This window comes from Aptenodytes forsteri, unplaced genomic scaffold (assembly GCF_000699145.1).
Source record: "Aptenodytes forsteri isolate BGI_AS27 unplaced genomic scaffold, ASM69914v1 Scaffold182, whole genome shotgun sequence".
Lineage (NCBI taxonomy): Eukaryota > Metazoa > Chordata > Aves > Sphenisciformes > Spheniscidae > Aptenodytes > Aptenodytes forsteri.
In genome coordinates this window covers 1,623,082-1,691,603 of record NW_008795932.1, presented here as the reverse complement: position 1 = coordinate 1,691,603, position 68,522 = coordinate 1,623,082, and the positions used below count along the sequence as shown (strand labels likewise).

At 38.9% G+C, this 68,522-nt stretch overlaps 1 protein-coding gene across 1 annotated transcript; it reads right to left on the bottom strand.

Moving 5' to 3' along the window:
• Positions 1-15,958: 15,958 nt before the first annotated feature.
• On the bottom strand, positions 15,959-48,939 carry AGO2 (argonaute 2, RISC catalytic component). Its single transcript, XM_009285080.2, has 18 exons — positions 48,746-48,939; positions 44,661-44,781; positions 38,514-38,695; positions 37,042-37,178; positions 36,772-36,906; positions 34,060-34,147; positions 32,838-32,985; positions 32,517-32,636; positions 32,045-32,167; positions 29,634-29,767; positions 26,558-26,742; positions 24,458-24,617; positions 22,038-22,128; positions 20,657-20,851; positions 19,350-19,484; positions 17,818-17,919; positions 16,757-16,956; positions 15,959-16,535 (listed from the first exon to the last, which is right to left on the bottom strand). The coding sequence occupies exons 1-18, from the start codon at positions 48,820-48,822 to the stop codon at positions 16,439-16,441; spliced, it is 2,430 nt and encodes an 809-aa protein (XP_009283355.1). The 5' UTR covers positions 48,823-48,939; the 3' UTR covers positions 15,959-16,438.
• Between the last annotated feature and the right edge of the window lie 19,583 nt (positions 48,940-68,522).

The window sequence follows — 68,522 nt, the reverse complement described above, 5'->3', positions numbered from 1 at the left end:
GTTGAGTCTCCTTTGCCTGTAACGGTAACTGGTAAGTGATCTCCCTGCCTTTACCTCAACCCGTGAGCTTTATCTCTTATTTTCTCTCCCCGTCCTGTGTAGGTGGGGGAGTAAGAGAGTGGCTGGGGGGGGCAGCTGGCCCCAAGGTCAACCCTCCGCAACCAGAAATGCCAAAACAGCACATTAACACTTGGTTACACACTAAAGGAAATACATTTCAAGTGAGATCAGATGTGCAAATAGATTAACCAGTACAGTGGGACACCCATGTAAGATTTCAAGTGACACATCCCAGTCCACAGACAGCCCACCTTTATCCCATGCAGTAAATCAAAAGCCACATTCACAAGCCATTACAAAGCTCCAGCTACAAACTGGATCATTTAACATGCACTTCCTCAGGCTGGTCCAAAAGCAACTGAGGAGCATTCGAACAAAACGAAGCACATGTGCAGACCGTGTCTTACTCTGTAACTGGACGCTTTGTGTAGCATCCACCAAACTCTAGAGCTGAAACAACTGGGAAAGCAAGAAAAAGTGATTGTCTTGGACTTTTCCCTTTACAGCTCAGGGTTTTCTTCCCCACCAGCACCCAGCTCTCCACCGTGGTTGAAGCTCTCAAGCAGATGATGCACAGCTTGGGCCTCTGTGATCCCTCTGCTTTGCCACGACTGCCCCTGCTGACTTTGAAGGACTTTTGTTCCTCCTGCCAACCTTTCAGGCAAGGAGCTTACCGCTCACGGACCATGCATCAAAACCGTGAGTACTTCAACCACCACGGCCTAGGCTGACACAGCCTCTTCCTACACCCAAAGGAGGAACAGGGAAGTCCATGACGCCAAGAGCAACCTTCCTTCAGGTACTGGAAAGCTGCGATCAAGTCCCTGTCTATACATCTCTAGTATGGGAAACTTCATTATGAACGGCTGCATCTCGACAAAATTACAGGCATCCTGAACAGGGGGTTGTAGTGGAAAGCAGCCAGCTTTGCTTACGAGACACATCGCTTCGCCTTTTTTTTTTTAGTTTTCAAAGTTCGCAGTTGCTGAATGTTCCTGCACTGCAGGGAAGCCAGCTGCAAGGCAGGAAGCTGGTGGTACCACTAGGGGTATCTTGGCCTGTTTAAGGTGTTCAGGGATTTCAGACAGTGGAACACAGGCCAGGGGACACTTTCCAGGATGAATCTATTATTATATACATATTTCTATTCCCCCCCAGCCAAGGCTGCTCAAAGGAGATGAAGCTTCCTAAGCTTGCAAAAATGACAAAAGAACTGTGGTTACCAAGTATAAATTACCATGTTTCATCCCTCTTAGAAGTTTCCTGCAGGATGATGAACATATTCTGTCCATTAGTGAGGCCACAAGAACTTGAACACCCTTCTGGATTCATTCAGCCAGAATCCTTGATGGGGACTTCAGAGCTGCCAAAATTTGCCATGGCCATCTCCAAGGCCTTTCCATCTGCCAAAGCCTGTTGCCATCAAAACCAGTAAGTAGCATTTGTTTTCCCCCCAAGAGCTTGACAGGGAGCAAAACCACGTCCAATTCAAAGTAGTATTTCAAAAACAAGGGAAAAAATAAAGCTCTGCCTGAAATGGAAGAGACGGCTGCGGCATTATTTCATATTATTGAGTATAACTAATCTGTGTTTGCAGGGTTGGGCTCCCAACAGGAGCTCCTCAGCATACTTGCAATTCTTTCTGCTATCCCCCTTCACTTGATGCTTTATAGTAAAACACCAAGTGCTTGCTTCGCTTCCATTTAAAAATTGATCGCTGTAGGTATTCACTCAGAAAGCAACAACAGGTAGGATTTCAGGCAAGTGGTTTCCAAAATGCTGACCTTCCATAAATAACTTCAGGATTGTAACTCGTAAGATGCTCAGTCAAAAGCAGTGCATATTGCCTCTAGAAATCTGGGCAGAGCAGGCAAGTGCCCACAGAAACATCTGAAATGCACCTAAGCGGTGTAAAGCAAGAGAGGGCGATGGGACTAGGACAACTTTTTGGCTCTCGGGCAACAGAAATCTCCTGTCTCGTCACAAAAAGCCTCTGGACCAGCACATTTGAATGTGGACGACGATCTGACAGAGCAAAATTCGGTATAGCACAAGGATCTCTGCTCCAGTACCATCTCCAATCTGCCACTGGGACTTTTAACAACTGTTTCTGAGCTACAGACTAAGCGATCAATAATTTTAGATTCGATTCTGACCTTTGGCAGCGAGAAAAACCCAGCACCAATGCTGCAATGTAACTGCTATTTGCATAGTACACAAGGACTTTTTACCCGTGTCCTGGGATTTCTCTATCTAGTGGCATTCAGCAGCTCCCCACTCTCGAGATGTCCTCCCACCACTCTTCTCTACTCACTGTGGAAAACTGCTTAGGTCATGAACACGTCGCGCTGTGCGCTCACGGAAAAAACAGTCTCACAGTGCACAAGTAGCTGCAGAAAATGGCCGAATTAAATAAAAAGACATCAAACAGAAACTTGTAAAGATGAGGAATTTTATTTTATTGACATAACTATGAGGCAAAACAAAATTGACACCATACAAAATAACTTTATAAAATACCATTCACATCATTATTTTGTCAGGAATTACAGCATTTTGAGCTTGTTACAAGTCTTATGTTTTGAGGTGAAAAACACTATGCTAAATCTTTAGTATTAGTTGTATATATACAGTAAGAAACCAAAACAGAAACTGTTAGGCTTTTCACGAGTTTATTGCAAAAGTAGTGCAAACTATTTTACCTTGCAAGCTGTAAAACAAACTTGGAAAAGGACCCACCTAAGCTTAAAAACATGACAATAAATGCTCAATTTCACAGCCTTTGAAGCTTCCTTCAACAGTTCTCAACAAAGAAATTCCCCATCTCTGCACATTTTTAGATTTTTACTGACTCGGAAACGAAGAAGTAGACGACGCACCCACACTAGCAAGCGGCCAGAGAGCAGGACGGATCCTGCTCCAACACGGGGCGCGACTCTTACCAAAGCCGGCATTTGGGCAATTCGGCGCACAGCGTGGCCGAGCCCATGTCCCGCCGCTTCTCCATCACCCCCAAAAACACTGACCAACAGGGCAAGTTCGGTCAGTTTGGCTTTCCTCTGTTAATAAGCTGCCCCTCTCCGCACTCGTATTTGAGAAAAGAGTCAAGAAAGCAGTACGAGCAAAAAAAAAAAATATTTAAGAAATTAAGGATTAGGAACATGTATTGTCTGTTTTAGAAATATAGTATCCTTTTCCTGAAGTCTATGTAAAGCGTATTTCCTCATGGTCCCCCTCCCCCTTGCGTACACAATGCAGGGCAAATCCCATCCCGAACTACTGCATGAAACCAAGGAAGGATACTACATTCTACGAGATCAACAGAAAACAACAGTCTAAAATGCTACCAGGGTCCCCCAAAGCAAAACAGGTAGCTAGTAATCTACGAAAAAAAAAAAAAAATAAAAGCAAACGAATGCTACATGAAAAATGTTAAAGGAACAAAATGCAGCATATTCAGGCTTTTTTTTTTTTTCTTGAGGTACCTATATAAATATTACCTTCTGCCCAAAGTACTATTTGTTTTGTTAAAAAACTAAAGTCCTTATCATGAGCCAATTGCAGGGCATACATTATTTTATTGAGAAAGTGCAACCATGCTGATAATTTATATGCAGCATATTAAAGGATGATTAGGCTTTAGAAAATATAGCTTAAGTATAGACCTGATGGAGCAGTTTTATAAAAACATCTAACAGAGGCGTTTTCCTTTTGTTCGAGTCTCTCTGCAGCAGAAAGCCTTAGGAAACAGCTTCGAAGTCCTGCCACGATGGAATGTCAGCACTTCTGCAATCCCATATATAGATTTTTCTTTAATATTTAAACTAAATACAATCTTACAGAAACGATTCCCCCTCTGTATTAGGTACTGGTAAAATCGAGTTTTTGATTTTTTTTTTTTTTTTTTTAAACTTCAAAAAATGTTAGCATATCACAACTTAAATTTTCCAAAAAGGAATTCTTTTTAAGTAAAAAAGGTTCACATAGTAGAAAAACTTACACGTAGTTGTAAACTGTTACATACAAAACAGTGGAAAAGTCAATGACATTTTATTCCCTTACCCCCACACGTGCACCCCTTCATTTTATATATATATACACATACACGCACACACACACAATCGTGTACTGTACGTGTGTGTATACATGCATATATGGATAGATACACACAGATGTATGTATCTAAGGTCGGGATTATATATTTCAAAAAATTCTTTACTGGGTATTTCTCTTTGCCTAGTTCTGCTGTGATACTGTACATTTTATGACTTGATGCACTGAAAAATATCTTAAAATTTGCTAAAACTATGTTATGCGGCTTTTTTTTTTTTTTTTTTTTTTTTCTTTATTTTGCAGTTAAAAATCTATTTGCTGTTTTTAATTAAGAATATGACTTTTGATTGTTATGCACTGGGAAAAAAAACACAAAGGCACAAAGAATAAAACTCAAATACAATATTGTTGTCTCTGAACAATAAACCCAGAGGTTTTGGTTCGCGGAATGCCGCCTCCGAAGAGGTCAGTCGTCACACGCAGTTTGGTCGCTTTCGCCAATCTCATCGACAATTTGAGTAAATAGCACCCAACTGTTTAAATGAGGTAGATCCAAATCGAAAAAAAAAAAGAAAGCTGGGCCCCCAACATTTTATTTGCCTCTATTTAAAATGTTTTAAGGATTGTATGTCAGTCGTAAGGAGTGGAAACGATGGCACTATCTGAAGCAAGCACAGAACTCAAGAACGGCTTTTTTCGATGTGAATTTAAAGTGTTAAATCACAATCCTCCTTCACGCGGAGATTTCCTAGCGGGGGGGAGGGAGGAGAATATGTTCAACCACCACCGAAACCAACCAACCAACCCAAAAAAGCTGAGATTTGAGAAAGCCTGTTTTCGGTAGACTGCCAGAGAAACGCCCGAGAGCCCGGTTTCTGTAGAGCAACAGGGACAGCCAGTGCCTGAAGAGGTCAGTCACAGTATACAGATCTACGAGTTTCCCTTTATTTCTCAGGTGAGACGACTTCCTTTTCTACTAGTTCAGCTTTATAGGAACACCCTACTCTCATTAAACAGTATTTTTGCATACTCAGAAAAATCTGACCAATGTTTTTTGTTTTGTTAAGGCTTAATTTAAAGTGGCATCGCCACACAGCGTCATGCAAATGTTAAACTACGTTATCAAGATACATACAATGTATTTATACTACGCACACCTACGTGAAACCTCATTGTCTGAGTAACGTAAAGCGACACTTACAATCTATGTAGTGAATTCTACAATGCTGTTGATGCATTTAAGAGTCACTCGAGGGTGTTCCTGTGTCTGCTTTTTGTATTACAAGTGCTACTCTTACCCAAAGAGCACTACATCATTTATATATTGCAAGCACAAGACATTTTAATACAGATGCAACACACATACAAACTAGTCAACATACATTCAGTACCACTTGAAATGAGGCCCTTAACAACGGATCTTCTCTCTTAAAAAAAAATAGCAAACTTTAAATGGTCATAAAAACGTTTGGATTCAAGGGAACATTTACAATATGAAATTTCTGAATTGATTTTTGGTTCTTTTGCAGTTATTTTATAAAAATAAAAAAAAAATTAAAACTATTAAACAAGAGATTAAAACCCTAACAGATGTCAGTTAAATCTGCGATGTACCAAAATTAAGGGGAAAAAATTAATAATAAAATAATAATCAATACATTCTGTTTTCCATCTCACCCTCCCGAGATCAAGTTAACCACTTTGCTGCACAGAAATCTGGGACTGGATCTTTACTTATGAACTGCCCTAAATTTTGAGGGGTTTGTGATTGTACAAACTAATGAAGTACTGTGGAAGCCAGTGAAATTGTGCTTACTATTTCTAGCAAAATACTGCCTTTATATCTTTTAGAAACGGTCTGTAAACCGTCCCGCTTTCCTTTCACTAACATATGTGTGTGTGTGCACATCCACACATACGGATACACACACACACAGAGATATATCCAAGCTACTAGGCTGTATCAACAAATTACAGAAAACAAATGGCAACACTCTTCAGGACAGCACATAACTTTGCCAGATATACTTCCTCATTGCACCTAATTTAAAATGTGATTTTCCAAGATATGTAATTCTGAAACTTACTCCTTAATGTTTTTGATTTAGGCTGGGCTTTTCTTTTTCCCCCTCTTCTTCCCCCCCCCCCGAACAAATGCCTTGCTTTCCCAAATGGTCTACTCGTAATTATTCCTTAAGTAAACTTCCTTAAGGAAAAGCACATAACATCTAACCCTTCCCCCGCCATGTACTCAAATTATTTCTACTACCCAAAACCAGGTAACAAAGAATTGGAAAAATGCAACAATCTCTTGGTGGGAGACATCCTGGGGATCCAACATTGACAGACAACCGAAGATCAAGTAAAGATTCAAGTTGGTCAGGCAATTAGAGACATGTTATTTACTTTGAAATAAAATTACAAAGTTGTCACTTGGAAGTGAGATGAGCAATTTAAGGGCTCAGTCTTGTTAAGTTCCGTGAGAAAACATGTCAGGAACAACAAAATTAGGGTCAATACACCTTATTTTTTTATAGCACAGAACAGTGGGATCTGAGCATCTCGGAGCTGATGCAGAATTTGGTGAAACCTAAAAACAGAATTCTTTGTGTGCTATGTCGATACACAATAGCACAGAACAGTGGGATCTGAGCATCTTGGAGCTGATGCAGAATCAACTTTGGTGAAATCTAGAAACAGAATTCTTTGTGTGTTTTGTCAATACACGATAGGTTTGATCCTACCCACAGCACGTGATCAAGGGGCTGAGATTTTGGGGTGCCCATAAAGCACAGACCAGATCTGCTTCGAGTCAAGTACACGGCAAGCAAAAATGTGCAATTTTATGTATACTGGCACGAGTGAAGCTTCCTCTATTCATGGATTTAAAAACAGGAAAAGCTGACAAATACAGAATAGAGTCCACACTAAATGTATTTTTTTTTTCAGCGACAGGAAATCTAACCTAACAAAGCAAACACAAAGAGCACCAGCCAGGGGATTAGAAACTCCCAAGCTTGCGCTGACCTTTTTTCACTCCTGCTCTTTCAAAAATGTGTGCTGGCTGAGCACACCCCCCCCACCATAAAATAGCCAGAAAAGTTTAAATTTCTATTTCAGGGACAATTCCTAGGCTTGCTCCCATGTTAGTCATATCCATAATCCCTGCTGATGATTAGATAGCAGTTATTCCAGCAGGTATTTTAGTTGTGCTTAAACAAGAGGGAGTGCGTGTGTGTGTGTGTAAATAACAAAACTAAAGCAGCCTGGTACAACAGCACATCCAAAAGTTGGGGGGGGGGAACCACTAAAATCTGTGCACTCATTAAGAACCATGCAGAAATGAATATGCCCTTTAATACAGATTTGTAATGCAAACACTAGGCTCTTCAAAACAAGGTAGGTAGGTTGGTTGGTTGAAGAGTAGCCACAGGTAGTTTTAAGATGCATCCGTTGAGGCGGTGCATGGACAAATTCAAAGCAATTACTTTTTTGAGGATATTTAGATGGGAGGGAGTAGCCAGCCTTCATCTTGTGCCAGGGGTCTGCTTTCTTAGCGCTGCCACATGCAAAACTCACAAGACTAACTCGCACCAACCTCTCACACCTCCAAATTCAGCAAACGCCCCTGTCCTTGCTCCAACCAAGTCCAAAGCCCTCTGATATGGAGGGCTGAAACCAGAAGTCAGCTTGAGGAAACTGCCTACCAATACTCCCCTTTCGGGGAAGGGGCCAACGGATGTGTGCAGGGTGGGGGATCCGCGAGGGGCTGTGCCACAGCTCTGGCCGCACTCAGGGGCCCCTCGCAGGGAAGCCAGAAGGAAAACCAAGAGAGTATTATTTAACTGCCACCTTAACAAAGGCTTAATTAGCAGTTTTGCAAGAAAATGTTTCCCCTCGCCTCCTTATCTCAGTTCCAAGAGGGATGGGGTAGCCAGCATAGCGCAGATGGCATTTCTCTTCAATATAGGCATGACGAGCACCTAGCACAGGGCTCTTTCCTCGCTTAAACTTCCCGATGCTCCTTTGGGTTTGCAGACCTAGCCTCGAAAGCGCACGACGTTACTCTTGTCATTTTACAAGGATATGCTCACGGAGAAGCACGTTCAGCACGCCTGCACAGTGAAACCCCTTCCAGGCCACAGCAACGTCAATAGTGTCTATGGATCCGTAATACAAGATGTAGTGAAATATCTTCTGCAAAGTAGCCATTTACCCTGGAGCAAAACCCTACACTTCATGCTTTTGGGGGGGAGCTTTGTTAAATTATAACTGAGAACTGACCGAAATTTTCAGGATTTTACCCCGTTCAGTTATTAGTGAGCTTAGTTATTCAGTCACTCACCATTGCTCAACAAGAATTGGCTTCCAGAAAGTCAGAACTTCAGCAACCCTCCCTGCCATCAATAAGCTTCGTTAGTGTCTACACCCAAAGATTAAGATAATGAAATTGCAGGTAGCATATAATCCCAGCAAATTTGCTTCCAAGATGCCAACATCCATAGCATAAAGCCCAGTTACTTTTAAATAAAAAATTAAAAAAAAACCAACCCAAACACAAAAAACTATAACACTGCTATGAAACCACACCAGCGCATTGTGCTTAAACAGGTAGTATTTCTGTCAGCAGAGTGGTTAATTTATAAAATGAGGAAGCTTGTTTGGATTCATTGTAAACAAAATATGATGTATTAACACAGTTTTCTACAGTTTCATTTCAGGTCATTTAAAGCACCTTTAGTCCGCGTGCCCCAAACACAAAAAACTATAACACTGCTATGAAACCACACCAGCGCATTGTGCTTAAACAGGTAGTATTTCTGTCAGCAGAGTGGTTAATTTATAAAATGAGGAAGCTTGTTTGGATTCATTGTAAACAAAATATGATGTATTAACACAGTTTTCTACAGTTTCATTTCAGGTCATTTAAAGCACCTTTAGTCCGCGTTCATTTATTCCAAGGTTGAGTTACGGCCAAGGCTTTGCACATAACTGACACTAGATATTCACAATATGAACATACTCAAGTTTGGGGTTGGTTTTGGTGTTTTGTTTTGGGTTTGTTTTTTTTCCCCCCCCCCCCCATTTTGAAGTTTATAATGATCTGAGCAGGGAATATAGTATTGTCACCGTTACAGTCTCACGTCAACTTAACTAAAAAATATGTTAAAAAAAAATTCCAATACATAATTTTTGCCTCAGATTCAAAATACATTTCAAGCACCTTCATGTCCTTTTCAGTGAAAGCATGACATTTTTCGGCCAATAGCTAAAGTACGAAAACATTTTTCATTTGGAAACAACAGTATACAAATTCAGCGAGTGAAGGGACAGGTTGTAGAGGGAGTCGCTGCTATCAAGTAACCCCGCACAAAAGTGAACGTGCTAGATGTGCGATCTGCCTCGTCATTTCTGATACCTTCTTAATACCTCGCACCAAACACAAGCCACATCTATGCCTTAGGAAGACAGAAGGAGCGGCAAGCAGCCCTTCAAGATCACAGTATGGCACCGCTAGTTCTCCAGCAAGAAACAAAACAGTAAAAATACGGTTCATTTAGGAGCATTTTGGCTGCTTAGTAGTAGGTTCACTTTGAAAATTAATTCATCTGTGGAGGAATACAGGAGGTAGCCTTTAACTGCATCTGCTTGCTAGCTAAAGAGTATTACAAAACCACCTTTTGTAGTGATTTGGCCAAGCCGTTACATTCATATTAACACTTCAGGCAAAGAACCAACACAGAAAAAGCATCTGAAACACTAAATAAGATAAAATGGATTACGTGCCACACCAAGCACGCACACACACACACACAACCCCCCCCCATATTCTTTGGATTAAAACCATCTCAGAGAAACGCATCTTTCCAGTCATTAACCCTCAGAAACAGGAGGCAAAACTTGCTGTTTCACATCCTAACACTGGACAATGGGGCTGGAGTTTGGGTCTCTCCTGTCCTCGAGGGTTATGGAAGCAAAAGGCAATTACTGATGGATAGGAGATTGATGGCTTTCTCACGTGGGCAATCAGAGAGGCAACACTATTTCTTAGTTCAGAGCACTAAAACATCCACTGCACTCGACAACCTCACACCCACAGAGGGATAGAGAGCAAGACATTGTAACTTGGGTCCCAAATCCCTATTATTCCACTAATTCTGCCACACAGACCGGTTCTTCTTCATATGACACAAGAATCAGATGCTAAGAAGCAAGGAAAACACGTGACAGCTACAGTTGATAGTCTGGACGTTACATTAATGCCGTTAGTCATCAAACAGTGATACCAAGATCGGCACTTGAACATTGCACAGACAACAAGCACGTTGGTAGCTTAAAAACTGGCTTTGCATCTTTACGGTGTGGGGGAAAATGTGCATAGAGGAGAGAAGGAAGAAATATTTTATAAATACAGGCAAACCCTAAATATTTCCACTGTAAATAAAGCAACTGTGCCCTTGGATTCATACCATAATGCAAACAGAAAGTATAACAACGTTTAAGACCAAAGCTCATAACGCAATACAGTAAAATATGGCAGTATTCCGAAAAATATAAGAACAAGAAGGAATGGTATCCACAGCATTTCAGTATTTGCTATACATAGCCCTATTTACAGTATTTTCAAACAGCTACAGCAGATGCAAAAAAGAAGTCTTACAGTAAAAAGGGAGTTTAAAAAAAATAATCAGTGCAATTACCTTCTACTTGAAGTTTTCCTTAGAAAAGACTGCATGTACGCATCAAGAAGCATGTTACCAAATGTAATATTAAAAAAAAAAATACGTACTGTCCTGCATGAGAAATTGAGAAAGCCAGAGTGGCAGGACAAATACACAAAAAGAGATGCTACTGTAGGAGAGGAGTATTAAAAAAAATAGGAAAAGATGTGATTTTATTACACTGGTATAAAGTATGAAAAATACTGAGAACTTTTTTTACATTCCTTTGTTTAATGTGTAAAGGATATCTTAAAAAAAAAAAAAAAAAGTCCCTCATGGGTTATCTATGCCACCAGAGATGCTTACTGGATTATGTCAAGAGGCAAGTATGTCCATCTAAATCTCCAAAGGTCCCAGTCCTGCCTTTCTAGTACTTGTACTTTTGAATAAACGTGACCTGCAGAACCAACCTGTTCTCACCTCAAAACATCAACGTTCTTCCTCAAAAAGAAACAATCTGCTTGTACACTAAAAAGCCTAGAGCAATCCACTAAATTTGGCTGAGGGGGGTGTTAACACAGACCTTCCTGCTATCCTTGCTCTCAGTTAAATTTTAGAGATTCGTTGGCATGAGAAAGATTGGGTTTTCTACAGGCGGGACGCACGTGACCACTGTATTTGAGGAACCTACTGGTGCGGTAAAGAAAACAGCATCGGCAGCAATGCGCAAAGCCCTCCAGATCAGTCTTCGATTTAACGGAAAGCCTTTGTGCACGTACACGTAAGACTTTAGATAAAAGCTTCAGAAGCATCTTAACTCGATTAGAAACGTCAATCTTTTCAGAAAGTAACCTGGGCACACAAAAACCTAACCCCCCACACCCACCCTTCAAAAGTTTAAATTTAAAATCCTTGTGGAAATATTCTCTCGTCTTAGCTATAAAAGTGATCTACTAACATCTGAACACGACATGTTAAAAATGGACAAAGGCTGCAGGAGTTATTGATAGAGTCAGAATTAAAGCTAAACCTTTGCTACCTTTTTGCTTTTACAAATCAGGGAACATTGCCTGGAGGCCTGGATGAACATAAAAAATATTTGTCATGGATTTCTTGTTTTAAGCATAAAAGTTTCCTTTCCATGCTGGCTCCAGCAGATTAAGACACAACACCTTTCCCTAACAACTCACCCAAAACCTGACAGATCTAGAAACAAGGAAATTAATATGCCAAAGCTTCTGTAACATGGAAGATCATTGATTGTAATTCAGCAAGCCAAATATGGTTGCTGAAATATTCTAACCCAAACCAAGCCAAAATAAGGAGTTCTAATAAAAACACGTGATCTTACTCTGTACATCAGTGCATATATACAAACTAAAAGAGTTAAAATTGCATAGGGCTATCTTGAATGTCAAACTCATATAAGGCAGAGACAAATCCACCTACTTCCACCATTTCACAACAGGACAATTCCTCTTAAGGATTGACTCAACCCTGTTTCCTGGGCGCTAGAAGAGGTGGAGTGGACATGTTATAATAGTCATTCACTGGAGCAGAAATTTCCCAAACTAAGTCAACCTAATTATTGCATTATATCTCCTACATTTAAAAAAACCAAAAACAACAAGAAAACCCCAACTTAGTACTTACTTAAGTATTTTATCTTTGTCAATATTATTTCTCGCCTCCCAACAGGAGCATTTCGCACTTGCTGCTGCTGTTTTTTGGGGGGGTTGCTATAGAACCACGTACTTCAGAAGGGCTCTCTGGAGACGTCTGGTCCAGCCCCCTGCCCAAAGCAGGTCCAGCGAGCCGAGACTGCGCGGGGACCCGTCCAGCCAAGTTTGAGCCTCTCCGAGGACAGAGATTCTACAACCTGCTTCAGTCTTTGAATATTTTTGTTTCCATAGTGTTACCATTTCCATAAATCCTCAAAGAAAACTAATCCATAGCAGGCAACTCATTAATATCCGTTCATCTCTCAAGCATGCTCTTAAAACAAAAGAAATACTGCAGTACTGGCAGTGGTCAGTTTGTCCATCACACCGCTCATGCCTGCAATGGGAATAACATTTTTGTCACCAGGGTGCAATTACTACCAGTTTTCAGACTGCTAAGCACCAGGATCACCTGCACTGGTGTGTTCTTGGTCATTGCCAGGAACGTAACGGAGAGCAAGAGGAATGCAAGGGATGAGGTCCTGCCCAGCGCTCTTTTGCAACAGGAGTCACGCAATTCCTTTGCCGGGGTTGAAAAAGAAAACTCCAACTGCCAGAGGGTAATGCACATTTGGTTATTGCTGACCTGAGCTGCATAGTGACTTAGTGGTTATAACTGTCAACCTCAACTGTGACTTCAACAGCAGGAATGTGTGTGAGATAGAGACATCTTGAGCTTTGTGTTTACCTGAGATATTGCTGTTCTTACAAGACACATGGGAGGTAAGGGGGAAAAAAAACCAAACCAAAACAGTAGGGTTTTAGGTGTTCGTGGTGGGTTTTTTTGACAGGAGACATTTTTGAATACGTAATTTATATTAAAAATATTCCCAGAAAGATAGCTGTTGGACTTACAGCACGCTGTACTTTTCAAAGTATATACTTAATAAATTTCTTTTTTTTTTTTTTTTTTTTTTTTTTTTTTTTTTTTTTTTTTTTTTTTTTTTTTTTTTTTTTTTTTTTTTTTTTTTTTTTTTTTTTTTTTTTTTTTTTTTTTTTTTTTTTTTTTTTTTTTTTTTTTTTTTTTTTTTTTTTTTTTTTTTTTTTTTTTTTTTTTTTTTTTTTTTTTTTTTTTTGAAAAATGCTTTAAATTATTCATTAATTCACCACTTGGGGGGGGAGGGGAGAGGAAAGGAGGGAGAAATCAAGCTGTAAAGAATTAGCAGTATTAGAGGCTTAGAAAGATCTGTAAAAGATAAAAATGTCCCTAGCCTGAAATGCATATAACCATCCCAAGTTCTTCATACTCAGGGAAGGAAAGCTACACAAAATTTCTCTTCATTCCAAGAGGATACACAGACAACAGCTACTCTCAGATTAAGCGTCTGCCTAATACTCCTTTTCTCACAAAACAGAGCTGCAATGACTATTCCAGCCCAAAGAATACATCCCAGCTAGGATGCAGTGAAGTCCCACAGTCTGCTTCAGAAGATTTGAGGTCAAGACAGCTGCTGCCCGCCTCGCCCCATCTGACCACTTGTATAAAGTCTTTTATTCCAGATCTGCGCAAAGAGGAAAGAGGAGGATGGATTTCACATCCACGAGGTCTCTGCATAACGAAGAGCAAATAAACTAAATGGCATCTTAAAATGGTTGATCTTTTTCCTATTTGTTAATAATAATTCATATAAAAAAATAATTCTCATATAAAACTCTGCCAAATTAAAATCTTCACTGAAATCTGAAACCTCTCAAGCAAACGCACGGAGAAGTGCAACACACCCACCGTGGAAAGGTTTTCCAGTTTAGCAGTACTTTAGGGGAGGTATGTACAACCTGGCTGAAACACAGAAAGACAGACAATACGACCTGGAATTTGCTTTCTGTTATACCAGCATAATCTAAAATCTGGATTTACATAACTATGACCAAGAAGAAAATCTGACCCAGCAGCCTAATTACCAAATTAGAATAATACAATTAATCTATTAATAGATTTTACATTGTTATTTCACCTGAACACCACTGACAACCTAGACACTACTACAAGGTGAAGATCTGAACTTGCACAAAGTTATGTACCTAAAACTCTTTATGCAGCAAAGGTTGGGCATTTTCTAGCTTATTCGACAGCAACTGGTTATAGTCTATCCGGTATATGGCACAGAGCTCTGTATTGGTTAAAGCTACTCGCCCGTCTCAGTGGCTAGAGGTAAATGTATTCAAAACAGTGACTGAGCATCTGCTAAGAGAAAATGGAAAAGATGAAGCAAAATGAATCAGTGGAAGAGAATTACATTTTAAAAACCTGCCTCTTAGCATGTTATTTCAGTTATCCTATGAAAAATAAACAAAATCAAGTCAGCATAAACACGTTTCCTAGGCTTTTTCCATTCTCTTCTAAACCTGCTTGTGGCATCATAATTAGTGCAATGGTTTACATATGTATTACGGTTTTTTTATGAACCCAGTGTGCAAACTAACGGAAGCGTTTGTCTAATAATTATCAGTTTTAATTAATGCTTCTTCTAAGAGAATGGCAAAACTCTCACATTTACTATTGACCTTATGCATAATGAAGAGAGTTTCACCTCCCTTCATAAGTAAACTTCAGTTTCTTAAGATTTATCTTTACTGCATAGATTCTCTGACTTTTGTCTAAACTACAAACAGTGAGCCACTCTCCTCTACTAGAGCTCCTGCTTCACCAATATTCAACATATAAATAAAATACAATTGTTTTGTGCTTGAATGAATGTAGAATGTTGGCCTCGTGTGCGTCTCTGAACTGCACAGGTAAAACCTGCTATGTTGTGTGCATGCTTAAAAAGCCTTTCTACAAATTACAAGCTATACAATATACACTGTATGTATCTCTGAACTCTCACATCAAAGTCAATTGCATATTTTTGCATTTGAAAAGTAACGTCCCCACGATAAGGTTTTAATTTCTAAATCCAAAGCATTCTTGATATGTCAACAGAAGTATAATGAGCACTCCTTAGTAAATAAAAATAAATAACATCATCTAGTCTATCACATTAATACTGTTAAACATATATAAAATTTACATTAACTCAAACAACAGTGAAAAAGGATTGTACTGTATTTATCACCACAGACCCGTATTCTTTAGAGACTTTGGAAAGTAAGTGTCACAGTCCTATATGAGAAATTCTAAAGTTAGCTGTCAGTATGATTTTAAAAAAAAAATTCTTTACAAATTTTTTTTTTTTTTTTAAATGGCACATTTTCTTTTGCCAATCTAACTGGACCTATTAAAAGCTCAGGTACAAGTTCATTCTTTTTTAAAATGTTTCTTTAGTCTATGAAAAACATTTTCAAATGCAGCACAATAAAAAACATTCAAGAACAAGCGTCAGAAAATACATCTGCCCTTAGACACAGAGAATAATCTTTATAAGACAGTTGAAAACCAGAATTTTGTCACTCTCTTCTTTTGAAAATAAAAATTTTGTAAATGCATCTAGAATAATCAAGGCTTCATAAATAGTCAAAAAATGCTTTGCTTTCCTTTGTATTAAAAGCTAATTCACAGCATTTTAGCCCATCAAACTTCAGTATGAATTAGATCTTTCCAAATTATTAAAAGCAATTCAATGAATAGCAAACTGAATGAGGAGTTCTGTGGGTTGAGTTGTTGTTTTGTTTTGTTGTGTTTCTTTTTTTCCCTAAGCCCTGAGATCACAGCTTTTGATTTAATTATAAAATAGGGGTCTGTTTTATACCAAGCAGAGATTTGGTATAGAGATTTTTGGCAAACCACATTTCCAACAATAGTGGGGTTGGTACAAGAATGCAGTTCATAATCAAGTCTGAAATTCTGGACGGAAGGCTTTCTTGCAAATGGGAAAAAAAAAATTAAGATGCATCACTCATTGCTGGCTGTCACTGTAGCTTGGGCAACTGTTGGTCTAAGTGCAGCTGGTCTCATGTGAATCCAACTCTGTATTGTACTGAGTCGCTAAACATTAAAACATGTCAAGCAAAGTACATAGTGCGCAACGTGTCCTGATGAACTTGAACTGCTTTAGCAAGTGCTTGATGATCTCTGCCATTACATTGCTTCTGAACAGAACTGTCAAAAGTTAATTACCCTTAAAACACCACTGAAGTTCTGAAACAGAAAAGAAGCACAGAAGCATACAGGAACATCTACTTTTTTCCGAAATATAATTCAGTGGTAAGACCAGATTTACCCCCAAACTGCTGACGATACTACTGACCCCAGAATTAACAAGCCCACTTTCTTCCTGCTTCCTTTCAAATTCTGTAATAATTCAAAACTATGCAACTCACCTATCGTGTTCTTTATCCACCAGATGATACCTGGCTCTGAAGGCAACCAGGTGCGCGTAATATGCTGGTGCAGGGATGGAAACAGAACGAGTACAGCGTACATACGTATGACACAGCTGGTAGGTAAGAATCTGCAGTTCATCTGAAGAGAAACGATTGTCATCCCAGAGGACATGGTAATGAGAAGGTCTGCTTGTTCCCTGAAGATAGATCACACAGGATGTCAGCATTTCAAAAACATTTCTTTAGATTTCCACCTCTGCAGGTGAACTGCAGTATAACTGGCTGCTTCCTCAAAGATCACATGTGAGCAATTCCATACACTTCAGCACATTTTTCCTTTAAAAAGGCAAACAACCTTCCTCCTTGCTCCCCATATAACTAATCCCTTTGCATTTTTTGATAGGATTGCGTATTTTCTAGAATTTCATCCCTGTTACTGAAATTAAATGATCTTCCCGAAATGCACTTTCATCTTGTGAAACTTAGATCTGACAAAAAGCCATCATATAAAGTAGCTTTAGGTAAAACATTAATAGCTAACAGTAGTCTTAACTTGTGTCCCTATTGAATACACTTTTTTAGACAATATCAGATGTTGACTTTCAGTACTGTTGTTGATTAAAAGTTTCTGACTGGGAAGAAGAAATCACAAGAAAATGTGAAACTACAACAGTGCTATCTAAATGTATTAGTTGTTTCCTAGGAACTGGATGCACATTTCAAGAGGATTTGATGCAAGAGGCAGCTCTGTAAAATAGTACAAATACCTCGCTACCATCCAAAGCAGCACACAGACAGGAGAGAAGCACAATAAACTAAATGCACAGGGTGTGCTGCATATCTATTTAGTTTCATTATTTCTTTCAGATTTTGACAATGACAGAAGAGCACTATGGATGGCACAGATGAAAAGCCGAAATACACAGATGGAAGTTGTACCACTTGTCTCCTGTGTAAAGAACAGAAGTTGTACCACTTGTCTCCTGAAAAAAAAACAAAAAAAACCCCCCCAGCCAGTGTTAGCTTTGAAAGTTACCATCCCACACAAAATGCTGTACCTGAATACCAGCATGACTACAGAGGTAAAAGTCAAACTCTGATGGATGGGTGATTTTTGTGTCCACTGTGGTACCAGCTGGAATGTTTCCGCTTTTTCCAACCTGTGTGAACAGAAAATGCAGATGTAGTAAGGCACACACAAAGTTTTTTCTTTTCAGCTGTACAGTAAGGAAAAAAACACAAGGAAAAAAAAAATCTGTAAAAAGCAAAAAGTCAAGAAAGAATGAGCAAAACTGAATTTTTTTTCTTCAACTGAAAACCTGGAGTGTCTCTACTACAGAGGGAAAAAAAAAAAAAGACGAGCTGCAAAATCTCCTGAGAAGCTACCTACAAAGATTAGCTTTTCCGATTAATGTAAAAAGAATTTCCTGCAACTGATTTGTCAAATTCTTTTCACCTTCCCATTCCAGGACAGGTTATTCCTCTGTAACTTCTTGTTTATAACTGGCAGAGGACAATCCATAGTTGTAAGACAGGCCTCTTCTTCCCTCAAAAACACTTTACATCAAAGCAGAACTTAAAAATACTCTTTACTTTAAAACAATTTAACTGTAATCATAGCATGTTATCAGTATAAAAATTACCTTCATGTCAGCATTAAAAGTTATTAATTATTGCCTTGAAGCCTAGTGGGCTTCAAATGTTCACACGGAGAAGCCTGACAGAAGGAAAAAGAACATGAAAAACCCTATCTGTGAACAGAGGTTTGCCATTAGTAACTCTCCATTTACAGCAATGACTCCATCCTAGACTTGAGGAGTCTCCTCTCCACCCAGAAAGGTGGAAGCAACTATTTCTACATATACTTCACACAGATGCAACAACAACTGTGAAACACTCATAAAACAATTTGAGATGTTCAGTACTACAAATAATGTGTTGTGACACTTGATATGTCCAAACCGAAATCCACGTGTTTAAGACATTAGACACGTAAGATACCTTAAAGGTAGCATTAATGGAAAAGAAAGTATTCTCGAAGTGTAGGTTTCACCTTACCTAACGATTTCAGTGTCTACTGTGCAGGTGTCTACATCCCAGCTGGCAACCCAAGAGTCACTCTATAGTCAATGGCAACCAAACCAGTGAACTCACTAGCGCTAGAATCAGATGAAATGTGCCTTAAAGTACATTGGAAATACTAAACAGATCTCCATTTACAGAGTGCCTGAGGTAACTGTTCCAGATGTAGACATCTACATTATAAACCCTACACTACTCAGATCAATCTCAACCCTTGAGGGTCTTGAGACAGGAAAAAAAAAACCCAAACTGAAAAGAAACCTGAAAACTTTGATGAACTTAAAAAAGGATGAACAGACTTGTTGAAAGGCACATCCTGCTGACATTTCATAAAAGCTTCTTGCCAGTTTATTATATGGGACAGAAAACGAAGGTTTTCCTTTCCAGGCAGAAAGATCTCACCCACTATATTATGCAGTTCTTCAAACAAGTCTCTTACTGCTTAAATAAGCAGTAATAGGTAACTTGGCTGCCTGCTAGATACTTGCCGGTCACAATTAGAACATACCCGTTCGTTTTTATCTGTACAGAAGAGTCTGGTGTGATGCCTTTTCTGCACAACTATAAATGTAATTCCAGGCTGGTAATCCTTTTCTAGTTTAATGCATGCTTCTCTGATAGCTAGTAATTCATGATGGAGAACCTGCATCATAAACATAAAGATGTATGATGAAAAATAACTATCTTACAGATTACTCTTACTTATCTACAGATTACTCTTATTTATCATGTTCCTTCTTGCATTGTCACTCCGAGTAATGAGATGTGAAAGCATGCAGGACCAAACCTTAAATTCTTCACTTAATGAGAACAAATTAGATCACCAGTTTCCCGAGCCAGGCGAGAGCTGGTTCCATATTTGTTCAGCTCCAAGCACGAGGCTTGGACTAATAAGCTGTATGTCAAAATCTCTTTAACTGCCAAATACAAATGAACATTTAATTAGGCTGTTGAATAGACAACGGCCTAATTATTATTTTTCAGACTAGTACAAGGGATAAAATCCAGAATTGCTCAACTGCATGCTCCTTCCCAGCTTTGTGAACTCTCATGCAGGACTACAGGCATCAATAAAAACTGAGAGAGGGGGAAGTGCAATAAAACAAAAAGCACTGATTTGGGTTAATTATAAATTAAAAATTCAGTGAAAACCAGTGATAAATGGGAACAAAAAATACCAAAAGTTCATACAAAGATTATTCTATTAATTCAAGTTTACTAAGTGACCTTTGCTCCCTTCCCCTTGGATTTTGAGAAGTTGACTGAATTCTGTATCTTTTAATTTACATATAAAAATACTGGAAAGTATGTAAATATCTTTAAAATATATAGAAAAATATTGCTTACAACTACCATATTTTAGGAAAACAAAATAAATGCAAGAAAGTATTTGTTGAATTTTATCAGGAATGAATTAAAAGTGACAGTGTGAAAATACAGCATTTATTAATCCTTTTGAAAAAAGCAGGAAAATTAACCACCACTTAGTTTTTCTTTACTGTCCAAGTTCTACGGGATACAGTTTGACTAATCTATCTTGAGGTCAGAGATGTTGAGGACAACTTGAGTGCTAAAACTACACTTTATCATTTATAATTTTGCAGAGGGAAGTATTTTAAAGGGGAAAAATATTTTTAAAAAAGCTCATGAAAAATATGAAAACACTTTCCCTGCTCTGCTTGGTTAGAATCCAACAAATTTATTGAGGGAAGATTTATTGAGGGTATACTTCTTTTCATAACTCCAGCTACATAAAACTACATTACTACCAGACAACTACATAATCAAAATCTCAAAAAAAACAACAAACAAAACCTGTTGAAACTGCCCCTCAGAAACGCCATCTCTGTAGAAGATTATACGAGTTGGTTTAAATCTGGTTGATTTGTAGAACTGAATAAGCAGCTCCCTGACCATGGCAGCCAAATCTTGAATGATTTCTTGGCGGTGCTGCTGGACCCGAACAGTGGCACAGTATCGATTAGGATGAGCATCCATGCTTCCTACAACCTGTTGAAAAAAATGCTTATATCAAACCAAACTTAAAAGCACTTTAATAAAGGTATTTCATGAAGATAACTGCACTATCTTTTTAAGAGTATCTTGTAAACTAAGGGGTTGACCGAGCAAAGATGTAGTCAAAATCATGATGTGCTTGGAGAGAGCTTTGAGGTTAGTCTACCTGTGGTAACATACCCTGCTGAAACAGAACACTCATTTTAAATCTAAAAGACTAATTTCCCATTTGCACCTACATACAGTTAAAAAAAACAAATACAATTTGAAACACTGATACCATGAAACCATTGATTTAGTTAGGACTGCAGCATAGGAATTTGAACTCCTGAAGACCAAGTGCTTTTCTGGGACACTGTGGATGAATCCATAAAACTGAAATGGTGAGGCACCACAGAAATACCCACACCAAACAGACACCACTCGCCAAGGGAAGGGATTTTTCTGTTTATGAAACATCAAAATTCATATATTGTAAAAGTGGCATGGGACTTAAAATACTAAAAATAAGAAGACAAACAAAAAAAATCCAAATTCCGTATGTCAAAAATCACGACTAAGCACATCTCCACGCAGTTTTCCCTGGACACGTGTGTGTAACTTTTTAAAACAGGTATTTGTTTATTTAGCACCACAGGCTAAGATACTGCATATACTGTCACCAAAGATCTTAATGATTAAATGAGCCAGAGCAGCCATTACAGGTGTTTGACATAAAGCAAGTCAAAGGCCTTTCCCTGTATTAAATAGTAGGAGTACATTTCCAAGATATTACTGCACATTTTGTGTTGTCAGGAAGCTTGAATCCCCAAAAACCACAACTGAGCCAGCCTAGTTCCCTATCAGTAATAGATAAATTCTTAACATTTTTAAACTGCTGAAAAAGCAGATTTAAACATGCACCAGCTTATTACAGGTTGCTGATAAATATCAGCTAATAGAAAAGCTCCTCTGTGCATTAGCAGCTCAGGCATTTTACAAGCTAATACACACATTTCAGTAATTAGTATCAGAGCAAGCTCTCCAAAGTTTCATTAGATTCCTGCAGAAAAATAATTTATAAGACTATAATCAGGCAATCAGAAGAAAGGGACCACAAAAGAACTGAAAGTAATAAAATGCATTAGAGCAGAGCAGCAGGAGAGAGCAGGGGTTAAAGATCATTACACAATTTACTCACTGCAGCAATGGAAGGCTTTTTTCCATCTCCAGCCGGTGGATGAGTTACATCTGCACCAAGGAATATGACAGGCTGTTGAAATACTGGTGGTCTGATAAAGAGAAAGCAAATTTGTAAAAGCAGCAAGGCTTATGCTTAATAAAGCACATTGTAACTCAAGTAAATAGCACTCTATACTCTTGCAGTGAATTAGTCAACAATTTGCACTTGATCAGAGTTGGTCACTTGTACTATGACAGTAATTAGAAGTCCTGATTAGGGTTCTCGTACTAAATACTTAGGCATATTTTTAAAGCGTAGCTAATTGTTACTTTTCATTAAAAAAAAGAGTTAAAAAATCCTTTTTTTTTTTTAACTTGGAGAATTGCAGCCTTTATTAATTAGACCATAGAAAAGGATAAAAGTTGATTCCTTAGCATCAAGTAGCATCTGAGAAAATTAAAGGACTGTGCACGTATACAGATGCTATGATTTTGTTTCTGAACAAAAAAATAGCATTGGTAAGGAAGTACAAAAATTGTGGATATCATATGTATTATTTTAAAAGTAGATTTTTAAAAAATTATGCTTCAAAGTTTTAAACAAACCTTTAAGTTAAGATATTAATCCACTGCATCAAGAGTGGAACACCAAAACACAACACTGGAAGTTTTAAGCTTCAACTCTATTCCTTAATAAAACAATTTTAAACAGGAAATCTTAGGCCACCAGAATTTTTTCGTGTGTATGTGGGTGTGGGGGGGAACAGTTATGTAGATAGATTCAGCTGTTTTCAGACCTTCTCTAAAAAGGAATTTGAAGGTAATTATAACAATGTAACTCACAATGCAATTATACAAATAAAAAGCTGTTCTATTCCCGTCCCCTCAGCCAACAGAAAATAATAATTAGAGAGTTCTGTTTTAAATACCCAAAACCTGCACTTTTCCAGAATGCCTAGGTGTTGTGTGTAGTTTTCCCCCCCCCCCCCCCTTTACTTACTTCCATTTTCATGAATGCATAGTTTATTGGTATAATGAGCAGAATTCCACTTTCTGGCCACATTGTTGTCAACACATGCCACTTAACAGAGACCTTATGTTTATGAATCCAGCATAAAACTACTTATACAGTGTGTGTGTTTCCGTTTTGTTTCCACAGCAGTATCTTTAACTCCTTTTTGAAAAACAAAACCAAACTCAAAAACCAACAAAAAAAACCCCACTGGGCCTTTTTCAAATGCATGCTCTGTAATATGATGATTTTTAGTTGCTTTAATAGAAGTCTCCAACAAGCACATTACCCAGGCTGAGTATATTTAGTTCAATAAACAGAATTTAACAAGATACACAAAATATATATCTCTTCTGATAATGTGTTCCTTTTTCCCCTAAGTACTTGTTGTTGGATTATTTTTCAGCAGCTGCCTTCTGACTAGCCTAAATACGTCGAAGTGAAAATTTGCTTATCTGTGCAAAACAGAATGTTGACTTTGAAACAGGCTCCCAAGAACGATGTAGCAGGTTTTTCCCTGAGCTCTCTCTACAACTTGAAATGCAATGATTGTAAAAACGCCACCTTTTTACTGAGGGAGAAACCTGGTTGTTCATTTTGATTAAAGTAACTTTATATATCTTTATACTAGCTTTCTCTATCCTGCACAGGTAGGCAAAACAAGCTGTACTTTGTTCATTCTTCCATTAGAATTTCTTGTCACTGATTTTTCAATAAAACTGATGAAAAGTTTCAATTTAAGAACATTTGTTTTAAGATGATACCCAAACCAAATTTAGTCTTTAACAGCAGGGTCCCTCCTTTTTTACAAATAAGAAGATACTTATTTCACTCCCACTCAACTACATGCAGGACTTCAGTGACATGTCAGATATGGAATTCAATAGTATCAAAGCAGCTTCACAGAATATAGTCACAGTATAAATAAAACTTACCAATGTAATACTAATAAGAAATCGCAAGGTAAACTGGACCTGGAAACCAATAAGGAGTTTTTCTGCTCCCGATTTTTGTTTTTTTTTTTTAAATCTATGTAAGTTAAGACATACAACAAAATGAAGAATCTTGGCCACAATTAAACTATAAAGGAAAAGGCACTACTATTCAAGATGGTCACTATTTGTTTCTGAAAACTCAAGGCAAATAAAATATTGTAAATTTTTCATTCAAATGAGAGTTGTATACTTCAATGGTCAGATTGCAATAACAATGTTTTTATTATAAATTTCAACTGGAACAAGTACTCCTCTCCAGTCTTCGTAACCTAACTTTTGCAGGACTATTTATTAGAAACCAAAAGATAGTTCATCTGAATAGTCACTTAAACTATAGTGTTATGACTACAGATAAAAGCACCCAGTTATCTTAATATGATGCATGTTCTCTTTACAATACAATACCCTCTTCCTCTTTGAAAGATGGCTTACCTTCCCTGTGGCAGTAAAATATTATTTACGCCTCCTAATTTGACATTTATTTTTAAGCAAAGGTTAGACAGAGTTTGCGGGGTTGTTCTTTGCACATTTTTCATCTGAACGCACTGTGTAGCCATTCCCAGCACAGTGTCACCAACACGCTTCACCTCCGCTGCAAAACGAAGAAAAAACAAAAAATATTTGCATATTGCAAATCAAACAATGTAGGAGACATTAATTCAGTGACAATTAACTACACCTAGAGTTTTAGCAAAGTGGTCATTAGGCTTAAAGAAACAAGAAACCTAATCCCCAAACCCAGCCTCCAATAAATCTCCTCCCAGTTCTGTACTGCTCCACCTGCTGACAGCGCAGTAACTGGGTCCTAAATATAACTAAGGGCACCAGTGGCTTATTTTAACTAAGAATTTTTTTTAAGTTACATTAATTGTAATTTTAGAATTATAGTGTTTTATCATCAGCATGGAAGAACCTCTGGCTACTGAAGTAGGCAATGCAGACAATATTAGGACGATGAGCATGTGTTTCATTATTAAACACTGGACTAGTAACGCAAACTTAGTAGTAACGTGCTGAGTAATATTCAGCCAACCAGTTTATCAGTTCAGCACTGCAAGTTTATCACTTGCATAAAAAGTGGCCAGTTTAGCAAAGGATGGCCCATAAAAACTCCAAAAGAAATTCAAGAACTGTACTATTCAAAAGGTTAAAACAAATCCTATTGTTAACAATAAAATTGAGACAAAAAGGTTTTAAGAGAGCCATAGTCTTCCACTCAGGAAAAGAAGAAATTTAGGCTCCAAGACAGGCTCAGAGAAGATGCAACCACCCTTTGGCAACAGGAGAGGGAAAGGGGCTTTTTGAGGAGCAGGGTGAGAAGAGGAGAAAAGACAAGACTGTGAGTATAGGAAGTGCAAGAGTATGGAAAAGCGCAGGGAGAAAATAGAGAGAGATGATTAGAGAGGGCAGAAAGAACTATAATTAAAGATAATGACAAGGAAAGGAGATGAGAGTGGTACCACATCCTCTCAGTGGTGAAGTAGAGGAAAGAGTCCCCTTTTAATGCCAAGCAGGGAAAGTGAAAATGTCATTTTGCACTGAATCTCTATTGAACAAATAAGAGATGAGCCACTTCCTTTGCAAGGCTGAATTCAAGGGAGAAAAAGGTACTATTTCATTAAGGTTCCTTTTTTAATGTTTTTTAGCTTATATGAAATGATCTTGGAAAAAGAAAGTTAGGAAATTATTTTCTGCTATATTAAATTGGTGAGGGATGGGATAAAACAAATCTACAGCTGCTTGGTAGATCTGAGCCATTAGAGAAGAGAGAGTCCATGAAGCTAAGGGAGAAAAATAGTGGATAGTGCTCCAATTAGGCAAGGTAAGTGAAAAAAGGAAGGCAGGATAGGAAAACAAGCAGTCTTGCCTATAGGAAGAGCTAGTTAAAACCAAAATGCATGGTTTATCTAAAACATATTAAAACTTATGTATACGTGCTATGTAAAATGCACTAATCGTCAATTTGTTTCCAAAAAACAGTTTAAGTTGCCGAGTTTTCACCTTCCGTGCATTTGTGTCCTTGCAACCCAAGAGTTAAAAATCTGAAAGAGTAGGAAAAATCAATTGGCAGAAATCTTCTCCTTCACTCAACTTTTTTTGCCAAAGGGTGATGGCATGAGTAAGCAAAGATGCTCTAAAAGATGTTCTAAAAGCTACACGGTTCTTGAGGTCATTACTTCTTCAATCACTTGGAATTTTTAGCATGCAAATTATAGTATGTTTTAATCCACTGCATATCAATTTCACAAAAGCCCTGGTTTAGCTTTCTCACTTACAAACTGCCTCTCAAACGCAACCAACAGGAAGAACGTGGAAAAGCAAATTAAAAGCATAGACAAAAATGCTGAAAAGAATTAAGGTCTTAACATAAAACATCATGCAGCACAAGAATAGTAATTAATTTAGAGCCCATTCCCTAAATGGAATTCATATAGTTAAACCAGAATTAAACTTCCTGTCATTCAGATACTTCACAAAAATTACATGAAACTGTGACTGAAACACACGCGCTCATGATTTGCACTTACTGACCATAGACTGGCGTTTTTCCTGGCAAAATTACTACAACAAGCTGCAGCCCAGTATAAGTGTTCTTGAGATGTCTGAACATAGGCTCCACACTGTCAGCTCCCTGCGCATATTTACAGAAGCACGGCTGCCCCTGGATTGGCATTCCTGCATCTCTGGAAATCTTCCTCAGTTGTTCTGTAAAGGACCTAATGGATGTAAATAAATACATTAGATTCTCAGGTAGCAAAATCCATCTTGATTTTTGTTCTTATTTTTAATGGAACAATCCTGTTAAACTTGCAGAGTTGCACTGTCCAAAAACCTGGGAATTTACCCCAAGTGCACCTTTAATTGACTGTGCCTATGTAGTCACTGAAGGAAAGACGGGGAAGATGAGGAAATACACTGTATAAATAACACCATTAATAAAAACTTCATTTCCAAAGCAAATTCCACCTTATTTGATCTTTCTATGGGAGATATAATATAAGCTACTTTTTGCAAAAACACTGCAACGATGATATTTTTGGATAGCCTGTTCTACCATACTTCCGTGTGGTACTACCACTACAGAATGGACGGAGCTCCTTCTTTTTCTGGGTGAGGAAAACAACCAACAGAAGTTACCAGCAATTGTGTCTCGGCGAATTGATCTAACATCAAGAATTATGCACAAGAAAACCTTGCTAGATATCAGAGAAAAGGTGTATCCTGGGAGGTGAAGACAAACCTTCTCCAAGGATGGTGCAAATATAAGTCACCCTTTGATGGAATTGGTTGGAAACAGAGGCAACCTAATTTTGTCAGAGGCTTTTATCGGTGAAGACTGCTTCAGGCCCCCTGCTAGCAGGGTATGCTGCATTGCAGCCTGCCTCCTTCTCCTGGCTCTTGTTGACATGGTAGCGTTTGCCTATCTTTCCTTTTGAAGGGACACCAAGAAGACACTGCGCCTGTTGTAAGCAAGACAAATCAAAAGCACTTCAGTGTAGGAGTCTAGGGCTCTATAAAAGTATACTCAGTCTGGAAAGCATCTTCAAAGTCATGGCTTCTCCAGGTTAGATGCCTGCAGTCAGTGGTGCATGAGTAGTATATAAGTCCCATCCCAATAAAACAAAGGCAAGATGAACAAGTAGTGAGGTGTCACAGTGCAGACCTGTAGAGCGGAGTACTTGGTGCCGAGGGACCAACATCCACGCTACATGTGTTTCTGGGATTTTTCGTCAGAGTGGCTGTAGTCTGGTGCAGTGGGCTGAATGTCCATTAGTGGCTGAAGCACATCTTCTAGTCCAGTTTTATCAAAAAAAAAATCCACATTGTACACTCAGGCTGCTCCTTGATGCAGAACATGGTATGGCAATTGGTGACCATCAGGAGCATCACTTCAAATATGCACTCCTGATCCAAACTAAAACACTAGTGCAGACACAGCCAGAGATGTCCTTCTTTGGCACTTGGTTTAATGACCAGCATAGCAAACGCATGATCCCAGGTAGCAATGCTTAACTGACATAAATGCTGACAAAGCCCCTTTTATTGTTTTGGAGTAGATGACCCCATAGGTGTCTAAAGTTGCTCATCTTCACCAAAGGGTGCCAGATAATACGGTCTTACCCACTGAGAGGGTGTGAAGATTTAGTTTCTTCCAAACCCATTGTTAACTTTCATGAATCGTAACAGTCTGTGAGCTTCAGCCCTGCAGCTTGTGGCTTCTTGCAGAAAACAGGCACATTAAGCATCTTCCCTGGCAAAACAGGCACTCACCACTATAAGCAGAGTCAGTGGCAGAACGTGCAAGTCTAAAACAGCACAGGTTTTGAGCCTTTGGAAGTTCATCTGTAAGTATTGTGTCCAAGAGGAAAGGTTCTCTCCCTGTTCCTGAGAGGTAAAGCAGGATGATTTTGAAGACTTTTAGGGATTTTGAAGGTGTTTACTCTGATGGATCTACAGCAGCCGAGTCCCAACTTGCTCAACAAGATGTAACGAGAAGCAACAAGATGCAATTGGATGCAGCCATATTCCTAGTATGAAGGAATGTCCTTTCATGGTAAGGACAAACTCCATCTAAGCCATCAAATAATTTTATTTTAGCTCATTATGTTGAAGACTTCTGCCTATCTCTCAAAACTTCTCCTACACAGCATTTCCACCAGAAGCAACAGTGTGGAAGGGAAAATTCTCTGGCAGCTTAGTTCCTGCCATGTACCTGGAGAGAACAAGTCCCTAGCCTTACCTTTTACTTTTCTTCCCATTGTGTAAGATTACCACTGTTTGCTCACCACTTGTTAGGGAAAAATTCCCAAGCTATTTGGCAAATCATCTAAAGGAACACTGTTATGGCAATACCGTTGTTATAAACAATCACTGTCTTGCGTTCACCTTACAACTAACAGCTGAGTCAACTGCAAGGGCAGCTATAAGAGCTGCACTAGCCCATGCATGAAGGGAAAGCAACTGTGTGCAAACGAAGAAATTAAGACAATCCATCTATACAGGCATGCACACTGTCCTTGATCTAAGAATGGTAGATATCACTTTTAACAATAGTCTTTTAACAATCATGTTCCATCTAAAGATTCAAATGCTCAAAGTCAACAAAACAACTAGTCCTACTCATCTTGCGAATACAGCAACTTGCACATTACGGTAACTCTAGAGGGTAGAAAGTTTTAGACAAAAAGTTGGATTGCTTTTTAAAACTTTCCTTTTAAATAAATTCTGCACAAATAAATCTATTCCATATAACCAGGAAAAGAACCTAAGACGACATACATGTTAGCTTTCATTCTTGACAAACACTTAGTGATAAACACCCATCATTACATCATTTCAGTCATCAAACTCTGTCCTAAGGCCTCACTGGTCAGAAACCTGCCATATAGTATAAATTGCTTTTGGAATGCCTGATTTGGAGGATTTCATGATGCTAGCGTTGAAATCATATTGGCATCATGCAAAACACAGAACATCGAAAGCACTGTTAAAGATGTATTGCCATACGTTAAACAATTTAACAAAATATATATTCTAAACAAATAAGTGAAATGGTATTTCCATACATAATAAAAAATAAAATCACCATCTTATGAAACACACTTACTTAAGATGAACTTCAGTGCATTGGCGCTGGGGAGCAAAGCATGCAATTGCCCAAACTTTTATTTCAATTCCAGTGTGAAACTGTTTATTCCTCATGTCCCAGACTCCTTGAACTGGTGTAGCAATTGCTTTATTCTGGAAGTGGAAAAACAAAAACACCCCCAAAACACTAATGCAAAAATTGATTCATGCTAACAAAAATCAGTTATGATTCTACTTCCCTCCAACTAGCAGGCTATTTATATTCTCAGGTCTTTCTCTCCACTGTTCAAACATCTATCCTATCTTATAAAGATCATTTTATCACTGTAGCAAGACAGCTTGCTAGCCTGGTGAAAAATAAAGCTCATAAAAATAAAGCTCATATTGTTCCATTTTTATTGTTGATGGTTTCCTTTGGTTATATAAATCAGCAGCAGATAGAAATTACATATGAATAGTAAGTCAGATTCATGCTTGGTATGTAAAGTTAACAAGAACGTACATTTCTACAGCAACTTTACAACTGCTCAGTGAACTTTCCAAGAGCAATTTAATTTAAGTATTATCAATATTTTACACATCACTAAGTAGAGGCAAATAGTGGTTCGATGTCACTGACACAACTCTAGAAAAAATGTGAACAAGCTGACAAAAGATGATCAGTTATTCAACTTTGACCTGCGCAATACTTTTTTCCTCCCATCAAGCAGACATTACTGTGATAGATTATCTAGAGGACAAGGGATATAAGAAGATCACTAAAGTAATTCTGGTGATGTTAATTACCTTAATAAGTATTAGTATCCTGTAGATGTTTTAGACAAGTTACCATGATGTCTGCCTTCTCATTTAGCAGCAGCAGCTAAAATTTATGGGAATTTTTCAGGACACAAGTTTGGTAATTCATTTTGCAAAAAGTTGTGTCTGCTGAAGGCAGTACCTCCCCCGCTCCAACTTTCCATCATTCATGTGCCATTTAAGCTCTTGTTCCCTCTGTTCCCCTGGTGCCAGAATAGTTCATGAGAGCACTCTCCCTAATCAGGATCAGGCAAAGACAGCTGAGTTATCTTAACCTGTCAGTGAAGGAAGGTTTGAGCTAATCTGCCTGATTTTGTCTGAAGAGCTTTAGGTAGAAAATGCAAGATCCTCTCCCATTGCGGGTTTATAGAGGTAGCAGTCTGATTTGTGCATAGGGACAGAACTATCTTCAGTTGGCAATGCATGATCTAGAAGAGGTTCATCAGAAGCCTTCACAAATTAAGTTATCCCAGCTATCAAAGCTTCCGTCTTGCATAAAAACAAGACACGTTATATAGTTGATAAAAAAGCTGTTTCTCAGGCTTTTTTTGAAAGACACCACAGTAAGAAGATGTCAGAAAGGCCATCTGAAAAGCCACTGTAAAGAAAAAACCTGTGAGTAAATACTCCAACAGGAAGAGATGGCTCTAGAGAAAAATATGCTGATAGAGATAATACCTTAAGATAGTTGTCCTAAACACAGCCGCTCCACCCAGAACACTCAAAACCAACCAGAAGTTCAGAAAGATTTCAGAGTTAGGGGAGGCAAAAAAGAACAGAAATAACTGAAATGGCCTCTGTTGTTCTCCATACACACCGATTTGAACCACTACTTGCAGGTTTCTTCTTGCAACACACAATAAAACAGTGTGTGAAAAAAAAAACCACAGCTTGCACACATTTTTCTCTTAAGTTTATATAAGTGCATTTTCACCCTAGCTTTATGTCCTGGTTTCGGCAGGGATAGAGTTAATTTCCTTCCTAGTAGCTGGTACAGTGCTGTGTTTTGTTTTGCATTTAGGATGAGAACAAAGTTGATAACACACTGATGTTTTAGTTGTTGCTAGGTAGTGCTTACACTAGTCAAGGACTTTTCAGCTTCCCATGCTCTGCCGACTGAGAAGGCTGGAGGTGCACAAGAAGCTGGGAGGGGGCACAGCCAGACTGGCCAAAGGGACATTCCATACCATGTGACGTCATGCTCAGCATATAAAGCTGGGGGAAGAAGAAGGAAGAGGGGGACATTTGGACGCATGGCTTTTGCTTTACTTATTAAACTGTCCTTATCTCAACCCACAAGTTTTCTCACTTTTACCCTTCTGATTCTCTCCCCCTTCCCACCGGGGGGAAGTGAGCAAGCAGCTGTGTGGTGCTCAGTTGCCGACTGAGGTTAAACCACGACACTTTACTTTCAGAAATAAAGATGCGATTGAGGGACAGAGCATCATCACACACAACATGCCCATTACATTTAAGGACTTTCAAAAATTATATTTAAGTTCTAAACATTACACCTATGATGACTTTATCCCATTACACCCAACATCATTCATTTAAAGCAACCATATTATAGAAGTTATCACAGCTAGTCATCGAAGCTATCACAGATCGTACAGTATCTGTTCAACATACCCTGCCTCCATAGAGGATTGAAGGGGGCTGTAAGACTCTACCGGTCACATCTGTCATTTCATCTTTGACCATTATTCCAAATTCACGAACATAAGGGTCGGTATTAAAACTCGCACTCCGCATCTGAAATTAAAAGGAATTAGGTATTTCTTGCAGAAAAAGAAGGTTTTAATGAGATCTAAAACTCTTCTGAGATAACCTGTGTTTGGGCACATACCCCTTATATACGGGTGATGCCAAGCATTCAGAGCCTCTCTTAATTCCACTTGGTTACATGGATGCCTCAAAATTTGAAATAAAGCACCAAAAGAACACTTGAAAATCTTCTGTGAGAATGTATTTCTCTGATTAATGGAGAAAGTCTTATGAAAACAAGTTCATAACCTGCGTGTAGTGCACAAACTATTTAGTATCTGCTAATAGTAAGAGAAAAATTAAGTCCATTACTACACAACTTCAACAGAACACTCACCAATTTGCTAATCTCTTCTTGACGGTCAGGTGCTGATCTGGCAGTTGCTCGAATCATAGTGGAAGTTTGATTGTCAGTGAGTTTCTTTATGCATCTTTGTCCTGCCACTATGTTGCACACCTAAAATATCCCCACACAAAGGAAGTTAAAAAACACAATGCAACTGTTTTTTGGTTTGGTTGGGGTTTTTTTCCCCATTGCTGCACCACACAATTTCTAAAGTTGGCTACTCAAAAAATAGTTTGTCAACATTTGAGCCTTTTTTCCTCTGCCCGCCTTCCCCCATTCCCAGAATACAGTAGTATTTAAAAGTTTACTTGCCTCAAGAGGAAGGTATGTGTGTTTCTGCTCCTGTCCAACTTGTAAACATGGAAGGTGAGGATAGCGTAAAACTAATTTGTGCCTGTCCTTAAAATACTGAGCTACAGTGCATTCAACTGTTTGTCCATTCTCCTGCTGAAGTGGGAATCTATTGGAAATCAAGTATGAAAATGAGCCATTACTTCATGTAGAGTACTTTCCCAGACTTGCTCAACACACTTCCTGGGACAAGTTAAGCTTACTGGAGATTAAATCTATCTTGCTGAAATGATGCAAGTGTACTTCTATAATTAAGATTCCATCATTGCCACTACCGTGTGTCTTCTAATAGTACCACAGAAGGCTACTTCTCTAACATTCTTGATACCTGAAGCTACAAATTAAGTTTCCTGAGAGCGGGTGCCTTAGAGACAAAGACTAACGTTTTCTGCTCATTTGGGATACTCACAGTACTACATTTTACGATATGCCATGCACAGAAAATAGCAAGCCTACTATGAGAGTTGCAAAACCAATTATTGCTTCAGAAATGCATTTCGTTCTTTCTGTACGTTAGAAATGCACACACATTGGCACATACTTACATCAAGGTGGCACAAATATTGTCTTTTCATTAATATAATACATCACTGAAAGGGCATGAAACAAAGCCCAAACAATTAAATACCAGATTTAGATATTGATCAGTTATCTTCTTGTAAAAAGCTGGTATCAGTTTTGGTCCTTATACTACTTTCTTAAAAATGGGAATAAATACCTCCATATTCAAGTTATCTGCAAAACTCTGGTTAGTGATTAAAAATAAACATTTTTTCCAGAAGAAAAATAGATTGGCAATAAGCAAGGTTAGAAAGCTGATCCCAATTGGCACTCCTTTTCTACTCAACAGTTCTGGGAAACATCGTGCTACCAATAGGGCACCCTGTTCTTCCAACGTTGAAGAAATCCATAAATGAAAAAAAAAACCCCACCAAACCCAAAAAATCCACACCACCACAGACTTAAAACAAAGTGATCGGTTCAAATGCCGTGACACTCGTTACAGAATAAAAATAGAACAAAGAGAACAGCAAAATTGGGAAAATACTTTGAGGTGTATTTTAAATATATTGATCAAAGAAAGTATCATTTTTCAAGACAACTTTTCCTATGTCAGTGCAGGCAAGATACTTTTCCAGCCTGAGATTAAACATACGCTTAAAAAAGAAGCAAAATACTTTACGTTTGGTGACTTGCTGGTCGTCTGGTGACATTGCACACTCTGTACTTTCTTTTCATTTGTCCACAGTGTGTTATCTCCACCTTTAGACCTAAAAATTGGAAAACACGTATCACTGTTTCTTCAAAATCAAGGTGTCAGCCCCCTGAATTGCTACACAAGACCACTTAAACTGTGCAGTAAAGCTATTCGCTATTTAGCACATTCTCAGAGCACCAAAGGGTATCCCAGACAGAAATAAAAAATAACAATTCAGTGTCTTAAAATTCAAAACCCCTGAGCTTCAGCCAAAGTTCAACAAAGAATTTTAGAGACAAGACGAAACCCCAAAGCCCCAAGAGTTCACAGACGAAGCTGAACGCATTCTGTAAATTCCAATTCTGTACCTCTAAGGAAGTCCAGGATGGTGGAAGGACAGAAAGGGCACGCAACCTCCTTGAAACAAAAAGCTTGTTTATACTTTATGTCTAAACATACGGTGTCTGTGAGACCTCCAACTATTGCAACCAACCCCAAACTAATGAATCAGGGGGCTGGGAAAATACCCATACAGCCTGTAGGAGCCCACGGGAATGAGGCCACGGGGCTTTATTCTTCGTGAAGACAAACATCTGTTGCAAACCCCACTGGCACAAAAGCCAAGCCCACCTGAAAGCCAAAAACTTCTAGAAGAATAAATTATCCACTCCAAACCAGCACAACACAGCTACCCATATAGAATTGTTTCTAATTTACCACCGTGCACAAATATAAGCTTGAATGCAGCGTTTTCATTTGTATTACTTTCATGCTTAGGCAGAAACAGATGTAGGTGGGCTATTAGAGATAGGAAGTTGAATGTGTGGGAATAGGAAAGAGGGGGCTGTAGATAGAAATTCCTTATATATCTGCACGTGTGTATAAACTCAGGCTGCTGCTGAGTAACAGTACATATATTTCCCCTATCTGTCAAGGGCACTAATAACTTGCCAAATAACATACTAATCTTTCCATGTAATTTGTTATAGCTCAAAGTGCCATCTATTATGAAACCTTCAATAAATATCAAGTTTTCATTAATTCCTCCAAAATCTGTATCACAGTATTTTCATTAAAAGATAAACTGTTACCTCAATTTACAACTAGCTTTGCTGCAAATTTGAGATGACTTCTACCTGAAGAATGAAAACCCTCATGGAAAAAATGACAAAAGCAGATGGCAATTCAGCGCCTGATTATTTTTTCAAAACACTTACAACCAGTACAAACTCAGGATTTATTTATACTTTTCTTTCTAACATCTAGCTGGGCAAAGATGATTTTGTGGAAACAGGGAAGCTGCATGACAGATTTACGGAGTTTGTTTTTCTTTTTTAACTTCCTTTCTTTCTATCAAGCATATCATGAAGGAAAAACCTTCAGTGAACACAAACAGTAAGATTCCTTCCTCCTACTCTTTGATTCAGTTATTACATACTAAAATAACTGTAATTTACTTCCAGGAGAGTATATGTATGAAATATATCTAAATATGCAAAAACACATTGCTAAATTATTAGTAAAATCTGGAATATGAAAATCTTGACACCAGTAATGAGAAAAATTTAAGATCAGGTAATTTAAAAAAAACAAAACAAAAACCACACCCCACCGTGAAATCCCAGTCTTTGTAAACATTTTGAAATTAATGGATTAGGAACTGGAGTATCTTTGTCATGGAACTGGGACTGGCACTACCAATATGTTTCAAAAGTGAAGAATATGAAAGTTTTGTATTTCTAACTGTTAACTCATATTTACTCGAAAGACAGGTGTACTTTAGAGTAAAACACTACAGTAAATATAACTTCTAAATACAATAAAGGAATATTCATTTGGGAAGATAAATTGTTTTTAAGGAGACTGACATAATAAGGGATGCTGCTCTATATGCTGAAAAGATCTCAGTAGTACCTCTACACTGAGATGCTCTCAGATGCCAACACGCACCAGTAACTTCGACATGCCACTTGATCGAGTGACTGGGTGGTGGTGAGGCACAAAAAAAAAAAAAGAAGGTATGTCAAGAACACTTACACTTAAACGAGGAGAAGCTTGCGTAAGTCACAAGCCAGTAACTAATCTCACTAAAATAAATTACCATCCATCTGCTACAAAGTTTTAGTTCATCCCATCACTTAGAGTAAAACATATCACCTTCATGGTTTCGCTAAAGCACTTTCATTAAAGGCAAAGCTAATTAAACTACCCTATATTTGCCACAGACAAAATGCACACGCATATATAATTACTACAGATTCTTGAATATGTGATAGTTTACTTATGTGCATACCTGAGCTCTATATGTGGCTCGTTCAAAACAAAAAACACCCCAAAACTCGCTTTGCTTTTTATAGTAGTGATTCATCAAATCTGAAGCCACATACTTACCTGAACTGACCCAACTTTGCTTATATTCACAAAGTGACTCTGTGAAGCTACAGAGATTAACCGATGTAGTAAGAAAAAGGACAAGTAGACTGAAACACAAAATTGATCAGAAGACTTCTGAAAGTCTTGAAATATATGTAAGTAGTAAAATGATTCTTGCCTCTTAGTTTTGCTCAAAAACTGTATGTGCACTGTTCGTTGTGGTAATCTGTCTCCCAATAAGGCAACTGCTATAGAAAATATTTTGAACGTGTAGTGGCAACACATCAGACAGAATAAAGCAGTTTAATATAATTGAATCATTACCTTTTATTTCTTTGGTAAACTTTACCCTTTGGGAATCTGTCAGAGGTTTTTGTTGTTCGTCAATACTTTTGAAGTCCAAAACTTCACATACAAACTCGATAACTGGCTGTGCTTTGTAAAATGCGGTTGCAGATACTGTAGACAAAAACGTTAATGTTATATTACAACAATACTGAGGAAATTTTTAAGAAATCCAACGAACGGAACAAAACTTTTGCCTTTCCACTGAAAGAGAAAGAAGGAACAAGAGAAGATTTTTATAGGACCTACCATCAATATTTAACATCATTTTCCATAACGAAGGTCTGACTGATTGATGGAAGCCAAACCAAACTTCTCTGCCACCACCCAATGGATTTGAGCACCCTTCTGATGCTGTAAAAAAAGATCGCCCCACAGGAGTATATCTGCAATAAAGAAAATAAATTCAGATCATAAAACTAAAGCAAAATAAAAAATTGCAATAAAGCCATAACTCATGCAAATTCCTATTCACAAAAGCACAGAAGTGTCAAGTGTTTCAAATTACCAGTAGCTGAGATTCCTGTCAGGACTCAGGTTACACCTCTCAAAATCCAGCTAGTTACAGTAAGAAACCGGCTACTACTCGTGTTTGTTTAAATTTATTTTCAGTATACTCGTTAATATACCTACTAATTCGAACAAAAAGCATTAATAATTTTTTGTACTCTTAAAAATTCAGCTACGCTTCAGTAAGAAAATAATTAAACATCTCTGCTATTAAAACAACAATGTAATAATCTCTCCCCTTACTTGTGCATAGCTTCCTCTGAAATCCATGGAAACTTTGCGTGGGTGAACAACTGATCTAACAAATATTTTTGATGCATCTTTCATCTTGGTAATTCAGTACTGCACACTTAATATCAAACAATCCAGCACTAATATGTTTCTCTGAATGAAGATGTGTGACTAACTAGTCTCAGTTGTTTTCTGTGTTGCAAAACCTGACTAAAGTGATTTTTTTTTTTTTATCCTTAATGTGAGGATAAAGTCAATGTAATATAAGGCTATTTAAAGATATTTACATAAATTTAACTCATTTTCCCTGTTTAGCCCTTCAAAATGGGAAAGTTCAGCCCTACTAAGCTTTGTTCTTTATTTTCCAATTGAAAGTTATTTGAACAGTGGTCTTAAATGACTTGTTTCATGGCAGCAGAATTAAACCCAGTATTTCTTGGGTTTGACTACAAATGCTGTAGATCCCACTTGCTTGGAAAAAACAAAATAATTTTCAAGTTTTGCTTTTCTATAAAAACAGCTATTCTGGGTGACATTAATGTCCCCCTAGCACAGTCTCCTTTATACAAAATTGGCAATAAACATCTGCCCAAGGACACATAGGAACAGGGTAACAAGTTTTAAAACCACCCTTACATGTCTACCAACCTCCAACTACTTTCCACTCTGGAAGGGCTTCCTTCTCTGAGGCTACAGAGAAACGGGGTAAAAGTGACGTGGCAGGGCACCCCTGACCCGAGAGCACGCAAACATGGAGCAAGTCTGAAGACCAGTAGGGAAAGGGACTTGCGTCCAGGCTGGAGGCTACTAATTCCACCCGATGAGCAGAAAAGCACCGTATTGCCTCTTGCCTGAGCATGCCATCTGCTAGATAGCTATTATTTTGGTTGAGCTATGAAAGCACATCCTACCCAAAAAGCCACTGAAACAATTCAAATAACAATGCAACCTCCTAAACAACGTCAAGGTCTTTCCCTCACCTCATGGAAGGCAAGTGCCTCATCACTACATCCAGTGCCTGGATGGTTTCAAACGGGACACTTGGCAGCCGACCAGAAAGAGCATCATGTAAAGCCTGCAAACTCACACAGGACATCCACTTTATAGCCACCTTAAATATTCTGTCCTTTCCTTCTCCTGGCAGCGTGACCTCCAGCTCCACCTGCAACAATGCCAAACAACAAACCAAGATGATTCTTTCCATTTAAAGGGGAAAATGGAAGGGGCTTGGAAGAGACGATGGATTCCTCTGAACAGCACTATAAAGCATGGGAAGAGACAAAAAGCAATGATGAAGAAACATCATACATTAGGTACAGCCTCTTTTTACAGCTAGATCTTTCCAAAGGTGTATTTCAGAAAGCTGGCGTGCTTCCCAACTGGCATCTATCTCCCTCTTTGAGGCAACATTATAGTTTGGAAGTGCTTGAGTATCAACAGGGAGGTCTCCGTGAAGATCCAATAACCTGATTTCAGATACCCAACGCATACTAATGCATCACCGCTCACGTCATCTCCTGCGTGCCTAAAATAAAAAGTAGTCTGTCACTACCTGCCAAGATTCATGAATTTCTGGTATTCGCTCTCTAGAGCGCCAGAGCGCTTTATATACTATTACTGTAGACATAGATCAAATGAGAGAAAACAAGATCCACAAGGAGCTTTCAAAGGAAAAAAAAACAAACACCACCACCCCACAAACAAAACAAAAAAAACCACAAAACCCACCAACCCCAAAACCTCTTATTTTTAAATACCAAAGAAAGAATAAACAATGACCCCCAAGTACTAGTGATGCTATCAGGCAGGAAACAGGGGCACTCCTTTGACATGTTATGCCCTACTTTGAATTTTTTTCCTAAAAAACCACTGGCAAACTACATTATGGTAAATTACTTTAGCCAATTACTTGTAATTAACTTGTAATGCTGATTTCTCCTCTTTATTAAAACAAAGAAAGCCTGAGCACAGAAGTTCTTAAACTGACAAAAATTAAGGCTTGTCTGAAATGATTAGCAGTTCTGGGAGTGACTACAAGAAGTAACAAGATCAGAGTACCCTTTGTGCTGGATATAAACAAAAACATTGCATTTTCCTGTCCTAGGGAGCTTACAATTTAAATATAAAAGGCATCCACTTAACAGACAAACTGTAATTAGTGGGCTAGCAAAAATAATACATGGGTAACAGTGAGCTAATATATGCAATCATCTGGTCTTTTGTGGCAGTTAGCTTCTTCAGTCAAAAAATAGGAAGGAAAGATAAAACACAAATAATAAGCCTTCCCATACGCCAAAAAAACGAGTAGACAATTTATAGAAGGCAGTCAAAATTAATATTACAGACGCATCTCTCCTCTAGTACAAACATCATTCACTAGGAGACTCGAGCAGAGAAAGGAGCTGTATGGCCGTAGGAAAGCAACAGGAACTGGAGTCTGTAATTGAAGGGTCGCTGGTCTGAATCTGGCCCAGAAGGTTAATTCTGCTGAAAAGCTGCGCAAATAAAGGTACAGGTTTTCAGCTGACACAGGTTGGAAGCTTTCTACAAAGCCTTTTTTTCCACCAAGCCATCAAAAGGTCTTCAGCTTACATCTCATTTACAGATGATGGAAGACATCTGTTGCACCTGAACGGCATTTTCCTTTAAACTTCTCTCCTCCTCCAAATCAAGTTTTGTAATTTCTTATTGTTCCCAATACCGTTAATACACAACTCATCTGATTATTAACAACTTTAGTACCCTTAATGTAAAAAAAGATTTCATTTTATTTTTTTCCCCCTCCTGGTTTCAATTTACAGAGCTCCTTCACCATGATGAAATAGAAAGAGATGAAGAACAGGAGTACTTGTGTTGCAGTATCTGTGTCCCTGGTAGAAATAAAAGACCCAGGATTGAAGAATTTCTATTCCAATTGCTAGACTGCAAATACCTATTACATTTAGCATAGCTGTGACAGTGAATTCACACCACTGAATTTGGCCCAAACAGCTTTTGCTGTTGGGTCTAACCCTACATCAAAACAGTTGAATTAGAGTCACTGTTCGAATAAGTAAGGTTTAAATCCAGCTTTCCAGGTTTTCTTCCTTAATATCTCACCTGAATTACATGCTACTGAAGAGTTTGTTTAAAAAAAATCATAAAAATACATTAGGACCAAAAAATGTGTCCTTAATCCACATCCACAAGATCACATATACTTTTAGGCACTGCAAATCAGAATTTAAATCTCTCAGTAATACTTTATTTATCCCACTCTATATTTTTAAGGCCAAATGAACCGCTCATGTTTGACTGAGTAAGCAAAATAAGAAAAATTTCAAGACAAAGTAGCTTTAAATGGGAATTTTACCATGTAATTTACTATTAGGAATAAACTCTAAAGCCGAATTTAATGTTTCATTTCCTACAGTTTCACCAGGTGTAATCTATCCCCAAATAAAAAATTTACAATCTCAGTCACTAACCTACTACCTGCTAGACCCACTGCTAAATTGCAACACAGTTGACATAATTTTGCAACTAAAGAAACTAAATGAAAGGGTTGTTACTGTAAGGATGTGAAAAATCATTAAGCCTGTGAAAAATTTGAAAGCCGTTCTTAAAAAGAATAGGTCTTGTAGCCAGTGTAGTCTGACTGACTCATGCAAATCAGCATATATCACTGTTTAAAAATAATAAAACTTATTCTCCATGTTTTCTGAGGAATTCTTAGTATTCCTTTTTCTCTATAAAATATATGCATCACTACGTGATTATTTTATCATGTTTTCAGCATACAATGTACCTTTTCTATATTAATCTAAGAGCTTTTCCTCTCAATCGCTGGGAAGGAAAACAAATGCGCAGTTTCCAATCAAGTATTTGGGTGCCCACCTCCCATGGACTTGTTTGGAAATCTCAAGCTACGGATGTAAGAAAGAGGTCTGCTTCTATCATGGCATTAGCAGTGCTTCAAATAGACAAAGTCAAGAGGAGTAAGATTGTGGCCATAGACAGGATTAACACTTTCCTTCTGAAAAAGGGAACAGCAGCAGGATTTCTGTATCAAACTGCAGCTTGGGTCACTCATAATCACTGTTTTTCTAATTAAAGACTGCTTAAGATCTATGTTAAGATATATCAGTTGTTCTTGAATCTTGCTAGGTGAGAAAACTTTCAAGTTCAGTTAAAATTTATTTCTAGCTCTTAATCGTAGAAGGACATTTTAGGGAAATACACAAGTAACGCAGCAGTTGAGTACAAAGCCACAGTTAGAGGTGACCTGGGCTTGCTGTTAGAACCTATGAGGAAAGAGGAGACTATTAATATCTTCATACCTTGACAGTGTCCTATACACTTCTTTCTTCATGATGTGTACAAGTAAAAACTAAGAAAATATTCTGTTAATAATTACATATTCGTTCTGAAAGGTCTAAAGAAATGAAGGAATTAAAGAGTGAAAATAAGGTACGATAAGGAAGGAATGAAAATAGGTACGATAACAATGAAGGCCAAGCATAAAAGTATTTCTATAATAGAAAAAGTTATAAAAGCAGCAGGGTTGTCAGCAAGGACAAAAAAAAATCCAGCCCCAGAACAATCACCACCCACAAGAGATGAGGACAGAGTGCACTAATTAAGTTAAAAAGCAACAGGAGGGAAAAAAATGTTGGCAATTTGGTGTCAGCCTTCTGTTTAGCATCAGTTCTTCCACTACCGATGCACACTGCAAGTAAATCAAGGGCTTCTTCTACTTAGATTAAGGATCATCTATTAATCATTGTATGTTCATGAATCTTTTCAATATGGTCCCAAACGTGATCAGATGTGCAGTAAACTTGCTACATTTATTATGTACAGAACAGCCAAAAAAAACCCCAAAGAAACCTAATCTAATTTTGCTAGAGAAAAGTCCTAATGCCTACAAGCTTTATACTGGTTTAAACCATGCTTAAACCAATTTAGTGCCATGTAAAAAATTTCCCTCATTAAGCTAAATTTCCCCACATCTGATTTAAACCAGCTGAAGATTTATCTCTATTAACTCTTTCCTCCAGGGTAATAATACTAATATATGTATGACAGAACAACCGACAAAGTCCTATATCCCGTGGGAAATAGGGAAAAAAAAAAAAATGAATTTATTAAAAGCGAGCCTAAACGTGAGCCACAGATGGAACTATCTGAACCATCTTGTGCTAATCTCCATTAAGAACACTCTCCTCAGTGACTGCCTTTTGCAAATGATCATCGCTCCGGCTAGATAATTCTGTCCCACCCAAAATGGTTAACAAAATCACTAAAGCCAGCCTTTTCCCAGGTGTAGGTTACAACATTTGTTTGCACAGACACGAAGGCATTGGGCATCAAAAGCATTTCCTGCTGACACACTGTCACTAGACTTCATTTTTACCATGTATGATTTAGTATACGTGGTCTTTAAAATCTAAAGCCTCAAGAATCGAGTCCTGTTCCTTCTTGTGTCTGAATGGCTGCTGACTGAATAGAAGGAGGAGGTCATCTCATGACCCAATCAGAGTAAGGTCAACTTGCATCCCACAAAGTCTCATTAGATTCAAGTATTAATTTGATCCCAGTTTGTTTATCCTCCACAGACAAACCATTTTTCATTTACCTTCACTTATTAAATGCAGAACTTCATATTTGTCATAAAATATATTGTCAGTCATCCACAGCTTGGAACATATTATAGTTATAAGGTAACTCTGCGTGCATCCAGAGGACTTGTTTAAACCCCTAGGAGACACTCATCAAGTATCATTCCACCTTTAGCAAATACTTTGCAATCTTGCATGTCAAATCTGTAGGAACTGGAATACTATATGTGAAAGTGAAAAAAAAATCTCTAATACTTTTAAATGATTCCTTTATAGTTTCCTAGACATTAGCTTAGCAGTTAATGAAAAAATAATTAAGACTGGAGTAGAGACTGACCTTTACTGCATGACATTCACTTAAATACATTTGGGGGAAACAAAAATTACACACATGAGATTAAGAGCTTGATTCAGGTAGAACTATTAACTATGTCAAGCACTGCACAGGCATACAATATGAGACAGCGAAGGACAGCATGAACTATTTTGTAGCACACTGCTACTCAATTTAGGAAGACCTAAGCTCTGTTCCCAGTTTTATCATATAAGCAAGTTTTCACATTTCTCTGTATTTCCCTTTCCCCCTTATATTTTACTTTTGTCTAGTTAGGTTGTAATCAACTTCTACGGGATCGGACAGTCTTCCGCTGTAACTGTGCATGCCTCACCTTGCACCCACAGCAGAAGGGTACAATGGCCTTTGGGATCTACCATAGTATAAGTGAGTAATGAGAATGACTGTATCCTCAAGTGTTCATCATCTAAATAAAAAAGGCCACAGAAAATTCAATCTGATATTAGACCACAGAAGTGTAGGCTGTTATTTTATAGGGTTTTTGTGTTAGCATGTTCCAACACAGTCCCTTCTGCTTCACCAGTCAATGGGCACAGAGGTGGGTACACTTCGCAGCTACAACCGGAGTGACCAAAGAGGTCACTGCCCCACGTACAGAGCTGGCAAACAGAACATGCAAGTCCTTTTCAATTGCATGAAGGGCTAAGCTAGCAGGTCTTAACCTGTGCAGTTTAAATTAATTTGGCTCTCACATTGTAAAGGATTAGGGAAGAGGTTCCATACCGCCAACAGAGGGTTGGAGGAGTTCCTTCTAGCTAGTGGACAGTGAGAATCTTTGATGAGATTAACGAGCTGGCACAACAGCTTGCTGCTGCCCAGAGGGGTGCTTCCGCTCCCCTCTCCCAAACTCAACTATGCTTTCACTTTCTCCCTAGTGCCAGTATGGAGCTTGTCCACTGTCTTGGGCAGTTGATCCAGCTCACCAAAACAGCAGAAACCATGCGAGTGGGGAGAAAGAGAGGGAGGAAAGAAGGGATAGGGAAAGGGGAGTGACCCATTTTGATGGCAACAAGCTCACACTTCTATCCTGACAAACCACACCCTGAGCAAAGTGGCAACAGAAGGAGACATCTGCTCCAGTAATATAAAATCAGTTCCTATCAGTTATTAGAAAGGCTCTGAAAATATTACATTAAAATCTCCAATTAGAAACTTTTCTATTTAAAACTTACTTTATCTCTCCCAATGGGAAGCGGCATAGCTGTATAAAGGTTTTTTCTTCCATCAAACACTGGTTTGCGATCCCCAAAAATCTGGGTTTTAAAGTGCTGAACCATATGCTCCACTATTTCTCTGAAAATACAAAAAGATTACGTTAGTTCAACTTTTTACTTTTGATGTTAAGTAGCAAATGAACACTAACACTAATATTTATGAATAGAGGCATTAGGTAAATGAAAGGGTTGTCCACTGTTGAGTATTAAAGGCAAGATTTGTTTGACTGATCTGAATTAAAGCAACCTTTTCACAGACTAAACTGTTTTCTTAAAGCAGCTATTTTTAGGTTTTTCAGACTGAAACTTTCCTTCCTCTTTTCTGTGATCTACTGAAAGTGGTAAAGCGAAAGGCTCATGCTCTCTCAAGCTCAAAACGAGCGGTGCTTGGTATTCTCCTGGGGCTTCTGCTCCCCTGTCCTAACAGCCCTTTCTGCAAGGACCATGGACCAACAGCTCAGTAGCCTGAGCAGCTTTCAAAAAAAAAAAAAAAAAAAAAAATCACTATCCAAGCTTACAGCCTTAGTGTAAGGACAATAGTTCTATGATGACAGCGATATGCAAACTTTTTGCATCTCACAGAAATATTACTTTCAAATGTAATTTTTTCATGTATGAAACAAAACTGGGATCCATCCAACAAAACTGGATAAGCACATTTACCGGGACCCATGCATATTAAAAATACATATTCATTTAAGCATAGTTGGAATTAGGTTGCACATTTGTATGAATGAGGTAACTACTCACAAAGTTCTTGTCAAACCACAGTGTTTACACACTGGTCATACAAAACAATTCACCAGCTGATGAGAGGTCTGTTGGAATAACAACACCCTTTGATGTCAAAGGTCCTTCTTTGGTCCCAATGTCCCAAAGAGACATCCTTCAGGCTATCTGTATCACAAGGCTGTAAAATCTGAAATCCATCAGTGGTCTGCAATACGCTGCCTACAAGATCCTTAACGTACAGCTTGGGGCAAAAGGGCATTAAGAAGTTAAACTGACACAGAAAGGAAACCACAGCATGCTCTTTCTTCAGTACCGTTGTCAACTAGCAGCTCAGAGAGACCGCAGATGACTATTTCATACACCTTGACTTGGAAAGGCAATTAACCCAGCCAGCATGCAGTTAGATACTACAGCAATGCAAAATTCTGAGATGAAACTCTGAATTCATTCAAGAAAAGAATGAAGACTGTTTTAATTAACAGTTTCTTTGCTGTGTCCCAAGGCTTTAAGACAAGATGTGACCATTGAAAGAAACTTGCCTGACCTCCTGAGAAGTATGAATAAAACTTGACCAGTAATTTCTGCCTCAGGTCTGCAATGTCTGACTGAACAAGTACGTAATTTGGAGGGTGGGAGGAAGGAGGTATTTTTCAACCTTGAGTTAAAGACTGAGCAATGGAAAACCCATTCTCTTACTGAGCAAGTTCTTCCGATTGTGAACTACTTTATATAAAAATGAACACTTCCACTTAATTAAGGTTTTCAAGCTTCAAACCACATTTAGCGATGGTGCTTTGCAGCTGTGGGTAGAGACATCTTAATGAGAAGTAAGTTATTTTCTCCACATGAATTTAAAAGAAGAGTTATTTACCAATTCACTAACTTCAGCCCTTTGGGACTAGTATTCTACCAAGATCATGCAAGCACACCAAGAACCTGGGGCCAGCAACTGCAAGCACAGTTCATCTTGAACCTTGTACGAGTCCTACCTGTCCTCATGAAATAAACTGAGTGCATCCACAGCGCAGAACCAAACTCATATTGCCCACTCTCCCTATCTAACTATCCAAATAGATCTGGGCTTTCTGCGACATGTAGCCAGACTGCATTAATTAGGCACAGCAGCACGTTGGCTCAGCTGTGCGTTTTCCAGTCCTGCTCCAGCTCATGTCTCATCAGCATGGAACTTGCCATGTACACTGTACACATCCCTGCAGTGGGTCTGCAGGGTCATAGTCCAAGCCACAGTAAGTCCTAGAATAAAACCGAAGAACGAAGCTGGCACAGATGAGGGAGTAGCATACATGAAAATAAAATCTCCCTCTATCCTTTCTAGAGGTTACAACATATAAAGTAATGATAAAAACTATTTACTATAAATACACATCTGAATTATATAACCAAAATACTAGAAATGTGTAAGCCAGCTGAAAAAAACCTATCATTTAGAATTGGACTACATGTGCATCCTGCATAATCCTATATATATACATATATATAAGTACACACAAAAATATAGGTATACATGTAGGACTGAAAGGTCACAGCTCAAAAACCCAGGCATGGGTGAGCGCATGTACATCTACAGGATAACGCATGTAGGAATAAGCACTCAAAAGAAATAAAACATACACTTCATTAAGTGAATCCAATTTGTATTCTTCCCACACTGCACTGAGAAACATGCACCATACCACTGTCGAATGCATTTATGACATCCTTGTTTACTGCAAAAGGCATTTCATCTATGTAGATTCATACTTGCTCCTGTTACCACAACAGAGGGAGTGACTAACCTGACAAAGCAGAGCAGGTCGGAAGCTGCCAGTGGAGAACGAACTTGCTACTGAATATAATCTGCCTTCTCAGTGAGAAAAATTGCTTTATTATTCAATAATTATGCTCTCTGCCATTGATGAGCAAGCACCCACATGCTGGACTGTAACAGAGGTTATCACACAGAACTACAACATACAGGAGCTGTGCAGCACTCAGCTCCCAGAGGAGCTACAGAGGCATGGCAATCTGCATCAGTTGGCAGCATACCAGTTGTCGGGGTCGGAGCTGGTGGCAGGGATATTGGTTAATGAAAGCAAAGCTCTCACAGCTCCCACTATGAAAAAAGTGACTGCTGAAAATTTTTTTCAGTGCTCCAATGCAGTAAGAGTATCTCAGTGAAATCAGCAGGGTTGCCCTTGGGCAAGAAGAGAGTTCAGCTTAATACACTTACAACGGTGTTTGCTTTTAAAGAGAAATTCAATTCTCGACTAGCTTAAAAATTAAATTTATAATAGATCACCACAGGAAAAAAAAACAGGATAGCAAAGCGTAGTGATGCTGCTTTATGAAAATGCTATCATTATCGACTCTTTAGTCTAACAATGGATAATGCACTCCAGTTTATTAATTCACGTTAAGAAAACTTCGGCTTTCAGGTGGCTTTTTTGACTCCGCAGTTTGTTCATGGTCATGACTGCATATTCCACCCATGTGACCTTTTTTAGTAAGGAAAGGTTTTGCTCTTGAATATATAAACATGCCATTCCGATCCTCTACAGTCAAGATGTAGGTAGTTACGATGATAACACTTGTGGTTTCCAGTTAGTGCCAAGTCTTGTTCTCAAGTTTCACTTCTGGCAACACCACTCTTTTTCAAGTCAATGAGGTTGCCACACTGTGACTAATAGGGCACATATGCAAAATGCAAGACTTAATTGCTTGTTTCCTTGGCCAACTGATCCATATTTTCACCTTGCTATCTGGTTCAGGAGCATATCTTTCCCTTATATAGAATCTAGTGATGAAGGATAATTTCTTACCTAATTTAGTCCCTCCACGATCCTCTTGCAGCAGCACAAACAAATGGGTTTTGCCTCCCCTTGTCAGTAGGGGAAAGTGGGAAAACAAGCTGGTAACACCAACTCCCTGCTGAAGGACTTGTCAGCCAATCGCACTCCAACATTTAACCAAGCAATACTAAGAATCATATTTATCAAGTTGGTTTATACTGACCTAGCTCCACTAGAGTTAATACAGTTTATCCATCTGTCACCAGTGGCTTTGATCAGCAGCATCTTAAGATGCTGACAAGTTCAATCAAAATAAGGGACAATTAGCACTGAAATCTTGGATTGGTACAGCAAGACTTGGAGAAAAAAAAAATGCCTATTGATGGATATGCAAAGTTGGAAGCTATCAGTACAAACAATGACTAAAGACAGACACATCCTCCAAGCGGTCACACAGCTCCAGCATTTTCAAAGGAAAAAAAGAATGTAAATAAACTGAGGAAAAGCAAAGCACAGTATTACCTGTTAACTCTTCTAGGGCATTTTTCTGGCTTTATATCCAATTCGTAATGGTAGATATCTATTTTAGGAATGTCCATTTCAAAGAAGTTGGCCTGCAATTTGATTGTTCTCCCAGAAGTGCCAAAATCTGGTCGAGGAGGGGGTTTAAAGGCATATCCCTGTATTGGTGGTGGCAACGGTGGAGGAGGTGCAAGCACTGAAAGAAAGAGAGAGCACAAATTAGCCATCAGCTCTATCAAATTGACAGTTAAACAAATTTACAGGCTATTTGACCAAGGAAGCACAGCATATTTAAACTGGTAACTTTTTTTAAACAATCTAAAAACTGAAAAAACCCCACCCCCCGCTATCAGGAGTCCATGAATTCTGACTGTCTTCTTCCCATGCTGGTTCACCATTTGCTGTATTTCCTAGCCCTGATTACTGAATAAAATCTTAAAATCAGTTGCATTTTCCTATACTACAAGTCAGCTGGGTGGGAATTTGAGAGGCCAAGTGGGCACTGCTGGGAAAGTGAGAACGAGATCTTCATTGCAGGGAAGAACCTCCGTTTCAAAACAGACATTGAAGCAAATCACCTAACCACATTTATTTGAGCAAACACCTATAAAATGGAGTTTCTACCACTTAAACCACCTTTGTGATCACATTTGGATGAGTTGCATGCATCTAAAGCGAATACAGTGCATGCATTTCACCCATATACATTTTGCTTAATGACCATACCGCGCAGCTTGCCGAAAAGGGGAATACAGCATAGGAGCTGTTCCTACATGTTGCAGCTCTCTGGAAAACACTATGTATTAGAATTAAACTATATCCTACTGCTTCCTTTAAACAAAAAGCAAACAGAGCAAATGGTCTGCTGCTGCTGTACTGTATTTTTGAGCTCAAACGCCAGCCGTAGATCAGACAACATGAAGCAGAAGCATAATAGCTGCTTGTGGTTGTTTCAATCTAGGAAATTCCATTAAAAATCCAGAGAGAAGTGTGTAAGGTACCAACTTGAGTATTCAAGACTCCTGCAGCATCAGTACTCAGGTTTTCCATGGTTTAGAGCAGTAACAACTTGCAGCAAAATCTTCACATGTGAAATAACCCAGGAGGCTTCTCATTACTTATGTAAGAATCCAGGTGTGGTTTCCTGGGACTATCAAATTCACTCCTCTGCTAGCACCAGAAACAATACACATTGCTTCATTAACAGATCAGTCACCACTTTCCCACCCTCATTTTCCCTACTGGAAAGCTGTTCCAGTACGGTGATGCTCTAATGCTCAGAAACATCCTTCCATTTTTATTTATTCATTGTCCGGTTATACTCACTAACCTTCAGATTAAAGTACTCCTTATTGTATTTTTAGATTTAAACCAAATTCCCATTTAATTCTTAATTCTAGGATACACTACTTCTATTAGTCTCTTCTCATAAACCAGGCTTCATTCTCATCCTTCCAGTCATTTTTCAAGCTAATACATTTTCAGCTCACCTTTCCTGAACAAGACCAAGTGTTATTCTACACGAGGTCCCATAGGGTCCAGCACAACCGCACTGATGCTTTCATCTCTCAATTGGAAACGTCAGGTTTATGAGCCCTAAACCGCATTTGCCTGTTGTACCACTGCCTTATAACAGAAGCTCTGGGCCATCCAGTGACCAGTCAGTACATGCATGCTTGTCTCGGTTGTTTATGACTGATCATCTCCCAGTTCACTAGTAACTCCCAGCTACATGATCTTTAATATATAGATTATTTAACCCATATCTATTACCCTACTGCTTTTTGTATGATGCTCAGGTCCTCCTTTTCTGACAATGCCTCCTATGCCCCGTGATGAAGTGTGATGTACTTATTCCTAACATTTATGCATAAGATCATTAATGAAATAATAAACAAAACCATTCCCAACCTTAGTAGCATCATTTCCCCACTTTACCCTTCAACACTTCCCATGGCCACTTTCCCCACTCATCAGCATGTCCTTACTTATTTTTACTGTTCTAACCTGACTTTCAGCACCAGTTTTCCCACATACCAGATATTTCATCAGAATCCAGATAGTTTGGTTTGACATTGGGAACACGATACATTTTTTTGTTAGTTATTTTATTTATTTATTTTAAAAAATCTTGGGTTTTCTCATTTGTTTTACGTTTGGGAAGTTTGTTTCAGATCTTGTCTTCCGAACATATTCTGAGGCATACACCCTTTTGATGTGATGTTATGGCAGTTCAATTTGCTTTTTTTCCTCCCTTTCGCAAACATTGTCATTAAAGTCTGTGATTCTCTAACACTAACTTGATCAATATGTTAAAGATGTTTGTTGCTGAAGACTTGCATTTCCATGACCTAAAACTTCAGGTTTCTGTGATAAAAGATTATTCTGTCTCCCTAATTTAAGTACACCAACTCCTTCAGTTTTGCTTTCAATGGAAATATAGCAATTCTCATTTGAGTATTATTCTTACTATTTATCCATCTTGCCTTTGCAGTGTCAGCACCTGTACTGAGAAATGAAGCAAAGTATCTTAGTTTTCACACAATAGCTCTAGACACTTACCTACAACCCAGTCCTCACTGCAAGCAGCCCATCTGCCCCTCTGACCTTTCCTATTTACATCCCTGAAGGCACGTTGAAACACTTAAGTCGACTAATTCCGCCCAACCTTTGGCAGGTTTTTGTTTGGGGTTTTTTTTGTTTGTTTTTGTTCTTTTTTTTAAATTCCTGCACATCTTGACTTCTAAAGTATGGATTTGTCATCTTCTCCCAACACTTACAGGACCTCTGCTTACTTCAAGTATTTTTCTGAAGGTGATTCACTCACTCAGGTGGCCCCCGCAGCCACCATATCCCCTTGCTTGTTATGACAAATTCACAAAGTTTCTGTCTCATTAATTGGAAAGAACCCTCTATTGTAGATATGACAATTAACAAAGTTATTCATAGCATTATCACTACAGCTGGAAAGTAACATAAAAAATACTCCCACAAATATTTATACTTGCAAAGGTTTCTATTATCCATCTCCAAATCAGATCAGGAGGAGCTGCAGCAAGCATCTACCTCTACTCCATCAGAATCTCACTTACCATCTTTTCCCAAAGAAATCTGGCTTCCACCTATGATTTCAGCCATTCTGTTGCTTAATGCTTCATAGCTCATCACTGCACTAAAGCACTTATTTTTATTTCCATCTTTTGTAACAGAACATTCCCATTTGAAAATCACGTCCTAGTCATTAACGTTATTCTATGATTTTTTTGCGTTGTTCCATATGAACCCCATAGCACCACCCATTCAAAAATACTTTAATTTTCTGCCCAGGCCCCCGGCATGTGTATTTTAACATTTCCATTTCTTGTTAACCACACTGTGCATTCCAGCCTTACCACTATTAGCTGGTCAACCATTATCTCATCAATATTAAGCATTCCCCTTTTCTTTGCTGTCTATTTTTATGCCTCCTAACGTTTCTGTATCTACTGCCACATCCCAATTCCCCTGCCCTTCCTTTTTCTGTGCCAGATTTGGTACGTGACGGCTAGTTTTCAGGAATATGAAAAAAAAAAGTTTACAAGAGTTGGAAGTACAAAGACTAGCATCATGGAGGGGACCCCCCCCCCAAGCTATTTAAGCCACAAAATTAAGTAATTTTGTAATTAAGTAATACATCCTCCTCCCGCTGTATTAAAATGGGATCATTTACTACTTCTCACAGGGGCGTAACAAAGCCATATCTAAGTGTTCAGGGATCAACATAATCACATGTTGCTCAACTACGTCATTACATTCCTCCAGTGGCGTTTTAGTGACAAACAGTAAATAAAAGTAAGGGCATATATTCAGTTTTGAGAATAACATGAAACACTGGGAGAAGCACAGACTTATTAAAATGGGATCATTTACTACTTCTCACAGGGGCGTAACAAAGCCATATCTAAGTGTTCAGGGATCAACATAATCACATGTTGCTCAACTACGTCATTACATTCCTCCAGTGGCGTTTTAGTGACAAACAGTAAATAAAAGTAAGGGCATATATTCAGTTTTGAGAATAACATGAAACACTGGGAGAAGCACAGACTCCTGGGGAAAGATGTGATCACAGAGTTTTACAATCTGCACTCTGACAGAGTTTTCAAACTGCACATCTGACAGAGGAAAAAAAAAAACCCCAACAAAAAAGAACCATGCTGTTCAGAAAGCAGGACTACTACCTACCTGTATTTTCATTTTAAACATCTTTTTCAATGATTTTTTTTTTTTACAAGCCAATTAAAAAAAAAAAAAGGCAAGCTATTTCTGGCTCAACTCCCTAGGCAAACTTATTCAGGGCAGGGTGTTGCTTCAAGGAGATAAGTACTGTTTATTAAACAGCAGCATTGACCCGATAAGCAGTCAACCTGTATTTTTGCCACATAAAATAGATACGTATGTGTTGGCTGTAGGACTGAGGGATGTGAACTGAACTTCAAGGGAAAAAAACTAAGTATTACAACTGCTGATCTGAATTCACTTTTTGGACTACTGCCTCAAATTAAGAATGCAAAAATCAAACTACCTTGTGTAAAATGTATTACAGCAACCAGCTGTGAAGTGTACGGAGTCACAAAACAGTGAATTCGGTGCTGATAGGAAAGGATAGAGCTTTATTATCTTTTCTATCGAAGAAAAAAACCCATGAGTTTCAATCGTAAAACACAGTTGCTACACATTCAAAGTGATTCAATTGCCCCAACTCCTTATTCAAGCACTCCTGCATAATTCCCATCACTCCCTCACTTTTAAACATGACAGAAACCGTACCGACAAGAGAAGGCTTTTCTTAGCACAAAGATTCCTACTGGGAGGTTTTGCAACGTGGTGAGGTGCATTACACAGGATACCACTGGAGCTCAAGGTGACACCCTGCCCGAGGAAACCTGCCAAAATTCATACCCCAACGCGCGTTACTTGCTCCATTTCTGTTTTTCAGAGACTCCTTCATGAACACAGATGATTCTTTTAGAGAGACACTATTTCAAAGCGTTGGAAAACCTACATGCATACCTGGATTCTACTTTTAAAGTGCTGTCAAGGGAAGACTGAATTGGAAGAAAGATGAAATCAACTGGAGCATCTGTGTGGTAAGTATCAGAAGCTCCTCACTCATTTGCTAGATAATATGAATAATGAGAACTTCTCAGCCTTGCTATGATGATTGAGACCGTCAAGAGCCCCGTTTTAAAGGTGTGAAGTAAGGTAAGCTGGGTATTGAATAATGAGGTGCCAGTATACTGTCTTTAGGCTTATTTTTATCACAAAAACCCCAGACTTCCTATTATAATTCATCCAATTTACATAAACTCAGCATTCACAGTTATCAATTTTAAGAAGTGGAATTTCTACTGAAAAAAGAAATCTGGAAGAAGACAGATATTAGAAAAATAACAGTCTCATGGCAGTTTTCTGAAATAAAATTAATAGTCAAGCAAAATTACTCTGTAAAAAGAGTGGTAGGGGAAAGGTGGTGGTAGAGGAACTCTGCGCAATCCCAGAAATGCTGCTTTAGTACAAAAACAGTGTTTTGCAAATTGAAAACACGACTGCAAACGCAAGGCTGGCTGTGTCTGTGCTCTTACTCCAGCACGTTATTGTGGATCAAAACTAGAGATAAAAGAGTGACTCAAGGAGTCAGCTGGCCAAGACACTCCTAGTATATAAAGGTGTGAATGAGCCACACTTTTGAATGAGCATGGCTCAGCTCGTCTACTCCGAAATCCATGCAATTGTGCAATGATGATATTTCAGGACCGTTTAATTTAGAACCATTTCCCAGACTTAGAGCATTAATTTCTTTTGTCCTTCATTCTTCATCATTTTTTAAAGCTTAACTGCTGGTCTGCTCAGCACCCAGTGCTGCCAGTCAGCACTAAACTTGCACACTGAAGTGTTTTTAGCAAAGAATTATGCAATTTTAATATGCAGTCAGAGGCCTAATGAGTTACTAAATAAGAAGGGGCCAAACTAGTTGCATCCAAGGGCCTGTCGACACAGGAAATCGTCTGAGCATAATTATACTAGTATAATTATATCAATAAGTTTCCTTGTGTGGCAAGTCCTAACGCATATTTAATAATCAGGTGATGTTTTCACAACTCAAAGCATGTTTTAGCATTGGGCTAATGCAACCTACATTTGTCGATAGGAAGTCTCTCTAAAACCATTTTTCTAAAAATATAGTCTCTGAATGAAACTAAGGTGAAGGAAGGAAGCCTTATTTGGAAGCTTCACTTTCAGTTAAGGTTTCTAACATCAGACAACAGGGCAGCCCTTCCGGATCATCATTACGGGTGTTTTCAGATATTGCTGCACATGAAAAGATGCACTTTTCAAAGTATTTTAGATACACTAATTACTTGATACCCAAGTATTTAATAAAAGAAGGCCAAATTTCATGCTAGTATACAGAATTTTAATTTAATATGTAATTCAATTCTCCTACAGCACTTGATTTGATCTACCTTGCTTGCCAACCCCAGCCTTGCAGACAGCACGGACTATACAACCATTGCACATATTTGTTGCTGCCTCCAGGTCAGTTACTGATTCCATCACAGACACAGAGAGGAGGCATCACTCCTTGAGAAAAAAGGGGTTTAATAACTTGTCCTCAACCAGTGATCAGCTGTTTTGCCTCCAGAACTGCAGGAAACAAAAAAAAGTGACAAACATGTTCATCATGATCAGGTTAAAAAGAACCAAGACTGGCAAAGAACAGACACATCTGCTTGAAAAGGCTTTTCCAGCAGCTGCTGTAGAGGTGCCAAGTATCATGAACGTAGAATAATGTAGGTTGGAAGGGAGTTGACTTGTCCAGTCAAGTTTTGAATATCTTCAAGGATGGAGTTTCTACATCACCTCTTACAACTTGTTCCAGAGTTTGATCACCCCTGTGGTAAAATAAACTTGCCTTATACTCAACTGGAGTTTCCTGTGTTCCAGCTTCTGTCCATTGCCTCCTGTCCTGTTCTGGTGCACCTGCCACAAGTCTGGCTCTGTTTTCTCCATAGCTTCCCTGTAGGTAGTTGTAGACAGCCAGAAGATCAACCTTTAGCCTTCTCTTCTTATGGTTGAACAAACCTGATTCTCTCAGCCTCTCCTGGTATGTCATGTGCTCCTTCCCCTAGCCACCTTGGTGGCCTGTCACTAGGCTTGCAAGCGAGTAGTGCCCCCTTTTGGGAGTGCAGTTTGAAGTGGGAGAATGGGAGACTTGGAAAGGGGATGCCCCATAGCAGGGGAAACAGCATTTCCACAAACAGTTATTCAAATACCAGTAATAGAGGGAATTCAGAAAGAACGTGGAAAACATCCAATACAAATCCTTGACAGGATCTGCACAGAGTTTTTATGTATTTTATTTACATATATATATATAGCCAGAGCAAGAAAAGGAATACAGGGAGTTCAGCCTTTTCTTGTTAGGACCCAGCTGAAAAAAATCTTTAGGCTGTCTTCAAGTTTTCTTACAGTCTGGGTTATATAGAGAAGTTTAACTTTCACACTGGCTTTCTGTTAAGAACCGTTAGAGAAAGATAGGAAAAAGGCTGGTAGTGTTTTCTATGAGATAAGGAAAACTCAAAGCTGCAGCTCATAGTCCCTTGATATTACAGGGGTAGAAGAATCTATATGAAACTTGTACGTCTGTCTCTGCTGCTCATTAAGCATGTTTTAAAGTACGGAAACTAAAAGTTCTCCAGACAAGCTATAGCATTGTTGGATTAGATGATGCACAACAAATAAAGGTAACGGACTTATCTGTTATCCCCAAGAATTCAACAAACCATGAGGAAAGTGCTGGAGGGAAGCAGAAGAAAAGATGATGTGATCAGAAGTTCATTTAAATCTAGTATCTGTTACAGCACTATCTTAAATATCAGCTACTGAAGGTTCTTTACCAAGATGCGGTTGCCAGAAGATTTCATGAGGCTTTCTGCTAATAATGCATCTTCTAGAAAAAGTGCTTTGTAGAGCCCAGCATGGCAAATAACCTGATAAGCATCTGGAGGTATGGAAACAGGTAAAGAGTAAAAGGGAAAAACAGTTCTTCTTACCTTTTTATGCAAATAAAGTATATCTAAGACTACTTAGAACAACTCCTTTAACCACTTGCTGTCTTAGCTATGCCAATTAGGACAATTACGCAACTGGGTGGAGGGCTAACAGATTACTAAAGGTGTCCTCAGGAAAAAAAGGTGGGTGGGGAGGAGGCAAGCCTATAAACCTTACCTATGTCCACTATAAGGAATAAATTCAGTATAAAATCCGTATTGCCCTATAAATCAAGTAACATCTAGTAAGTTGTACAGCACCCAAAGTGGTCATTGGACACATCAAATTCAACTTCTGAAGTTGCATGTCCTTTTACTTAGTAGCAAAGTAAAGACATAGCACTGTTAACAATGCTGTACAACTCTTACTTGTCCAGAGCCACATTTCTGCTTTGAAACAGGTTGCAACTCTAGCTCTATACACGCTCCAAAATGTGGATTTAAGTTGCCACTTGTATCCATCCTTTGGGATCACTGAATCTGCAGATCTCAATTTCCTTCCCTAAAGCTCAAGCTCACTTATTCCTTGTTTACCTCTCCTATGTCTGAAGGCTGGATTTTTACCGTCTTCATGCACCAGAGTGCCTTCCCCCTCTGAATATCCGCCTTACATTTGTGATGAGTTTCCTAGCCATCGTGTGGCTTAACCTCAGTCGGCAACTGAGTCCCACACAGCCATTCACTCACTCCTCCCCCCCGCCCCCGGTGGGATGGGAGAGAGAATTGGAAGAGTAGAAGTGAGAAAAACTCGTGGAATGAGATAAAAACCCATGAAATTTGCGGGGTTTAATAATTGAAATAAAATAATAATAGCAATAATAATAAAATAATAACAATAACAATAATACACAAAGCAAGTGATGCACAGTACAATTGCTCACCACCTGCCGACCGATGCCCAGACAGTCCCCGAGCAGCGGCCCCCCCTGGCCAGCTTTCTCCAGTTTATGTACTGAGCATGACGTCACTTGGTATGTGGGAAGCTGAAAAGTCCTTGACTAGTGTAAGCACTACCTAGCAACAACTAAACCATCAGTGTGTTATCAACATTGTTCTCATCCTAAATCCAAAACACAGCACTGTACCAGCTACTAGGAAAGAAATTAACTCTGTCCCTGCCAAAACCAGGACAGCCATGTATCACCCCACACCTGGCAAATCATTATTTTCCTGGAACGGCCCCTCAAATGCTATCCAGAGTTAGATTGTTCAGGGATGGGGTGTCCCCGTTCCCCATTGCATCCAGTCTGTTCCTGTACTTTTCTCAAGCACCTGCTCACTCCAGGCAACCACGTGTCTCCATTTACATGTGGAAGCCAACCCTTAAAGATACTTAGCTCAACTATCTTCTTGCATTCCTCATTTTCTCTGCATGCGTTACTGTTCTGTTATTTCTTTTCTCACTCTGACCATATATAAACTGTGCCTGGATCCTGTCAAGGATTCACATCATTTTTGATGGAGCCCCTCTCTAAAGATTCTTCTGGTCTCTCAGTGAGCAGCTAACATACTTTCTAACCACAGCACATTGCATATGCCAAGGTGGGCTATCAGAGCTATGGCTGCTTCAATACTGATGAGCAAAAATGAAGGACCTGTCCTCATATTTGGCCATATTTTAAGTCCGACGTATGACTATTGAAAAGTTTAGGGATCCCACTCTGCCAGATTGCTTCTAATTCCTTAGCGTTGTAGTATGAAATTAAAAACCTTAACAAGGAGTCAAAGTGTTAGATAAACAGCATTGCCTTCAAACCTGTAATCGCATTATGTTCAATAGACCTAATCTAGACATGATTTTTATGGAATAATTGTCACTTACTGCAAAAGAATTCAAACAGTGTTAATTCTCAAGTCAACCCTTTTATCTAGTGAAAGATGTCCCTGCCCACGGCAGGCGGGGCGGACTAGATGATCTTTAAAGGTCCCTTCCAACCCAAACCATTCTACAATTATTTTGTCTGGAATAAATAATCAGTTACAGATCTATAGCTCCCTTGGTTATCCTGGTTACTTTTTGACCCCCATAAGACAGAGATGTGATCTCTTCATAGTGCCAGAAGTGATATGATCCAGAGACCAGAATCACTCCCAGACACCAATAGTGTGAACGGGTGTTGCAGTCAGAGATGAAAGGGAGAAACAAGACATCAATCCAGCTTGCTTTGTAAGTTAGGACCACATTTCAAATAAGAATACATGAAAGACTACAAGAACAAAATGCCAGAGAACCAAAGAGGAAGAGATCAATGCTCCAGCAGAAAGCAGCAGGCAAGAAACTAAGAATAGTTCTTTCTAGCTTCTTCTGGACAATGTCAACTAGCAAAAGACACCAAGTGTTAGTACTTTCTTTTTCTTCCCACATTCTCCTTTCAGCCTAGACCTTCAAAGTTATCCCCCAAATTTTCAAATACTAACAAGCTGGTTCTCACCACTCTACTGGCCATCTGCAAGTGGGGCAAGTGGCAGAAGAGCACCATCAGAGCACACAAGGAGCATACAGAGCTTAAAACATCTATCCTTACTGTTAATAATCCAGGTGGCTTAACCGATCCCTATATGCAAAATTGTACAAAGTACTACTGAAATGCTTCTTAAGGGATGCAGAGAAATGCTTTTAATTACAAACCGCAACGTTGAATTAAGTCATCCAAATAGTGAGCCTCATCCAAACAATGGAGAGGATGCTTATGGCTTACCCACAAGTCAGCAACCCAGTTTAAAGTTAAATGTGAATTCAAACTACAAAATAACTCCATCTTCAGGTAAACCTCTACTCGATGAAGGGGGAAATGGAGAACATTCTTAGTGCTATTTATCACACTTGACCATAATGATTCATTCACTTTCCTATACTTTAGAAAATTATGCTGAACTAATTCCAGATGCCTTTTCTAACAATTTAAAATAAAGACTGTAATAGTATTTTCTGCATTCGTAAAGAGCAATGCCTCCATGCAATACAATCCCTGTTCTTTGCCACTCCAAAAGGCCTATGTAGTGAATACACACATCTTCTATGGGGGGAATAAAAACACCCACTAGCATCTATTCCTCCCTTCATGATGCTTCTTTCCTATAGAAGGCAAGACCAGAAAATCTGTATTCTTCATTCCACGTTACCCTTCCTTTACCCCCTGTTTGCTGAAATATTGCATTTAGGTTAGGAAAGAAATGTGGCTCCCCCTCCTTCTATATTAGCTGACTGTATAGGTACGTATGAAATAACATAACCCACCTTTTTTTTTTTTTTTTTTTTTTTATTAAAGTCACTGGTAGGCTGGTAAACTCTGTTCAAAACCAGGACAGACTTCTTTATCCATCAGTACTGACTCTTCCAGCAATATTTACTTCAATGCACAGACTGGTCTCCATCAAACTACTTGGTGTGAATATCAGACGAACAAGAACTTGCATTCAGTCCTGAGGAGAGCACAGAATCACTCCAGCTAGTGCCAGGCACAGAACTGAGCTCAGAGAGGGGTACTTAGCCCCAAACCCCCCGCGTTATGTACTTCAACACCTTTTGCACACACAAACTGCCATCAAATAACACCATCAGTACTGTATACCTCACTATGATGCTCCATTACCTCTATAACTCAAGATCCCAGTATGTCATAGATTTTTTCCCCCCCTTAGAAATAGTAAGAACTGGTCTCTCTATTGTAGCTCACGAGCAGACACTGGACAGATTAAGTCACCTGAACCAGAGTTGTAGTTCTCAGCATAATGTTGCTCCCCTAACCTTTCTACCAACACCTTTCCCTTTCCTTCCTTCTCCTTCCAGATCCCTTGCCATTACATCCCATGCCTCTCCTCTGGCCTTCTATATTATTAGAGACATCAGTGTTCACATGCACACAAGCTCTGCCAAGCTTAACAAGTTCTAACGGCTTGGGCTTTACTCTGTTGCCACTGGCATGTCTTTCTAGTGTGCTGTGCCTCACCAGCTGGAAACTGGTGCCACAGAGGCCCCAAATCCCCGTTCCCTCTGGTGTTCACATTGTATACAATTTAATGAAACACAGAAATAATTTGTCCTCAGCTTATTAAAGAAATAAGCTAGGATGGCCGTATTTTGCACTGTATCTTTGCAAGCACATTCATATCCCCACAGACTTTGGCTAGCAGTATTTTTGTGTAAAGTCTAAAAATTTTAAGTTGTCTTCACATCTAAAATATTTTTTAATTTACAAAACTCAACTGTTGAGCTATAACTCAGAAGCAGTCATGCTTTCTTTGAAAAAAGAAATCTTTCCCCATACCCACACTGGATTAATCTACAAAAACATGAGCACTCTCGTGGCTTAGTTTCAAAATAGAAAATTCACAGTTAAGAGCTGAGGTTATGCTTTATTTTATCATTTTAGATAGTGAAAGCAGCTGTAGGAGCATCTTTAACACGCAAGAGATCCAACAGTATCTAATGCGGTTTCAAGTGATAGGGCTGTGGTTTTCAGCATCGCTGAAAAGAGGGGTGAAATGCAGGTTCATAATAATGGAATAACTGAGATATGACAAGAGTGTAGGCTTTCAGCAAAACTCCCCTATGAGAACCTTTTTTTCCTATTACATCTTGGGGTTTTTTTCCCCTCCACCTGCTTCTTGTAATAGGAGAACTTAAGTTGCTTAAGTTGATACAAACCAAAACTCAACTGTGGCACTGTGCCACCCCAGTCATGACGGCAACAACATGGGAGGAGACTGCAAATAACAGCATCTTACTATAGGGAGATCCAAATCCCCACAGATTTTTTTTTCCTCTGGAAATAATTAATTTTCTCCTGCAGTGTCACTATTAAAACGTTACTCCATGTGGCACCTAGTCCTGTAAATTTCCATTTTTGGTCTGTGCATTATTTTAAGGATTCTGTGAAAGGTTAAGTTAAAAAAAAAAAAGCACATACAAGTTTCCTGCAGAGGCCTATACCTCCATAGAAATTTTACATTACAGGGGATTTGCAAGTCAGAAACAATTAGAAAAAAATACCACTACTGTATTCTAATCACATAACAAGACTCAAACAATAAAGCTTCACTTCCTTGCCCCGGTGGGAAGTTTCCTCCTTCTTAATGAAGCTTTCACTTTTTAAACAACACACCCTCATGCAAATATTCTGAATCCATACAAATTATTCCCAAGTATTCCCTCATTAAACACCGAAGCTCTTCCCAAAAAGAAACGTACTGGTTCACCGAGACATTCATTCTTCTGTATTGTCATTTCTACCTGAACTTGGGTTTCTTCTCTATTTTATTTTTGTTTTGTGGTTTGGAGGGTTGGTGGTTTTGGGGGTTTCCTTTTTAAACCTATGTCTCTCATTAGCTTTCTCAACAGAAATATTCAAGCCAGAAGAGCTGAAGTTGACAAGTACTATTGTTTGAGAAACCTTACATTTCACCGGCAGTTAAAAAGCACAAACAAGAAAACCCCTGCTCTCCTGAAGTCCTCAGACTTGTCCTCCACGTGGGAGCAAATGAAGATTTCAGAAACGATGGAGGAGTATGATGGGGCAAGAGAGCACAACCAACAGAGGGATTAATTAAAAAAAACAGTAGAAAGGGAGCATTCACTGCAAACCCCACGTTGTATGAAAGGACAATGAAGTAAGTTCATTATCAAAGGATAAGCGAAGCCAAGAACACAGCAACATTTAGATAGGAATTTACTCTCTGCATGAACAGACGCCTGTCCTTTAATAGTAAACACTTGCTAAACAAGTTTCAGAAGGTACATAACGAGGCCCCAGTAATAATTATGTTTTAAAGCCTTATTCATCTACATGACAAGTTTAACTTCAAACAATTTTCAGATTGATCTAGCTAAGCCAGTGAAACCTCCCCTCTTGGGAATTCTTCTAAAATTGGCTTATTTAAAATAAATCCAAATTAGTACATCCACACACACTTCCTACTACTAAATTTAAATTTAAATAAAATTATTTTCTCACATTAATAATCTCTAACATACATTTCATGACTGAACTAAGAACACAAAAAAAGCACCACTAAGACAGAAAGTTCTAAATCTCCGATCTGTGACATTAGCAGCTCAAACAGCCACCCACGGTATCTAACACTGTCTGCCAAGTCAGCTCCTCGTCTGGCCAGAAGAGTTACATTATTTTTTTTTCTAGAGTACATACAAAATCATCAACTTGATTCCCTATACGCAAATCTGCGCTGTAAAACCAACATAGTTTCAAAAGTATATTTTCAAGCTCCTCAAGATGACATGCTGAGATTAGTTTATTCCTCAAAAGACTAAAGACTTAATTTTTGCTCTGCAGCCCCCTTGTTTCAGTCACACCCCAATACAGGTTGGAAGTGACATAGTAAGACATAAAATTCACATACTGTTTAAACACACGGTCTTCAAACATATATATTTTATGGAATTATGTGTTATGTGATTTAACTCTTCACACAGGTGAAAGAGTTAACATTAAGCATATTCTCCATGATTATAAAGCAACTTGTCCAAGGGAATGCAAACAGGATGTTGCCAGAAGAGCTGTTAAGACAGACATGTGGAGCCCAAAACAGTGCAGATGTATGTAGTTATTCTGTATCTCTGAGAAGTTAAATATTTTAACACTTCTCTCAAAGATAGAGACTTTCACAACTGCGGAGCTATCATGGCATATATTAACTCTGGCACCCAGGCCTTAACAACTTCACTTCAGGCCGTAATAAGCTCACATACAACTTAAGCTGGTGTAAGACAGAACTAGCACCGAAAGAGAAGTCCTGCCTTCACGCAGCTGTTCAGTCTGCCCTATGATCCCAAAACTTGCATTGTCGTGAGTGTTCCTGCAGAGAAGCAAAGCAGCTAAAACTAACTAGGAGGGGGCACGAAGGCAAAGAATGAAAGGGGCTTGTTTTCAGTTGGGATCAGTCTGCCCAACAGCACAAAAGGCAGCCTCCCACACTAACACCTGCATGACCATTTCTTTCTGCAGCAGGACTAGATTAGGCTAGTTTAAGATGAATGTAGAACTACAGGCTGACACAGGAACAGCTTATAAATCTACTTTCAGCAACGAAGAGTTTTATTTTTCAGTTGCCTGTTTAATGAAGGTTGAATGGAGACTAAAACCTACAAAGACAAAACACAACTGAGCAGCACTGGCAAAAACTAGAAGAGGACAAACAAATTACAATAGGAGAGAATGAACTACTAGCACCACATCTGTGATTAAAAAAAAAAATCAGTTTCACAACCCAAATACAAACAAAATTTGGCAGCACTGTGGACAGCTCAATGAGAACAGAATTCAAAATACAACACTGATGGCAACAAGAAAGAAAAACATTAAAGCGAGCTTTGGACTGACTTGATTATGTCATTATCAACAGTACTTTCCTATCTAAATCAGTGGTTTGCTTCTACCTTGGCTGTGTCCAGTTTTGTGAAGTCATACAGTTTAAAAAAACCAAAACTTTCCTTTCACCAGGTATCACATGGCTTCACAGCTGCAGCAAGGCTATAAGGAAAGATATTTAGGAGAAATATTTTTCCTTAATACAAAATGCAAAGAAAGCCTACAGAAACAGATTAAATAATGCTTACTAAAACTTTTTATTTAAAAGCACTGTTTACTCTGAAAAGAGAACAGTAAAAGCAAAACAAATTAAAATGGAGAAGTTACAATGAATTGCACTAACCTATGGTGCTCACTAAACACACTGAAAGACACCACCTATTAAAAGTCACAAGTATACAAAAATACGGGCATCATCTCAGTCTGAGGATTAAAACAAACTTCCTGGACAGTACTAAAAAGTCTCTTCGAAGCACTACTTCTTAGTAATGGCTACCAAAGAGAACTGTGTACTAACAAATTACAACTCTGGTGTAAGACTTGAGACGCTACGCAAGTCCAGTCTATCTGGGGATGATGCTATTCAGGTCTGTCTTTTATTTTTCCCAATTTTGACAGCATAAAACAGATAAGGAAATAAGTTTAAGTTCAACCTTGGGTATTACAATAAATGGAAAAAGAAAACAAACCCCCCCTTGCACCGAGTTGGAAAGTGCAGCACTTCCCTAGTCAATAGGATGAGATAGTTTACATTCTAGGGGGCTGCTCTGTGTGTACATCAGAAAGGATGGATGATACTAAAGCAAATTAATTGGACAATGCATGGAACAGATCCCTACCCACAGCCACTACAGTTAAAACTACGTAATATTTTCCATCAGCTATTTTTTCATAACTTACCGAAAACAAGGCACTGGAGGTTGACTTTTCTTAATTTTCAAATTTAGTAATATTTTCTGGTAGCATTGGAGTATTAGAAATTCTGTCACTAAAAATATGACCAAGTGTTCCGCTAAAACTTGAAATAAGAGAGACAATACACAACAAAATTTTGACAAGTCTTACAAGTTTTGTAAAGCTATTGTCAGCACATGCTTAGCTGACACAAACAGGACTTTCATTTCGCATGTAAAGTTCCTAATTAGTGAGAACTGTGTATGTTTGCAAAGTTTACCGCGTTCATCAACTTGATCCCTGCAGTTTCTGGAAGGCCAAAAGTATTTAGAAGGGCTGTTTTCTGAAATGGAAAAATCTTTCCCTCCTGTACTGTTCAAAGTGGGTAGAAGAACAGACTATTGTATGATAATCTAAGACATATTTTCTCTTACAGAGTTAAAGCATTTAACTTACTTTACCACCCTTCTGTGAAATAGAGGAAGACTGGTGGTGATAGCAGTGCAGGAGAGGGTATACAAATTGTGAAAGCGGTACTTTCCTGGAAGTCAGGAAGGTTTGGCTGTTCCTCTGCACTCTTTCTGTATACATTACAACACACCACTAAGTATACATGAGTACACGACGATTCTGCAAAAGTGAAAAATTTCAAGACAAAGGAAAAATAAGCGTACAAAATCCCATGTTACTACATAGTCAGCAAGAGAATCACTGCTGAAAAAAGTTTCACTTTTCGTATAGCAAATCGTATACTTCAGTTCACTAAGGAAAGGAGAAAGTTTGGTTCACACGTATGACAACATCAATTATCTTTCCATCAAATGACTCCCTCATCTTTAAGCCACCTTAAGACTACACAGCTAGCTGAAGCAACATAATAATATGCAGCCTTTTTCTTCCTTAGGAAAATATACTGGCCATGACAATAGCATGCTTGAAAAAGTTACACTGCATTTTGTAGTGTATTTGGGAAAAAGGACCAGGGATCATAGGTTTCCTAACCATGGAAACAGTGATTTCATGATGCCCCCCTCTCGTATAAAAAACATCTTACTCCCGATGTAACAGCATGTTTGAACAAAGTTTCCACGTTCAGCAGCAATTTTTTTAAATTAGTCAGATATGGCCTCCTAACTTGCTTTATACTGTTTCCAGAAAAAGAATTAAGATTAAAATAGCAAACCCTGTGGCAAATTGAGCGATTACATTGGCAGGCGGCCAGCACCACAGGCACCCTCAGAACAGGGTTGGCTGCGGTGTCCAGTTTGGCGACGGGAGCTGGAAGAGCAAAGTAGCTTGTATGCATCAGCAACATTTGGAGAAGCAAACAGCGGCAAGATCTAAGTCACAGGAGATATGAATGGAGCATTTAAACGGTGTCAAGGATGTGCTGACAGACATGTAGAGGCTGGAGTTCTTGTGCATTCACGGCAGCTGTGGCTCAGTGAATGGTTGTAAACCACAATTCTTGCTCGCTCCCTGGAACAGGATTTCAGCGTACATTCATTTTATAGGTATCAGATTAATGTATGGAAGGGGACTTTCACTGGTGGCTCGCAGGCCACACGTAGCCTTACACAAGGCAACTAAGCATCCTGCTGACAGTCCCCATTTCTAGACTGGTTCACAGTACAGCCACGCTCTCTTAAAAACCTCTACTCAAATGCCCTGCCTTATGATTTCGTGTGGAGCAGGAAGCTGTTTGGACTGCTAGAAGCCACTGTAAGGCTCTCTGTGGATGATTTCACAGGAAGGAAACAGAGAGCCTCACGATGTGGAGGACAACTCGCAGCTCATACCTCAGAACAGACACCATCACTGCCCAGCTGCGCGCAGGGGGAAAGGGCTGAGCCACAGAGATAAACTAGGAAGTAAACAAGACAGACGACGAGCTTGGCTGGAGGAAGCAGAATAGCAGGAGCCTGAGACACGCAGCAGCAACATGTAGCAACCTAGGACTCAGTAAAAGTACAGTGTTTGTTCTATGAAGAGCCCGAGGTGAAGAGAGGGTTGTCCTGGTGAGGGGAAAATACCCTTACACACTGAACGTAGGTCCCTGATGGTAAACAGCAGCCACCAACGCTGGTGCCAGGGAAGTAACATCATTCTGAGTGAAAGGGAGAGCGGCAGGATCAGATGAAGAGCAAATAAAGGAAGATAGAAGAGACTCCCACATGTAAAATTACCCTCAGCCCATACACTGGCAATATTTTCAATTATTTAGCTCCTAACGTATAACTTTGAAACAGATATATTAATAGGAGGTGAACAAAACAGCCTTAGCAACAACAGCACAATTTGAACACCATGAATACCTGTAAACTGAAAGTATACCTATACCTGAGCAAGAGAACCTGACACTAGAAGCCACCAAATGACTACATCAATAGTTATTCACAGTTATTGGTACTGAAATGTGCAAATGATGTTATACATGAAAGCAAAATCTTGAATGTCAGTCTGGATACACACAGAGACCTATCTTCCTGGTGTGTCTAGTAAAAGTCTTCATGCACTGTAGAAAGAAAAGCAATGAAATGAAAACAGAGGAGCTGTATTCTAAGAGGAAAACAATCATCCTGATTGTCTTTCTTGATTCTTGTCCCTTCAAAAGAATCAAATCAGAGGAAAAAAGGAGCCAGCACCTAACTGGATCCTAAGATATGAATGCTCTTACAGCAGAAGCATTTGTAAGAGAAGCAGTAAAAGACATCTTAGCTACAGGTCCTATACTTCACTATTCTTTGCTAGATTATCCCTCTAAGGGAAAAGTTTTTATGCAGAACTGTTGAGAACAATAATACAAAATAAAGTTCCACTTATTTTGAAACTTTTCTAGAAGAAAACTAGGTACCAGTCACCCAAACACCATAGTTTCTACATAAGAAAAGAATTCTCACCACATAAACAGCCTAACACTAAAAAGAAAAAACACTATCCCATATTAACTGCGCAAACTCGCACAGTATTAACCTATCTTTCCCCTAAATAATATTAAACGTCCCTGAGCGAGTTGGTAACCTTTCTTCTCTCTCCACATTCATCCTTCCTTTGCTCCCAGATTTCATTACACGACGGAACCTGAAGACATCTAATGAAGCCGATAACCTCTTCCGGCCCTAACCAACACCTGGATACGGTTTACCTACATCTAAACAACACAAACTAGCGCAGCGCAGTCATTGACAAATACGCTGACAGCAAAACACAGCCACGGCGGCCTGAACTTCTGTGCACGGCAAGACGGGTATCCCAGGCTAGCCCAGGAGGATGCAGCCGCTACGAGGATCTGGGAGGGAGGAAATGGAGACCCCAGTCCACACCGCGCTGCCAGCAGGAGGCTGAGCTGGCAGGAACAGCCAAGCACTGGCCTGGGGAAGGCAGCACGTAGCACACAACCGAGGGGACACCCGGGCACGGAGCGGCGGCGGGCCAGGGAGGGGAGGGGAGCGGGGCTGGGGG

Bases quoted from the DNA above. Each gene is read 5' to 3' on its own strand.
- AGO2 (XM_009285080.2), bottom strand. From the start codon at position 48,822: ATGGACATTCCTAAAATAGATATCTACCATTACGAATTGGATATAAAG. The intron at 34,148-36,771 runs GTAATGATTCAA...TCCAATTTTTAG, and splicing joins GTTTACCAAAGAAATAAAAG to GTCTAAAGGTGGAGATAACA. The intron at 19,485-20,656 runs GTTTTGTTTGTT...TTTATGATGCAG, and splicing joins CTGAGGGGCAGTTTCAACAG to GTTCTCCATCATGAATTACT.